The following is a 72,089-nucleotide window of genomic DNA, read 5'->3' as shown; positions in this document are numbered from 1 at the left end:
CCATATCACCACACGAATGAATAGGCCAAAATAGACAACCCATACGAAGAAGAGAAATCATGTGGTATACTCACCATATTATCCTTCTAGGATTCATATGTGTTTCATTAAGCTTCATCTCATTCCTCATAAGCCATAGACCAAAAAATAATATAGGAATGATGGTATGAATGTGGCACTTATGAACGTACTAGCCTGATACATTCATCTTTGAAATCGAGTGGAACTCCTTCATTAGATCTTATCGGTACCAACCTGAAAGACATCACCAAATTGATTTCATACCTGATCAGAGATGGTGTTGCAATGAAGATGTGGGAACTAGTCTCTATCTCTGAAGAATACTGACAACAAGAGACTAAGTGACATCCAATCTTCCTCTAAATGACCACATCAATCGAGATCAAATCATGTTATAATGTCCAAATGAAGAAAGAAAGTGTGGTAGGAATAATGAAACTCCACATTAATAAGAATCTTGAGACTGTAAACTAGAGAGGACTAACTATCAAGCTGATTTGGTAGCAAAACTACCATCCGGTATATCTTTCCAGAAAATCTAATCGGAGAACCTGATTCCAAAGGGGTGTAAACCTAATGTTCTCAACCATGGAGGGTAGAAGAATCTAAAGAAATTGTCCAGTATCCCATCTAGAGCTATCATAGAATTCATGCACCCTCACAAGAGAGTGCTGGCGATGAAGGAATAAGGATGCCAAGGTAGTCTCATCTATCCGGTAGTCATGCCAGCAAAATTGGTTCTTCGATTTTGTTTTCTTCAAATACAATTATAAACGAATTAATGGTTGTTAATTCTTGGAATTGTTTCTTGTAATTATATATGATTAATGACTCAATGTTTTTTAATTCGTGGAATTATTTTTTAATTTTTGTTGTTGTATAATACAAATAATTATTGTTTGAATTGTAGCGCCTGTATATTTTCTTATTCGAGCTTAGCCAAGCCGAACAGATCCCCAGTCTCTACCCTCAATTAAGTAGTTTATTTTCAAAATTGCGTTTATATTTTTGAAAATTAAAGGGATACTTTGAGTGATGAATTTGAGTTCTGTAGTAATTATCAAATAGTCTCTGGACTATAGTTACATAAGTTAGTCGTCTAAAAAGAAAAATGAAAATCCAGATTTAGAGTGAGCACAAGTTTTTTTCTTGCCGAGTTATTGGATTATTTCTAAACGTAAGGCCAAAATTCCATGCTTGACAGGTCTTTCGTGTTATTCTATTCTATTCTCATGTAAGCGGCAAAGTTCTTGACTAGCCTAATTTGTGCACGGGATGCATCTGCTTTCCCTAGTGAAAAATGCCTTATCATGCTTGTAATATAGTTTCTGCTTCTAAATTTGAGATTGACATCTAAGGTTGGACAAAACTCTCGAACTGAATCAAGTGGTTCTTCTTAAAATAAATACCCAAACGAGTATCTGAATTGAGAATTGACGAGTTTGATTCAATTCTCGGATCTAGATCAAGAGTCAAAGAATCGAATCTCTTTAATTTTTTAACTAATTTATTTTAAATAAACCAAAATATTTTTTCTAAATAAATTTGCTAACTAATTAATTTAGCTCAAATAAAAAAATATGATTTTCTCATTTCCAATTTTTAGTTCAAAGCCAACTTAATCAAATTGATTTATGTTTTATCCAAATCTGTTACTCTACGTAGTGTCATTTTTATGTTCTGAAGAAATCGAATTGAAGCTCCACAACGCATCTTTTAATTACATTGAACTCGCTATCTTTCTCTTCCTGTGATTTTAACAATCAAATTTATGAAGAACTCAGCAAAGAAAGACGCAAAAAATATATAAGATTGGATTACATTATTTTTGTAAGAACTAAGATTGAACATATCATTAGTTGAATTAATGTAGCTTGGTAAATATTAGAAAATTTAATTATAATACAGAACCTGAGAATCGAATCAAACCGAACCCGAACGTTTCCATAATTAAATTTAAAACCCCATTGTTCCACTTACTAAATACCTGAAAATTTCGAATCTGGTTATATTCTCTTTAGAGCCGAACCAGACCATGACCAGCATCAAATGGTTTTGGAAATGTAGAAACTGTAGATAAAGATAAACTCTTCTTTTCATTGTGAGTGCATAACAACTGTGTGCGTTTGATAGCATATAAACCTGAAGAATTTGACTCCCCCCCTCCAAAATACAAGGACAATGGTCATATTTTTTCGAGAGAACTCAGCGTTGAAGCTATAGGTGTTAGTTTCTATCAATATTTCAATGTTTTACCAGATTAAAATTCGTTATTGATTATAATAGTAACTTTAAGTTTTTGAAAGTTCTTACTTAGCCTATTAGTTTGACCATTAAGTGCAGAAACATTCTATTAAAAGCAACAAGTTACATTTTAATAGTTTCTAGATGATTAAGCATACAAGTCAATTTTCCCAAGTTTGAATGCCACATTTTGTAATACGAAAGCAGTTAAGAACACAGTAATTGTTGATGGAAAAATCCAACTGGGTAAAAACTCGAGGACCAAACCAGTTATCTTCACTATAGACTATGAACCTTACAGTTAGTTGCTACCTAGCCAACTCCACTAGACTTCTCGATCTACTTCCTGTAATCTCCAAGATCAACTGACTTCACCAGCTTCCCGATATTTTACAACCACCGGCTTCCCGATATTTTACAATTATCTCTTCCAAGTGGATACCCAAGCATCACTAATTCTTGTTCTTCTTCCCACGCTTATAGTTCAAAGTTCCTCAATCTCCTGAAGCTTCAAAATTTGTAATTGAGAAAGTACATTCCTTTTTATGATTGCCCCTCAAAAAAATTATTACATATAGTTCATAAAAAGTTACAAATAAAATAAAGTTTAAATGCAATCAACCGAGCCAATTTAACTGTCCAATTCGCAAATATACTAATCCTTAATTTGTGTATATATATATAGGAATAACTCATCTTATATTAAGCATTGATGACATGTCATATTAATTCATTGGTGGAAAGTAAATTTAATTCAAATGTTGAGATCTATCAAATCTTTATTCACCAAATAATTAATATGACATGTCATGGTGCTTAGCATAAGATGAGCACCTCATTGGATCATTCTTATATATAAAGCGATGCAATTTATTTAGGATAATTTGAAATGTTTGACACTTACGCCACTTCGACAAACACGCTAGGCAAGTCAAGTTGAAAGTTTGAAGTAATAAAATTTCAAGCACTACAAATAAAAGTCGATTTAGAACACTTGGTATGTGATGACCTTAAGGCACTTAGAGATATTTAAGTTTATCTTTCGACATCATAAATTTTAAGTTCTTGTTTGACATGGTTATTGGTACAATATATATTAATTATCAATAGAGTAAGTAATATGTTATAACATAAGGACATGTCGATTGATGTTATTATTAATCACTTGAAATCGCTTCTTTTAATTTTTTATTTTTATTTTACGGCTATAGAAATTACTATTAAAATGGAAGTTGAACATACATTTCATGAAAGAAGTATTATTTCGAGAAAAAAACGCTTTGATCAAAATTTTGATGTGAGATAATACATTCAATTGAAAAATATTTGGGCGTTGATTATTTCTTATATATGTTGATTAGACCATTATTCACTTATGTTAATGTTTGAACAATTTAAGAAAATATAATTTTTTTGGATTTCTCTTTGATTATAAAAATAAAAAATAAAAAATTGAAGAGTGCAAATAGTAATTCTTTGAAGTGTTGTTGTGATAAGATTGAAATTTTTTGAAGCACGGCAAAAAAATTTTATTATGGGCAAGAGTTATTTTTTTAGCTACAAATTTGAGAAATGGTTTGTCAAAAGATTGAAAAAAGATGGTTGAAATGCTAGACTATATTAAAATGGACTATTATTTTTCAAATGTGTGAATTGTATTTGCCAAGAATAGCTTCCCAAAGTGAAGTTGATAAAATCCTAATTTGGTTAACAATGTTATATAAAAGGTGAAATAAATTGGTCACACTGTCTATAGAAAACGAAGTTCTAAAATAGATTGAATGTAGCACAGATCCACCCTAATCCACTCAAATTTGTCACTAACTTTAGAGGTCTTATGCCAACTTCAAAATTTTGGAAAGAGGCAACTTGAACGATTACTATGACTTGTCGAGTGTTGGCTCGCCTGTCTTAAATCTGGTATGGAAAGAGAAGACTTTGGATGGTCAAATTTCATAGTGTTTCAAGTTATTAACATAAATTTGATATATATATAATTTTATTTTTTCAGTCTCTTTGTCAGTTTAAAAAATGCTAATGGAAACTTTGACTCGACAGATACAAATGCTGGCATGAACTCAAAACAATTAATATATTATCTAAAGAATAAAACTTCCTGTTGGGTATAGGGTTGAAGACAGGGGCGCCACAAACTGGGACAGGAAGCTATAGAAAAAGCATGTGAAAATTTGCTTAAATTCAGTGACAAAGTGGATAAATATTTTTAAAATAAAGAATAAAAAATAATAAATATTGTCCTCTCTAATCTAGTAATTCCTATCGAGCCAGCCACCCTTTGTACTGCCAGTCAAATTCGTAGTCTTTCTATACAAGCCTATTTTTAAGAAAGTTATATTTGAATCCCTCTAATTTTGATAAATGTATTATAAAATTGTAGATTGATTGAGAATGTGTGGTTAAAAAAGAAGGAACGTTTTTTATTTATGTGTAATGTTATTTGAATAAAGAATGTGTGGTAGAAAATGAGTACTGTAAAAAAAATAATTTGGTAAAATGTAAAATAATGTATGACAAACAAGGGCTTACATTTTATGAAAGTTAGTTTTATTTTCTCCCTGTCGTCCCTGAAATTTAGCCCCCGTTTGGTCCCCATTAAATTATATTTCATTATATTCTATTTTTCTCTCTCTTATTTTCAACCATACAATCTTTCATAAAATAATATTACAAGTAAATCAAATTTTTTTTTTCAAACTCTTATTTTTCAAAAAAAAAAAAACATTATTCCTCCAATTTTCATTACCGAAAAATGGGGACCAAACAGGGACTAAGCTGGATTTCTCTTGAATCACTGAATTATATTTTAAGAAAAACGATTTTATATAATTCACAATTTGTTTAGTTTACATTTAAAATAGTCAGCTAACGTTTCTTTAAGTTTAATTAGATTTTTACGCCTCCCTCATCATGTGCATTTGAAAATCAAGCAAATTGATGTAAAAAGCATGAAAGGAAGAAGCAAAGGAAAGAAGCTAAGCAATGAAACTGACAAAATGACAGCTTCGCCTTATATAAAAATTTTCATTTTTGGATAATATTTTTATCATAACAGATAGAATATCAATATGAATCTACAATAACAATAAACCTAAAAAGAACATTTTTTCAGATTCGGGACCAACCGTCAATATCACCGTTTGCATGGGATTTTTTATTTTTCTTTTTTCAGAAGACATTTTTCAATGGGCAAACATCCTTGAATCTTGCTACATGCATATGATACTTTATATAATGGGTTACATAATGTTATATGTTACTCTATCATTTGTTAATTTAAACCACAGTCAATTTTTCATCTAATCTTTTCCTATTAGATTTTGTGCTCCAAATTAGGGTGAATTTTTTGGAAAATATTGTTTCCTTATTTTCACGCGATTTTATTAAAAAAATATTATTTTCTTTATTCTACATTATTTTTTATATTATTTCCATCTTTAAGATCTTTTTAGGGTTTGGTATATCCCCATAAATATGTGACTCTTCATTCAGTTTAGGCGAAGTTTCATTGTTGAATTCTTGTATTCTTTCCACATATTGTCTTTAATAAAACATCGATTTCTCTGCCATTCTCTCTTCAATTTCTTCACTTTAATCTTTTTTTCACATTGTGATCATACATAATTCATATTGTTAATTAATCTCAATTCTTGCATCGCATCCTGGTCCAACAAGTGGTATCAGAGTTAGGTTGCAGGTTCTTCGTGATTCGATTTAGTTTTTTTAGAGATGACTGCATTGAAATGTGATATTTCGTTGTTGGATTGCAATACGAGGTTTCATTGTGGCAAGTAAAGATGAGGGCTATGTTGGGACAGATGGATTTAGATGATACTTTGTTGTGTTTTGATAAGATGCCAGGAAATTGGACAACGGAGGAGAAACAACAGAAAGACTGGAAGACCCTATTGCAGATTCATCTTCACCTTTCCAATAACATTTTGCAGGACGTATTGAAGGAGAAAACAATGGTTGCTTTGTTGTTAAAACTGGAGCAGATGTGTATGACTAAAAGTCTTATGAGCAAACTGCATCTAAATCAAATATTGTATTCCCATCGCATGGCGGAAGAAAGATCGCTGGAAGACCACCTTGCTGTGTTCAAGAAAATCGTTGCGAATTTGGAAACATTGGAGATCAAGTATGATGAGGAGGATCTGGTCTTGATCATGTTATGTTGGCTGCCTGCTTCTTACTCGTCATTTCGGGACACGATTTTGTACAGTCGTGATACACTTACTATTGAAGACATTTATGATGCTTTATTCTCAAAGGAGAAGAAGAAGCATCTGATTGGAGCTACATCTAAGGATGAGAATGATCAGTTATCTCATGGTGATCAACGATTGGGTAGATTGATGACGAACTTTAGCAATTTGTATTGCTTCCACTGTAGGAGGAAAGGACACGTCAAGAAAGATTGCAATAAGTTATAGGTTAAAGGTAATTTAGATGCAAATCATGGGAGGCAATCATGTAATTCGGATGCGACCAATATTGTCATGGACTTTTCGAATGTTAGAGATGTGGTGTTGATCGTATCTGACATGGAGTCTAAGCATGAGGAGAAGTAGATTTTGGACTTAGCATGCATGTTCCATATGTGTCCCAATTAGGACTTGTTTGAGGCATATGGGGCAGTTAGGCAATATGAAGTTGTCATGGGAAACAATCAATCTTATCGGGTTGCTGGAATCGGTCGAGTCAGATTGAGGTTGCAGGATGAGACAGTCGAAATACTTGGTCAAGTTCGACATGTTCCAAATTTGAAAAAGAATCTCAGCTTGCTGAGTACTTTAGATTCAAATGGGTATAATTCTCTGGTGGAGGTAGAGTCTTGAAGGACCGAATGGGTGTCCAGGTTATACTAGAGGGACGGAAGAAGTCTCAATTGTACATCTTACAGTGGCACACAGAAGTAGTTAGAAGACATGTGGACAAGTTTGGTATGGTGGTGGAAATTCAATTTAGTACATTACCTCTTGTGATGGGCTTTGAGCCGGTTTAGAACACTGCTAGGAAAGACGTTGGTGATTCTGCTATGCCACCAATTTCAGTGGATGCACTGTGTTCAAATGCTACGGTTAGATCCATTGAGCGTAGGCACGATGTTGGAAATGTTTGTAATGCTTTTTGGATCTTGGAGGGTGACAGTTCTAACAAGGGGCCTTTTGATCAGACATTTTGTGTGAATTTTGCTACAGGGTGTGCTTCGACCGTGTTTGGTCGATATTAATTCCTTATTAGAATTTTAGGAACCTAGGATTAGGGTTTGGGTGTCACTTGTGGATGTTGGGCAAATTATAATTTTTTGTGATGTGGAGAGTTTTGGTTAGCGTTTGAGAAGTTTGGTTATTTCGATGCAGTCGGACATGTTTTTCGAAGTGGAGAAATTTTGAAGCTTTGTTCGTTGCACTAAGATTTGGGTCAAGGTGGAAATTGTTAGATATTGTATCCCAAATTGGGGTTATTTTTTGGAAAATATTGTTTACTTATTTTCAAGTGATTTTATTAGAAAAATATTATTTTCTTTATTCCACATTATTTTTTATATTATTTTTATATTTACGATATTTTTAGGGTTTGGTATGTCCCTATAAATATGTGGCTCTTCATATTGGTGAATTCTTGTATTTTCTCCACATATTATATTTAATAAAACATCGATTTCTCTGCTAGTCTCTCTTCAATTTTTTTACTTTAATCTTATTTTCTTCGTTCTGATCATACATATTTTATTTTGTTCATTACTCTCAATTATTGCATCGCCTCCGTGTCCAACATTTCCCTCCACACCATTTTATATAATGCCTTATATACCATTTTATGTACAAGTAGCCTAATCCAACAACCTTTTATCATTAGCCAAGAAAATTAAAATTCAAGAAATATGGTGATATTTCTTGCCTTTCTTGAACATAAAATTCTGTTAATTTTTTTCTCTCTCTCTCCATCTTGCATTTAAACTTGTATTCACAGGAATTGGGTCAGATTTTCTTTTCTTTTCTTTTCTTTTCAAATTTTAAGTTTAAGATTTAAAATTCATTATACCATGATCAGAGCATGGACGTTCAGCTATTGGATATGGACTAGCAGTGGAAATTGGACCTTTCCATGTCCTGAAAGATGGGAAGACACTTTATTTGAACCCTTACTCTTGGAATAAAGGTATTAGCTATCTGCTACGTGCAATCAAATGATTGATTTGCATTTAACTTATTAATTCCAATTTTATTGAGATTTTATTTGTCAGTTTTTAAATTCAAATTTGCCAAGGGAGTTGCCTAATTATTTTCCATTTTTGCAGTTGCAAATATATTGTTTGTTGACACTCCAGTCGGAGTTGGTTTTTCTTATTCTATCACTACCAATGATCTACTGAACAATGGTGATAAAAGCATTGGTATTAGTTTCTTTCTTGAGGCCCTTCTTGATTTTTTTCCTTTTTAATGTTATTTTGGTAATGTATAGAAGCTTGATTTCAATCTCATTCAATGCAGCTGCCGACAACCTAGAATTTTTCATGCAGTGGTTTAAGCGTTTTCCAAATTATAAAGGGAGGGACTTAAATATCACAAGAGTAAGTTACGCAGGTGGGTTATTGTGAATTTTCCATAAACTTTGAATAGTTATGGAATGACTACCTTTATAGTAACAACTCAAGCCTCATCCCCAAGCCGTTAACTGACATACGTACTTTCAGTTCTGAAAGAGTCTGAGTCCATCTTATCCTTCGCGGATTTCTATCACATCCTCAAAATTCGAGTCTTGGGCCTTTCACTTAAGGATGATTTAAGTTGAATCTTGGCACCAGTATTCAACTTAAGTTTCTCTTAAAAGGAGCTCATATGTTCGAATTCTAGGGACGCAATAGAAATTCTTAAGGGGTAAGATGGCCCAGACTCTCTCATAGCGGACAATACGTAAGTTAATAGTTTGGGCACAAAGGCTTGATCGTTACATTTATGTAGTTTTCATCCGTTTGGTTTACTTGTTGAAACTAGTTTCGGGAAAGGATTTAAGTAACGTAAAGAGGATCGACGCTATTAGACATCGTATAAGCCAACACTAATTCCTAGCTCAATGGCTCATAGCATCCTTTTTGCTATTATGAAATAAATTGTGGTGCACTTAATGTACAGGACACTATATATCACAACTAAGCCAAGCAATTTTAAGGCACAACCTTGGAAAGGAGGAGGAGGAAGACGAAGTTATCAATTTGAAGGGTTTCATGGAATTGGGTTTCTCCCCTTGATATTTGAGACAAGAAGATCACATTGCTTATTTGACAAAATTAAACAGGTAACATACCCTTTTAATGCAGGTTGGAAATGCTCTAGCCGATGATCTTTACGACCAATTAGGGCGCTTCCAGTATTTGTGGTCAGTCGGTATGATATCTAATCAAACCTCAAGCAGTTGAACATTATATGCGACCCTGGATCGTTTTTACACGCATCAGAGCAGTGTGATGAAGTTCTCGATATATTTCTTGAAGAAATTGAAGACATTGATATTTATAGTATCTTCACTCTTCCATGCACAGCCAAATTTAATAGATTTAATCAGCTATTGAAAAGAAATAAAGTAAGTATTTAAATCTTTAATAATCTCTATTTTAATGTCTTTGAGATTTTGTCTGTTGATTGAATTTAAATTCGCGAAATATTTTTTATAGGATATGAAATAATGTTCCTTATATATTGTCTATGGATGACTAATGGAATCAAATTTCCCATGATAGAAGGTTGATCTTATCAATAGATCATACGATCCTTACACTTTGCAGCAATCAGTTATTTATTTCAATCTTCCTGAGGTTCAAAATGCTCTCCATGTTCATAGCAAAAAACCCTCATCCAAATGTGATACATGCAGGTAAATTCTATTTTTGGATGGGAGGGAAAAGGATTCTTGGAGTCTTATTCTCATTTCCTCGCATTTCTTCGTAATTTTTGAAATGATAATTTAATCTATATTCCCTTTCTTTCTGAGTGATGACAATTTATCAATTATAGTTGTTTTTTTGCCTCATTTGCTTGTACAATTGCATATTCTAATGAGAACTTAAATCTCAACCTGATTAAAGTTATTAACTATAACGTTTCTGTGCTACAAAAATAAAATATAGTGCAGGAAAGTAGGCGCTATAATGTGTATTGGCTGACCTAGAAATCAGTGTTCTAAAAATCACAAAGCAAGCGTGGAGACCAAGATTTGGCTTAGGCATAAAAAAATCATTTTTTTTATTTTAATATTTTTTAAAATTTTAAATGAAGGGGAAAAAAAAGCACGCCTAGGCAACAAAAATATTTAAAAAAAAATAAAAAGTGCAAAAAAGCACAAGGCGAGGCATTTTACGCCAGTGCCTAGACGGTGTTTAACTGCTCTTTTTAGAACACTACTAGAAATATAATTAAAAAAAATTGTTTCATCCTTTTAATTTTCCTTTTCTTCTTGACGTTTTACGTTGTTTAGATTACTTTTCAACTGCATAACAAAATTTTGAAGTACCTCGAGTGTGAAATTTAGGCTCCATTTATACAGAAACAGTTGTTTTATCTTTGGACCTCTGAACAAATAAGGAAGCACAAAAACTTCTAAAAATCCACAGAAACAAACTAGGTGTCTTTAACAACCCTCCTGTACATTTTAGGGATGGAATAACCTTGAACTTAATGGGATATAGTATGGTGATTCAGTTGGAGTAAGGTCTCGAGAGATTCAAGATTCTTTTATCATCCCAAGTCAATAATATTCTCTAACTATAGCAGTTCATTATATTTCGCTTTTAGCTATTTCCAAGGTAATCGATATTTACAACTTGACGTTAATGCATTTTCTTGATTGATAAATGATTCACATAATCACTTCTTTGCAGTGAAATGGTGAATGAAAATTGGAAGGATTCTGCTACTTCGGTTTTGAACATCTACGGCGAGCTTATACCTTTGGGACTTCGTATTTGGATCTTCAGTTTTCTACCTGTTCCCATTTTTATGGTTTTCTTTTGAATACTTGTTAACAAAATTTTCTAACTTAGATATACATTATGGAAGGGGGACATTCATCTTAATCTCTCTTAGCATAAAAAGAACCTAAACTCTACAATGCTATTTAAGGTTGAATTTAAATAATTAATTGTATCCCCCTTCCAAATAGCTAAAGCTTTTAGATGAGATGGATTAACATGGTAACATAGCCAAGAAAAGCGATGGTTTAGGTCACATTGTCACCCATTTGCGACATCATGCAAAAAGGCAATCCTGCACATGAGGAGGCTCGCTCAAGATTCAATTTATATAAATAAATGTGGTCTCTGAAACAATTTAAGTTTTTAGATGAAGCATTTCATACGGATCAGTAGAATTGTCTAGAGGTTGTTACTCATTTCATTCGTTTATTGTCCTACATTGTACTAATATTTTGTGATTTATATTTGTATTTAAATAAATCAACAGATCATATTCGTTCTGTTCTAAGTAATGTAGATAAAAGCATCATATTACAATCTTTGTAATTGTTTTCTTACGGTGGGGATGCTCATGTTGTAATTCCAGTTACATCTACACGTCACAGTATAGGTGCTCTAGAACTTCCAAGAATTAATCATTGGCGTGCTTGGTACGACGATGGCTAGATTTTTCTGCTTTCTTTCATCTATCGAATTTTGCACACTCATCAGTTTTTTAAGAAAAAATATGAATCGAACTTGTTTGCTTTATCGACTAAGGAGCATGTGTTCATTATACGATGCAAACTAGAAAATCATTGGCAAACAAACTATTGAATTTGTCTCATTGTAATGGTATGAAACAGGCAGGAGGATGGACACAAGATTACCAAGGATTGAGTTTTGTTGTAGTGAGAGGGGCAGGCCATGAAGTTCCCCTGCATAAACCTAAGCAAGCCTTAACACTTATCAAGTCTTTGTTATTAGGAAATTCAATGCCAAAACTGGAAAAAGTTAGTGATTCATAATCCTCTTCCCTCTCTCCCCTATTTAGCTGATAATTATAGGGATTAAATGGTGTAATTAACGCTAAGACTTGTCGATTTCGATTTTGGAGGCTGTTTAATAGCAGTTGAGATAGTAATAAGAAGTTCCATTCCACTTTATCTTGTGTATTTTATGTTAGAATTTGAGTGTGACCCAAATTCCTTATTAAAATAATTGAAGAGTTCTAATTGAAATTTACATTAGGAGGAATTTTAATTGAAATGCTATTGAGAAATCCTATTGAAGTTTAATTGTCAAATTCTAGTTAAATTTCTATCTGGAAGCTCTATTGAGAGTTGAAATTTGTGATGAACTTGAAGAGTTCAAAATAAGAAAACTTTTAACATTTTATTTCATATACAACTCTATTCTAGGGGGTTGGATTGTACCCTATAATTACTCTTTTTCTATGGACTCTTCTTCATCGGGAATAAGTTTGACTGGCCTGAAGTTGACTTTTGGTCATATTGCTTGGACAAACGTTTATGTATAGAGATGTACAAATTGTAATGGGTAATTAGGGATGACAAAAGGGTGAGGTAGGTGTAGCTTTCTTCGTCACTTGGCCTGTCGGCAATTTTGAGGAAGCTGGTCTCAATTTCTCATCTTGTTTCATCATTTACTTATTTTTTAAAAGCAATTTAAATTTAAATTTAAATTTAAATTTAAAAATTTAAAAGTAAAGTGAAGGGAAAAAAAAAAAAGATAAAATAAAATTCTGTGGTTCCTCCTTGATTCTCCGACTAACTGGCACGTGCATTTTGCCATCCGGTAACATGGGGTTTTGTTCCACTTGCAGCACAAGTGTTTAGTTCGGCCCACCTCTTTTGATTGATATTTTATGGGAAAATTATATAATACCATGTGTTCAAAGACAGGGACCCAGTTGTTTTGGGTTGTAGGTTCAAAAATTAGAGTTGTGCTACAGTATTCACATGAAATATCGTGGGGTTGACACAACACATACATATGAGGTCGGAATTATTTTATTCATGGGGACCCCACTGGGCATGTGAGGGTGCGGTCACTTGCGAGTTCATCCTCTCGAGTTGTGCTTAGCTCCAAAAATTAATGTGTAATTTTTTAAAACAATATAATATTTATAAAAATAAGTTAATACGTATTTTGACATCTTGAAAGGGTTATAATTCTATCATTACCAATATTGTTAAATGAATTTTGCTACATGTATAGTTTTATTTACTATGTTATTTGTGGATATCGAGCTAATGACGAGTAAACCAAATTGGATGTAGGAAGTAAATGAAATTTAAGTTTAACGAAAAAATAATTTGAAAGTAATTCAAATTACATTTAATCCGTAACAGTTTTAGAATTTTTGACATCATTTTTAATGTAAAATTTCCTAATAAAATGATGTAAATTATATTGGAAAATTTATCGTGAAAAAGTAATAAACGTTAATGAAATAATTGATTTTTTTTTTAAAAAAAGACGAGTTAAACGCCTCTTTTAATACGTACGTTTGACGCATATTTAACTATTTTCGTTATTTGTTTTGACCATTCGATATAACTACGATATAGTTTTCATAATGAACTTTTAGATGATGCAAGCGATTTGTAGATTTGGATAGTGTATGAGTATTGACAAATTTTAAAATTTAGCATATTATCAAAATTTTTGAAATATTAATTTGAAATGACCTACTTTAATACATCGTATCTTTTGCTATGGTCGATCATTTCGCACACCATTAAGAAGCGAAAAATTAGGCCATGAACACTTAGAAATGATATTAAGAATGCAATATTTCGATTTCATTTGGTATGTATTAAAGTGGGTCGAAAACGGGTTAAAACAATCATTTTCTGAAAAAAAAAAAAAAAAAAAACAAAAATTTNTCCCCCCCCCCCCTCTCACTCTCTCTCTCTCTCTCTCTACCCTCTTTTTCCTCTCTTTATATTGTTTCCCTTCTCTCTATCACAACACACCATCGGAGATTCCATCACACATGAACTTCTATTGCCTGTCTCAGAGCACCATCGACAAAGACACTCTCAGGCGCGGGCTCTCCATAGATCGACAGTGGTGGCTGTTCATCGTCGTTGCAGCAGCTGTAATGGTGGGCTCGGTTATGATGGGTTCAATGATGGTGGGTTTGTACTCCATCGCCACCAGCTGTAATGAAGAGGAGATTGGAGCATTCGGTTTGTGGTGCAGTGATTTGAATTTTTTGTCAGTTCGGTGGTTTGTACCACGGTTTAGTGCTGGTCAGATCTACTTGCGGAGGATTTTATGTCATTGTCGTAGTGGTGATGAGGTGTTATGGTGGTGAGATGCTGGTGATGGTGTGCATCTGCTTGGGGTGTGGTGGTGGTGTTGATGCTGCTTGTGGTGGTGGTAGTGGTGGTTTTTTTGTTCTTGGGGGTTTTAGGTGGCTTTTGTTGGTTGTGCAGGTAGAAGTACTGGTAGCTATGGTAGATCTGGCGATGGTTTTTGTGTGGTGGTGCAAGTGAAGGTGTTGATGGTGGTGGTGTTGACGATGCTGATGGTTATGGTGGTGGTGTGGTGGTAGTAGTGTTGTGGCCTTGGCAATGGTTGTAGGGTAAGGGTGGTCACAGGTGATGGTGGCGGTAGTGTTGGTGGTGGTAGTATGTGACCCATTATTTAGTGTATGTGACTAATTATTTGGTTAGTTGTTACCAAATATTAAATCATGACCTTAAAATTTGATAACTTGTGATTGAAAAACAATTTATAACCAACAAATTTAAAAATCTGTGATCGAAAGATAAACAGTAAGTTGTAATATTTTTTATTTGTGACCAATAAAATCAATCGTGACCTATAAATTTTTTGATTTGTGACCTACAAAATTTTTGATTTGTGACTTCAAAATAATCTGTGACCAATTAATTTGATGTTACGTGACCCGTAAATAAGCTGTGATCAATAGTTATGTATATGTGACCATTAATTATATAATGGGTAATTAGCGCAAAAAGTCCATACGTTTCAATGTTATTGTACAAAATGTCATTGCCTTTCATTTTTTGGCATTTTCATCCCCACCTTTCACCTTTCATTATGCAAAAGGTTCTTTTAATCTATTTGTCAATAAAATGACGATTTTACCATTTTATTCAAATAAAACAAAAAGAAAAGAAAAATTAATTGCAATCATAATCCTAATTTTTCAAAACATTACAAATAAGTCATAAATTCTCCACTAACACCACTTTCACAACCTCACCAGGTCGCAACCTATAGATCCATATAGCACCACCTTCTGGCTGCAACACCCATCCAACTCCACCACCACTAGCCTCGCTTCATTCTCCCCAACATCTTCCTCCACAGTATTGGTCATCAATCTATCTAAAACAACTACATTTACAACCCAAAATACCAAACTACCGTATACAATCTTTCATAGCAATTCCACTTTCAGCGCCACCTATGGTCGAGCACCACCATCGACGGTTACCCCTTGTCTCGACGAACCTATACATGGTCTCACTTCAAATCATTTTGTTGTAATTCTAGAACATTTGGTAATGGCGACGTCCATTTTACCAAACTCTTCTCTTTTAATTCATGTATCCCACAATACTAAATCTCCAAATTGGCATTAATCGAACCATCAACAAACCCAAACGACAATGGGTATGAATCTAATTGAACAAATTATCTCCTCAACCGTTTCAATTTCTAGTCCAATTTGACAAAAATTGGTGGTTCCTAAGTGTTCCAATCTTTCAAATTCGTGTATGGGAGGACGGTGGGAGAGTGAGGCGAGGTTGGTGGTAGTGGAGTCTGGTGGGCATGGTGGCCAAAAGGTGGTGCTATGTGGATCTATAGGTGATAGTTTGGAAGGTTGTGAAAGTGGTGGTAGTGGAAATTTTATGATTTCTTTGTGATTTTTTAAAAATTTAAGGACTATGGTTGCAGTTGGTAATTCATCTTTTCTTTTTGTTTTATTTGAATATGAGGGTAAAATCGTCATTTTATTGAAAAAATGGATGAAAATGACTTTTTGCACAATAAAAAATGAAAGGTAGGTGTGAAAATGCCAAAAAATAAAATGTAGAGACATTTTACACAATAACATTGAAAGGTATGGGCCTTTTGTGCTAATTACCCTTATATAATTGTGACCTTATTATATTTAATTAATAAATATATTTAATTAATTAACTAATACCTGAGTTTTGCATTTTGAAACTTACACCTGAAAATTGAGTTGTGTCAAAGTTATTACCTAACTTTTGAATTTTCCCCATATTTTATTGTTCTTGCACTCAGTTGGGTTTGTTCCTTCTTCCTTATTTGGGTTGAAAGAGTAGGAAACTGGCCCACTATCTCCCTTGGGCTTACTGGTCTCTTTTAGCTATATATTGGCTGTAATTGGACTACCAGATGTGAAATGGAGGAAATTTATCGGGAGTTCTTAAATTTCCCAGTTGTTATTTAAAAACACGTTTTCATTAAGGAAATTACATTTGGCTTCTCAAACTTTATTTAATGCCAAAAATTATTTATTCTGATATTTAAGGTTTTGATCTTTGAGTTTTATAGCATTCTATGATGGTTTAGAACCACCAAAAAGTCACATAGAGTGTATGAGAATACTGTTTAAACTTTAAAAGTAAAATAGGTAAACACGAACATAGAAAGAGAATGAAAAAATGTAAAACGCATAACAATATCGTTTTCCATTCTCCCACCCGGCTCTTGCTAGTTCTCCTTTTTTTCCTTATTCGGTACACAATTTTGGGACAAGGTGGAGATGGGGCATTCACGAGAATGCGAAAATTGGTTCTTATTTTTTATTTTCCTCTTTATTTATTCTTTTATTTTAACTAAAAATAAAAGTATAGTTGTCGTTTTAGTTTTTAACCATAATAGTCTTATTTATCATTATAATTATTTGTCATACTTCTTCATTATCAAGAATTCAAGACTAATACTTGTCTCAACACGTCTTTGTCATATGCTAACCAATTTTTTTCTTTCTTTCTTTTTTCTTTTTTTTTTTTAGTTGAAGATACAAAATTTTATAACTAATGAAGACAAAACTAAAATTTATGATTTCTATCTGCTTAGACTCTATAGTCACGTTGAACTACTTCCTTTAACAACATAAATTGAGAATGAATAATTTATTTATCATTTTTAATTTTGTAAATGACATTGTTTACCATCCTTTTTGTTTTTGGTTTATTAAAACAATTTCAAAGTCATACTTGCCATGTATAACAATGTATTTGACTTATGTCCAGCACAAGTCACATAATGTGTAAGTCGATTGGGACATGAACCAGTCAGAATTTATCGGTACAGAACTATCCATTAAACACAATAAATCATGCAAATTCATTAAAAGTCCATAATTTTTTTCTTGCTGTTTTAACGGGGTTGGAAACCCCATCCATCATTTCATTTTACATCGTGCATTGCCTCGCATTATTATTATTATTATTATTATTATTTGTTGGATATTAGATAAATGCCTCTGTTTATTAGAGTTGCCTTTGTGTAAGACTTTTAATTAACTTTTCTACTTTATAATTGTTTCTCTATCTGTAATGAAAAAGACAGACATATAAATTTCTAAGTTTCAATTTTTGTGCCTAACTGAAAAATAGTTTTCATATGGAAAGTTCAATATTCGTGTTATTTTGCTTTGTTTGACTAACTTGCCACCATATATAGACAAAATGAAAATGCTACTTGTCGTCAAATGTGTACTTGTTATATTATATTCATTGTCGGTATAAAAATATTGTATTCTCAATTTTGAAATTCATATTGAATTCAAATATTACTAGTCTTTGCATGTGTATATATATTAAATCAATCGCCATCGAATAAATATTAAGGTCATATCTAATAGGCGAAAAAGGTTTGTGTATAGAAAAATGTTATTCATTTTTGCTGAAAAACTCATATTATTGTATTTATTGTCATTTTAATGATACTGAACTCACAATTTTGAAATCGTATTGAATTTATCGATCACTAGTCTTTGCATGTTACTTATTTTCAAGCCAATACTTATAATATTCTATTCATTCAGTGTGAAATATTGAATTCTCACTTTTGAAATTCATATATCTCTAGTTTTTGCATGTATATATATATTATATTAATAGTCAGTGAATAAATATTAAGGTCATTTGTCAGGCAGAAAATGTTACTTATTTTCTGAGAAAATTCATAATATTGTACTCATTGTCAGTGTAAAGATATTGAATTGACAATTTTGAAATCGTATTGAATTCATACATCACTAGTCTCTGGATGTATACTTATTATAATAATCGATGGTTAATAAATATTAATGCAATTTGTGATAGCGGGAAAGGTTCGTGCATAGAAAAATGTTATTCATTTTCGGAGATAAACTCAATATTTATTTTCTTATCGGTGAATAAATATTGAATTCACGATTTTAAATAAGTAATGAATTTATGTATCGCCAGTCTATATGCATATTGCATTTACTGTTAATAGATAATATTAAGATCATTTGTAAGTGACAAGAAGGGTTTATAGAAATATTACTTCATTTTCAAACGTACATTAATTCATTGTCTGTATAAACATATTGAAACCAAAATTTTGAAATACAAATATAATTCCGAGGCTTAGATGTGAGGAACGTTTTCCTTATCAAAGAAATATCTCAATTTGAATGCTTATATTTGAAATTCATTGACACCGTTGAGTACCTATATTGGAGTAGTTTTAACACCAAATCACCATTTCTATCATTATTTAAACAAATTTATATTCCTAGCCTTCTATGATAGCCACACAATGGAAGTATGTGACAAATCTTAAAGGATCTAGTTAAAAATGTGAATCTGATTTTTTTTATTGTTGAACAAGTGGAAGTGGAGTCTGTCAAGACATTACACCGTATTCAATCAAGAAAAAAGTGACGTTTTTATGTGGAAGACTATTTTTAGTAACAATAAAGTCAAAATTTTATAAATTCTTAATTAATCACATGTTTCATCTTGGCCCTTTTAAAAAATATTTTACGTACGTGTGTGTGTGTGTGTAATATTTATTTTAACAGTGAATATGGTATTAAATATGCAAGTTTGCACTTGTGCTTTGGCTTTTTAACTTTGTACTAGAGAAAGTAAACCACTAAGAATTTCAGACCGACTTCTTCTAATTGAAGTGTTATAAATTCCCACTATCTAGTACCAACCAAATATATGATCTGCATATAATTAATTACTGCTTTCTTCTTGCATTATAAATAAAGAATTTTTTTTCTACATTTTACTTATTTATGTGAAACAAATCCATCCAACACTCACATTGGAGATTCGCCGCTGCGCGTCTGTGTGTATAAAACCAGGTAGAATTCCACATTAATTGTTTAATAGTAATTGGATCAAATGCCATGGTTGATGTTCATAAATTATGTCTATAAGTAAAATATATTTTATATTTTTAATTATTATTTATATATTGGCTTGCTTAAATTAGAATGATTTTTAAATATCAAAACACGTGCCAAAATGTGTTCAACTAATGCAGTCCAAACAAGATAAGCCAGTTAGTCAAGACTAACTGGGTGCTACAAGTTGACAGATTCTTGATTGCGATTTTTTAGCTTTTTCAAGCCCTAAACAAGGTGTAATATTTACCTAAATTATAGCAGCATATGCAAGAACATATACTTACCATCTTAAATATGTTTGATTGGTCAAATAACAAAAGAATGACAGATTGTTTTAGCAAATCAAAACTTTCCTTAATTTAATTATTGACCATATCAAATATATTTTATACATATTCATAAATATATATTTACTTTATTGGATTGGCTTGATTGGTCAAATAATTAAAAGATGGAAAGATAGTTTCAACAAATTAAAACTTTCTTTAATTTAATTATTGACCATATCAAGCATATTTTATATTATTCTTACCATGAAAGTTTTTCATATTTTAGGTAAGATACATTCGTGCATTAGAGGGGTCTTTACATAAGTAAAGAAAATTATTAAGGGACGGATAGGGGCTTTGAGAAAAATCGGTCTATGTCTGGCGAACCTAGAACAAGAAGTTCTGAAAATCGCCTGACCTTCTCCATAGAGTTCTAACCGGCTAATGTTCCAGTGGAGTATGTCAGAGCAAAAATTGTGTTCTTCAATTACAATTGAAAAGAACACACTTGTGCGTGAATGATATAATCCTACTAAAAGATCAGGCTACTTAGCATGAGTTAAGATTAGTGAATCTTAATCCAAGGAGTAGTTACAGTCGAGTACAATAGTGAAGTGGCGATAAGTCAAGACTAGAGAATTTGATTCCACTTCTCCAACAAGTCAAAAGGAATAATAAAATGCTTGAGTTGTTCTCCATGTGCTTTTGATTTGTTTAGTTAATTTTGGGAAATTACTAAACCCAAACTATTGTATTTTTTATTCTTTGATAGTCGATTATTTTACCCTTGGCTTGAGCCCCGTGGATATTTTCCTTAGGAATTTATCACGTTATATCCAGTGCTCATCTTTATTTAATTCCACAATAGATTATATCTTGCAGAACACAAATGTGTTAAGCTGTCTTAATCAGACTTGTGAGTAAACCTGCCTGTCGGGACTGAAACAAATAATTGAGACAAATATATTAATTAACTAGGTTTTATTACTAACAATGTCAATTCATTTTTATTTAGTTAATTCGTGAGAATTATAAATAATGCTCATTTCTCTATCATTTATTTAGATCTAATTAAAATTTAAGTCGATTATAAAAAACTTTCAAACATGCTTAATTCATCAACTTGCATGTTGTTACAGTTCTACAAAACTATGTCTTGTGCATTGAGATTAAGCCTTAATCTATATCCTGAGAGCACTATTGAAAAAACTGAGAAATAGAAACATGCATGCAATCCGAAAATTAGCAACTTAGTTTAAATATGAAAACTGTTTTAACTTGCTATTATTAACAAAAATAAAAAAAAAGTAAAAAAAAATAAAAAAGTGATTGCAATGTTGAAATTTTATAAAACTTTAAAACTAGAAACTTGAGAACTTTAAAACCTTTATTCCTTTATTACTAAGATCTTCCACGTCAAATCACTCAGAAAATTAATTAATGCAGAGTATACCTTAATTATTTGGAAAGGATTCTTTATTACTGGATCTTAATTTCGGATCTTAAATCTTGAAGGATGAACTTTTACCTTCTTTGACTCTTTAATTCTTGTTCTTGATCCATAATTTTGATTCTTGAATTCCTACTTCTTTGTTCTTCTTCATCTTCAATATCTTTTTTCTTGTATTCTTGTTGATAAGATGACATAAAGAATGGAAACTGCATATGAATTGAGCACCATAACCCTGTATATAGTTTTTATATGTATTCGTCTATTATAAAATACAATTATAAAGGAATTTGGTCTCTACAGATATAATTCGACCTACACTTTATTTAGAAGTCCTAGGCCCAATTATTTAATTCTTTATTAGATTACTTTAATTTTAAAATAGTCTTTATACACAGATAATTACATATGTCGGCCCACAAGTCAAATTAATTAATTTCCCCACATGCAATGTCTCCTCACACCAATAGAGAGTAGTTTACGTCGTACTGTTTATTTTAAAGAGTTCATCCATTTTTTAAGATTCAGACAAACTCTTTATATATGAAATTTAAAGTAAAAAGTTGATTTGATTCTCCAACTGTAGAGAGCTAAATAACTTCTATATAAAACTTTCTTAATTTCTTTTTTTATTTACATTTTCCAATGCATCTATTTCAAATAGAGAAATAAAAAAGAATCTTTGTAAGAGGATGAGGGAAAATCCTAATGAAAAAAGAAGAATAAAAATAGATATATAATATAAAGACTGTTGTTGGACTTTTTACCCTGTACGTTTAAATATTCTTCAAGATGCTCTTTATTATTTTAGAAACGGTGCTCTTAAAAAAAAAAAAAAAAAGATTCTTATTTTTATTTACTATAGCAAATAAATAAAATGAGTGCTTCAGAAAAACTAAGCCAAGAAATAAATTAAACTTGAAGACATTACATAATAGCACTTGTTCGAAATTTTTTTTTTTCCCTTTTATGTGTTAATATGCATTTAACGGTTTTAAGTGAGATTTATTTTTAGTTTTTGAAGAGGTATGAGATCCCATTTGCAATTTTCCCTTATATTTGTTGTTTTACTGCTTTCTTTTATTTTTGATTATTTAAAGAGAATGACAAATCCGTCATTTACTAACCAAAATGAAGGAAAAGACGAGTCTTGCTCCATAATAAAAGGTGGGGGTGGATTAGGCTTAAAACAAGTTGAGGATAAATTTTGTTCATATTTAATAAAAACAATTACAAAGTCATACTTCACGTGTATCGCCAAAGTGTTTTAACTTTCATCCAGCACAAGCCCCATAATGGGTAAGTCAATTGGGTCACGAACAAGTCAAAAAGGATTGGCACAGATAATCCACAAACACAATACATCACATAAATGGATAAAATCATTTGTACACCATACAATGCCCTCACATGTTAAGGGAGCTCACATGAATAAAAAATGCATGTGGGCCCCCTCACTGTAACAGGGTACAGCATTAAATACTAAAATTCCTTCTTCCTTTTTCTTTTTTTTTTTTTTCCAAAAATACTTTCCCATTTGCTTCATGTTTTATATGGGTTGCGAGCCCCATCCGTCATTACATACAGCATGCATTGTCTCGCAATAACCTTTTATTTGTTGTTGAATGTTTTAAAAACTTCTTTGTTAACATATATTATTAGAGCTGTCTTTGTAAAGACTCTTAATAATTATTTTTATGTATGGGTGCTAAAAATAAAAAGAAGAAAAAAAGGCAAAAAAAAAAAAAGAAAGAAAAGAAAGAAAGAAAAAGAAAAAGAAGAAAGATAAATTTCTAAACTCCTATTTTTGTGCCTAGTTGAAAAGTAGTTTTTCATATGGAAGTTCAATATTCATGTGATTTTGCTTTGTTCGACCAACTTGCCACCATATATAGAAAAAAAAAAATGTTACATATTTTCAAATAAATACTTATAATATTATATTCGTCATCAGTATAAAAATATTGAATTCTTAATTTTGAAATTCATATTGAATTCAAATATTACTAGTCTTTGCATGTTTGTATATTATATTAATTGCCGGTGATTAAATAATAAGGTAAATTGTGATAGGCGGGAGATATTTGTGCATAGGAAATGTTAATCATTTTAAGAGATAAACTCATAATATTGTATTCATTGTCAGTGTAAAGATATTGAATTCACAATTTTGAAATCGTCAATGAAAAATATTAAGGTCATTTGTGATAGGCAGAAATGATTATGCATAGAAAACGTTAGTCATATTCTAAGATAAACTCATAATATTTATTCATTAGCGGTGTAAGGATATTGAATTCACAATTTTGACATTTTGTTCAACATGATGTATCACCAGTTTTTGTATATATAAATTTATATTAATCGTCCGTTAATAAATGTAGGTTATTTGTGATGGTAGAAAAGTTTGTGGCTTCATGCACAGAAAATGTTATTGCTTTTCAGAGATAAAGCCAATATTAATTTTTTATTAGTGTAATAATATTGAATTCATAATTTTAAATACATGATGAGTTTTTGTATTGCCAGACTTTGAAAGTATATGTGCATATTATATTTACCGTTCATGGATAATATTAAGAACATTTGTAAGTGGGAAGAAGGATTTATAGGAAATATTAATTTGTTTTCAAATATAATATTTTATTCATTGCCCATATTAACTTATATTGAGATCACAATTGAATATATACATATATATCATAAATCTTTGAATGTAAGCAAGTAATATTGACCAAGAACAAGTGTATGTTGAAAAATTCATTTGTCGCCACTTGAAGGTCTTGTGCATAAAAAAATGTTTCTAGTTTTCATATGTATACTCATAATATAGAACAATGTTATGTACAGGAAAGTTTTACAGGGAATTATATAGAATTCCATTTGACATATTTTCATTGGGTATTTGGAAAGAAAAAAAGAAAGAAAGAAAACTGCACATGTGCTACCATCTTAGCACATATAAAATTGTATTGACAGTTGATTTATACAAGCAACTTAACTACACAATATTTCTTTTATACATTGTAGATATATAAGTATTGGATTCAAAATTTTGAAATAAATATCGAGGACATTTGTCAATGGCAAAAAATACTCGTAAATTAGAAATATTACTCGTTTTTAGACAAATACTCATAATATTTTATTCATTATTGGTGTAAAATTTTCAAGTTACAATTTTGAAATACATATTGAATCTATATATTATCAGTCTCTACATATATGCATATTATACTAATCATTGGAAAAAAAATAGTAAGGTCATTTGTGATAGGTGAGAAAGGCACATGCACAAGATTGGAAAAATGCTAGTCGATTAATTAAGATTAGTGGATAATAACTTGATTGTAAATCAAAAGATTTATGATGGTTCCTTTTTATGTATAGAGTTATCTTTGTGAATCTTAAAAGAAAATATTTGACTCTATTGTCTAACATAGAAAAATGTTTGAAATTTATAAGCATTTGATTTCTTTACTAGGACGAAACAGCAAGTAGTATGTTTTTAGACTTGGCTCCATTATTTCATACATATAGTTTGATTCTTTATAAATAAAAAAGAAGTGAATATGTTTTTAACTTTTTTAAGTCATTGACACATAATCATATTTTAATCAACGATTACTTTTAGATTGTGGAATTTAATTATCATTAGTGGCAGCATACACCTCCCACTATTCGAGTTTTCCTTTGATAAACTATGTATTATGGCTAGTCTTACTTTTCTTGTGGATTTCTTTTAATAAAATGATGATCATGAAGAATTTATCTTTCACTATTTATTTTAGTTAGTCATTTGTTGGACCTTTTGCACCGTTAGTTAAAATAGTACGGGGTAAGAGCATAGGAAATGTTGCTCCTCTTCAAACATATAATGTTTCTTGTGGATATTAAATTCATAATATAGAGATTCATGTTGATTTTATGTATCATTGGTCTTTGTAATTATGCATTTTTTATTATCATCAACAAATAAGTGTCAAGGTCATTTGTGACGGACAAATATGCATATGCATATTATATTGGACCGTGCTATACGTCCAGGACCACATGGGCCCTAGACGGACAGTGGCACCCGCCCTATTCCGGGCCCCCACCTATAGTTGGTGCTAATCTAAGGCCCATGTGGTCCTGAACAAGTATCTTTATCCTATTATATTTCCATCAATATTAAGTGTCAAGACTAGTTGTGATGAGCAAATTTGACTTGTGAAAATATTACTTGTTTTCAAATATATATTATTATCGTCATTGTCGGTGTAAAACTGAATTCATAATTTTGAAATACATATTGAGTTTATGTATCATGATCTTTGCGTAAGCACATATTTTTTAACCTTTGGCGAATAAATATTAAGATCATTTGTGACCTATGCTGAGGATTTGTGCGTAAGAAATGTTATTTATTTCAAACATTCTTGTAATATTGAAAGGACTCGTACATAGAAATAATTGAAGTGTAATAATTTGACTGGGAAACTAGAGACTTAAGGACCTGTGGTTACCACATTTTAACTTTTAAGCGACTTATAATCTTATACATAAATTCAATTATTACGTTATAAGGTTTTGAATTTAATTATACTTAGGCAATAAATTTCTTACAAATCAAATTAACATAGTGCAGCATGCACCGTCCGTTATCCCTTTTTCTTTGGCATATTTTTGAATAAATAATTTTTTAATATAGGTTTAAGTTTAGACTTTCACTTTCATTTGCTTTTCAGTATGATTTCATGAAAGGGAATGATGATTTCAGAAATATTTATGATATTTATTAATATTTATTGGCCAATCTGCACAGTCAGTTATAATAGTACCGACCCACCTTGATCCTTTCCGCCAATTCATTAGTCAATTTTAGACTGTCAAATTTTAGATTCGATGTATTGACAAAATAAAACATTTGGAAAGGTAAACATTTTATAATATTGTACAAAATTAGTTTTTAATTCTATATAGTACTGTATTTCAAAATACTTTAGTAATTATTATTAAGAGTAATTAAGATCATTTCAACCAATTCATTAGTCATTTTTAATGTTTTGACTATCGAATGTTAAATTCGATGTATCGACAAAATATAATTTACAATGTTGGGGCACATTTGGAAAGGTAAACTTTTTAAATTATTGTACAAAAAATTACATTTTAATTCTATCTGGTACTGTTTATGAAAATACTTTAGTAATTATTATAAAGAGTAATTAAGTATATGTTTTATAGAAAAAAAAATAAGAAACACAAAAGAAAAAAAAAAAAAAAATCATTCGAAAGTTTAATTATTTATAACCCGAAATGCCTTTCTACAAAGACTTTCGTCGTTCATCAAAGAAGTTAAGCTTGTTCTTTTTACATTTTTTTTTTCATTTGAATTCTCAGAAGATGTGATAGATTTATGTCTTCTATAGTTTCTCTTTCTCATTTTCTCATTCTAAATTTTATTTATTTTTGGGAGATGTATTATGGATCTCTGTCTTTTAAAGCTTCCCATATTTTTTCCCCCATTTGTAATGTCATTTAACACCAGTAGTAATCAATCATCTGCCTAGTTTACATTACAAGATAAATCAAATTAAATGAGTCTCATACTCTTCCATTTAATTAACTTCAATTCGTCATTCGTCAATTAAATTTGTATTGTAGCACCATTTATGCTATATAAAGTTGTTCTTTCTTCTTATATGTGTCTCGTCTCCTTAAGTGTTGGAAAGTTTTCCATAAAAACATCTGTGGTTTATGCTTAGATAACACGGTCAAGAATTTTAGACTGACTTTTTCTAGTTGAATAAATTCCACCAACAACTGCCAACCAAATATATGATCTGCATATAATTAATTACTGGTCTCTTTTAAAGTTACCTACTTCTTACTTATTTATGTAAAGAAAATCCATCTAACACGCACAGTGGAGATTCGCCACGGTTAAGTTAAGAGCAGGGTCCATGTCAAGAGGTCAAATTCCACTGCGCATGATAAATATATATTTCTCAAGCATATAGAATTCCACATTAATTGTTTAATAGTAATGGGATCAAAGAACTTATAACAAACAAGTGACATGTCTTAATCCCTATCTTGAGAACATTCAGGAACAGAACAAGAAATAGGAACACACCTACAAGCAAAGAGATTTATATCCTGCTTTCAATATGAAAAGCTATTTTCACTTGCTGGAGAAAATTTATTACAAGGTCTCGTCACACAATTACGTATTATCTCGCACGTGGGATAAAAGGGTTCCCCTTAAATTCTTCTATATAACACAGCAAACATATTGTATAACCCAACGATTAAAGGAAATAACATAAAGTACAAATGGAAAAGTCTAAATACTACTATTACGAGAGTATAGATATCATCACTAGCTGCAAAAATAATTTCATATGGTAATTGAATAATGCTATATGAATATCAATGGTATATAGTGTCATCAACTGTACAGTACAACAAATAACATTTAAACTTCCCTTTCTTCCCTAATCTTTTCCATATTGGCATGAAAACCATCCATTAACACATTTGAGGGTTTTGTGGCTGCTGAATTCAGCGGGGCTCAAGTTTAGTGCCAACTTTTTATTTACTAATAAAAGGAAAACACTATGAGTGCTTGTTTAGCTTAAAAAGTTACTTAAAAACTGAGGTCAAAGTTAGCAATTAATAATTACACATTTTATGGGATTCACAACTTTTCAACCACACATTTCATCAATTCTTATCAAAATATACTAAAATTTTTGTCGAACACAAGTATAAATAAGAGCAACATCAACATGCACAATGCACAACTTGAGCTCGACATCTCTACTAGAAGTTTTCCATATATTATCCTATTGTCAAATATTAAGCATGCTTATAATCTAAGTTATCTTAAACTTAACAACTCATCGTCCACTAATTATTTACACTAATCCCTCAAGGAACCACTAAACACATAGTTAGGCGTAATGATATGGAAATCGATACACCCTATTTTGGTTAAAAATCAGATTTTTAGTATATTTTGATAAAAATTAATGAAACGTGTAGTCGAAAAATTGATAAAATTTGTGAATCTTATAAAATTAGTAGTCGAAAAGGAATTTGAAAAAAAAAAAAAAAAGGAGCTTTAAAAATGGGTAGTGCTATATGTACATAACGACTTACGTAATGGTTTACCAACAGATGATGTGTCGAAATTTAATTGGATCAAAATCTCATCAATGAAATAACTTCTCTACTTATATTTTGGCACCTCGTTATTATGTAAAATATTATGCAAATAGTTATGTACATTTTCTTTTAAAAATCTGGGAACTAATTAACAAAGCTTACACGGCGGGAAACAGTTCACACGTGTTCAATGCTCATAGTCAGAGATAGGCTTCATATAAATTTAGGCAGAAAGGGTTCCCATTTCTTGCATTAGCTTCTCACTGTTGGACATCCCTAGTGACACAGACACCCTAATTACATAGTGCACATCATTTATCCTGAACCCTCTTATATATACTTTTATTAGTCTCTCTCGGAATTCTTCCTTCTCTTTATACAATATATTTATCGTACAAGTATAATGGGGTATCTAAACTTTTTCACGTTCGATTTACTTTTCATGATCACAGTATTTTACGTGGTACGTGCAGAAAATGGGACATATGTTTTGAACGATCGAGCTTCCCTTGTATCGTTCATGTCTCAAATCACTAGTGACCCCAAAAATGCTTTAGAGAATTGGAATTCTTCTGATGTATGCAACTGGTCAGGTGTAAAATGTGACAATGGGAATAGAGTTGTAAACCTTACTTTAAGTGAAAAATCGCTACACGGAACCATTGCGCCATCTCTTTCCAAGCTTTCTTACTTGTCGATTCTTGATCTGTCCGGAAATTTCTTTGAAGGTCACATCCCTGCTGAACTTGGTTCTCTTTCTCGACTCCAAGCGATCAGCTTATCATCCAATCGTCTTGAAGGATACATCCCAAATGAGTTGAGATTTCTTCATCAGTTATTGTATCTTAATTTGGGAAGTAACAAGCTAACGGGTGACATACCACTGTCAATTTTTTGTAATGGCACTTCTTATGTTGAGTATTTAGACCTTTCCGACAATTCATTTACTGGTAAAATCCATTTGAACAATCAATGTGAGCTTAAAGAGCTGAAATCTCTACTCCTTTGGTCAAACCATCTTGTCGGCGAAGTTCCACAAGCCCTTTCAAACTTTTCAAAACTAGAATTGCTTGACTTGGGGTCGAACTTACTAACAGGCGAGTTACCCTCTAAGATTGTGGGTAAAATGGTACACTTGCAAATTCTACAGTTGTCGGAAAACCGGTTCTCTAGTCATAATGGTAACACTGACCTCAAGCCATTTTTTGCTTCTTTGGCTAATTGCTCTAACTTGACAGAACTCAATTTGGCAGGAAATCATCTTGGGGGAGAGTTGCCTTCTATTATTGGTACTCTCTCTACTAAACTTGCAAAGATAAATCTTGATGATAATCATATTCATGGTCCAATTCCTCCAGAGATTTCAAATCTTTTCAATATCACTCTATTGAACTTGTCTAATAATATTCTCCTCAATGGTTCGATCCCTCCTGAACTTTTTCAACTGGGGTCGCTGGAGAGATTGTATCTATCGAATAATTCACTCTCTGGACATATTCCCTCGGCTTTTGGCAATGTTCCTCATTTAGGCCTCCTTGATGTGTCAAAAAACAAACTCCGCGGTACAATCCCTGAAAGCTTTGCTAACCTTTCTCAGCTAAGAAGACTATTTCGTATCATGGGATTCACAATTTTTCAATCACGCATTTCATCAACTTTTACAAAATATGTGAAAACTTTTAACAAAGATTTTATCAAAGAACCCTTGAATATGCACAAGTATAAATAAGAGTGACATCAACATGCACAATGCACAACGCGAGCTCGACATCCCTACCAGAATTAAAAGTTTCCCATTTACATATATTATCCTATCGTCAAATCTTAACGTGCTTATAACTTAAATTATCTTAAATTTTACAACGCATCATCCACTAATCCCTCAAGGAACCACATAACACATAGTTAGGCCTAATTACATGTAAACCACCAAATGTACGCCACCGTTGGAAGAAAATGAATTTGAGAAAAAAATAAAATTTAATAAATTAGGACCAAACAAGGGCGTACACTTACATGGCAACAAGTGTTCATGCTCATTGTCAACGATCGGCTTCATATAAATTTAGGCAGAAAGGGTTCCAATTTCTTGCATTAACTTCTTACTGTTGGACATCACTAGTGACACCCTTGTAACAAGTGCACATCATTTTCCCTCAACCCTCTTTTATATACACTAGTCTCTCTCGAAGTTCTTCCTTCTTTCTAAAGAATCGATTTGATCGTATATATACAGTAATGGGGTATCGAAAATTTTCCGCGATCAATTTGCTTCTCTTGACCATAGTTTTTTACGTGGTACGCGCAGAAAATGGGGTACAAGTTTTGGACGATCGAGCTTCCCTTGTATCGTTCATGTCTCAAATCACTAGTGACCCCAAAAATGCTTTAGAGAATTGGAATTCTTCTGATGTATGCAACTGGTCAGGTGTAAAATGTGACAATGGGAGTAGAGTTGTAAAGCTTACTTTAAGTGAAAAATCGCTACACGGAACCATTGCGCCATCTCTTTCCAAGCTTTCTTACTTGTCGATTCTTGATCTGTCCGGAAATTTCTTTGAAGGTCACGTCCCTGCTGAACTTGGTTCTCTTTCCCAACTCCAAGCGATCAGCTTATTATCCAATCGTCTTGAAGGACACATCCCAAATGAGTTGGGATTTCTTCATCAATTAGAGTATCTTAATTTGGGAAGTAACAAGCTGACAGGTGACATACCCATTTCAATTTTTTGTAATGGCACTTCTCTGAAGTATTTAGACCTTTCCAACAATTCACTTACTGGTGAAATCCACTGGAAGAATCAATGTGAGCTTAAAGAGCTGAAATATCTCCTTCTTTGGTCGAACCATCTTGAGGGAGAAGTTCCTCAAGCCCTTTCAAACTCTTCAAAGCTAGAATGGCTCGACTTGGGGTCGAACTCACTAACTGGAGAGTTACCATCTAAGGTTGTGGGTAAAATGGTTCACTTGCAAAGTCTGCAGTTGTCCTACAACCGGTTCTCAAGTCATTTTGGTAACACTGACCTTAAACCATTTTTTGCTTCTTTGGCTAATTGCTCTAACTTGACAGAACTCAATTTGGCAGGAAATCATCTTGGGGGAGAGTTGCCTTCTATTATTGGTACTCTCTCTACTAAACTTGCAAAGATAAATCTTGATGATAATCATATTCATGGTCCAATTCCTCCAGAGATTTCAAATCTTTTCAATATCACTCTATTGAACTTGTCTAATAATATTCTCCTCAATGGTTCGATCCCTCCTGAACTTTTTCAACTGGGGTCGCTGGAGAGATTGTATCTATCGAATAATTCACTCTCTGGACATATTCCCTCGGCTTTTGGCAATGTTCCTCATTTAGGCCTCCTTGATGTGCAATCGTCTGAAGCAATATCTTTCTAGTCCTTCGAACCTGCTCATTGAATAAGCATCAAGAAACTAAAATAAAATTTTTGTATCTATAAAGGCAACAAAAACATTCTAATCAAACAACCTCTCGAGCACGATCCCCTCCCAACTTGGAAGCTGTATTGCTCTAGAGAACCTCAACCTTTCAAGAAATATTTTGAAGGGCCACTGCCAGCGTCTATAGGAAACTTGCGGTATCTCAAAGAACTTGATGTGTCCTTCAATCAATTAACAGGAAAGATACCAGATTCTCTGCAGGCTTCGTCTACTTTGAAGCAACTGAATTTTTCTTACAATTGCTTCTCTGGAGACATAACGAACAATGATGCATTTTCTTCACTAACCATCAAATCTTTCCTCGGGAATAACAGGCTCTGTGGTTCCATAGAAGGGATGCGAAAATGTCACAGAAAACTAACTCACAATTTATTAGTGGCAATTCTCCTTTCATTACTCATCATTCCTATTTTCTGCGTAGCTGGATATCCTTTACTACTCAGATCAAAATTCAGAAGGAAATCAACGGTTTTTAATATGAAGGGCATTGAAAATGAAAAAGAAGCAATGAGAAAAGAGATAAAATACCCAAGAATTACTCATCGACAACACCTTGAAGCCACAGGAGGATTTAGTCCCTCAACCCTTATCGGATCAGGTAGATTTGGTCATGTTTATAAAGGAGTTCTTCAAGATAACACGAGGATAGCTGTGAAAGTTCTGCACTTTAAAGCAGACGGAGAAGTTTCCGGGAGCTTTAAAAGGGAATGCCAAATTCTGAAAAGAACCAGGCACAGAAATTTGATCAGGATCATAACAATATGCAGCACGCCAGATTTTAAGGCCATTGTCCTTCCCCTGATGCCAAATGGAAGCCTCGAAGATCACCTGTATCCGAGCCATGGACCACAGTGCGGATTGGATTTGGTTCAGCTTGTGAGCATTTGCAGTGATGTGGCTGAAGGGATGGCCTATCTGCATCACTATTCACCCATAAAAGTTGTGCATTGTGATCTTAAGCCAAGCAATATTCTCCTCGATGACGATATGACAGCTTTGGTCACTGATTTTGGCATCTCAAGATTGGTAAAAGTTGCTGATGAGAATTTTTCAGTCAATGATTCGGCAGCTTATTCCTTCGGCTCTACAGATGGTTTGGTTTGTGGTTCAGTTGGTTATATTGCTCCTGGTGAGTGATCTTCATAATATTCTATTCATAAAATATCTGAAATTCGAAAAAGTATGCTAATTATTTGACATCGGAACACAAAATTCTGCTCAGTACTACATAGCACATGTCCCGTTTTAACGTCTAAATCAATTTTTATTTGCATAATTATGTTGATCATAATAGCCCCTACTGACAAATCTCAATTTGTCTTTCCAATTGCAGAATATGGAATGGGAAAGCAGGCATCACCTCAAGGAGATGTTTATAGCCTTGGGGTACTTCTGTTAGAGATAGCGGCAGGGAGACGTCCAACTGATATCCTTTTTAAAGAAGGTCCGACTCTTCACGAATGGGTTAAAAGGCACTACCCAAACAGACTCGAGCCAATTGTTGAAGGAGCAATAGAAAGGTGTGCACCATGCGCCACCGTTCAACTTGACAGCACAAAGATATGGCGTGACGTGATCTTGGAATTGATCGAACTCGGGCTAATCTGCACACAGTACAATCCGTTAACTAGACCAACCATGCTGGACGTAGCTTATGAAATCAATCGTCTGAAGCAATATCTTTCTAGTCCTTCGAACCTGCTCATTGAATAAGCATCAAGAAACTAAAATAAAATTTTTGTATCTATAAAGGCAACAAAAACATTCTACAGATAATTGAAGGGTACTAGTTTTTCTGTTATATAGCAAGGATTAAACTATTTCAGGTAGATTCAAATTTTCATTGCCATGTAGTTCTATAAATTTTTATCTTTAAACTTGACAAGCAGTCACTTCCAGTTTTTTGCATAAGATTTTTTCTTGGTAAATTAGAAGAGCAAAGAATATTAATGTTTCATGTAATATTGCTAATTGCGCTAAATTGTTGGCCCTATGGTTACTTTTACACAGAGTTGTCAACCTATGCCCCGCTGCCATGTTCCAGGGTGGCTCAGCACATCAATTGTCTAGCACAGTTGGTGTCAAGAATGGGTACGTAGACCAGCGTGTGCTATAATAAGAAAAGCAAAAACAGTTTTAAAAAGATGCGAGCCCGGTGACTTGCCCAGGTTTTTGTGCTAGACTTTCTGCAAGACTGACCTGGCCTGGTAGTGTTTCGTGCGGGTTAGTCGCTAACAATTAAAAAGGGATCAGAAGATTGTGTAAGGGACAAACCTCTTGAGACAAAATCCCAAAAAGGGGCGTTTTTATTGGCGATGACTTTACAATTGGAAAATAAAAAAGAAAGCCTCCAAGAGGAGCAAGCACACGAGTTACTGTAAAAGAAGTGTTTAAATCTAAACTAAGAAATTGAATGTTATATATTCTCTGTTTGAGAGTGTTTGATTCGGGGTCCTCTGCTCTATGTCTTTTCTTCCTTTTATATTCCCTGGATGATCTCTTCATGATCAACCGCTTAAAAACTGCTTGATCGCTCTATAACTGTCCACTTTCCTTGTAGTGGCCAACTTGTCATGAAACTGCCTTCTCTAACTGCTGCCATTACTTTTGTCCTTCAACCGTCTTCAATTGAATTCCTTGAATCGTGGGACGTTGTAGGACTACTCAATAACTGCACTTTTGGGTAACCATAACATCTCATATTTGCTAAGATGCTAGGCGACTCGAGTGTTTGGACGAGAGCAGGGTCACAGCTCTGGGCGACTGCATGGCAATTCATTCGCTCAAATCTTGGGCGACTTGCAACCTTGGGCGATGGTATTACCGCTTTCAGATTGTGGGTAAAATGGTACACTTGCAAATTCTACAGTTGTCGGAAAACCGGTTCTCTAGTCATAATGGTAACACTGACCTCAAGCCATTTTTTGCTTCTTTGGCTAATTGCTCTAACTTGACAGAACTCAATTTGGCAGGAAATCATCTTGGGGGAGAGTTGCCTTCTATTATTGGTACTCTCTCTACTAAACTTGCAAAGATAAATCTTGATGATAATCATATTCATGGTCCAATTCCTCCAGAAATTTCAAATCTTTTCAATATCACTCTATTGAACTTGTCTAATAATATTCTCCTCAATGGTTCAATCCCTCCTGAACTTTTTCAACTGGGGTCGCTGGAGAGATTGTATCTATCGAATAATTCACTCTCTGGACATATTCCCTCGGCTTTTGGCAATGTTCCTCATTTAGGCCTCCTTGATGTGTCGAAAAACAAACTCTGCGGTACAATCCCTGAAAGCTTTGCTAACCTTTCTCAGCTAAGAAGACTATTTCTTTATGACAATCAGCTCTCAGGTCCAATCCCACCAAGCCTAGGAAAATGCATTAACTTGGAAATTCTTGACCTTTCTTACAACAGGATTTCAGGGACAATTCCAATTGAAGTTGCTAGTTTGAGTAGTTTGAAACTATACTTAAACTTATCCAGCAATCACCTGCAAGGGCATATTCCACTGGAGCTGACAAAAATGAACATGGTTCTAGCCATTGACCTATCATCAAACAACCTCTCGAGCACGATCCCCTCCCAACTTGGAAGCTGTATTGCTCTAGAGAACCTCAACCTTTCAAGAAATATTTTGAAGGGCCACTGCCAGCGTCTATAGGAAACTTGCGGTATCTCAAAGAACTTGATGTGTCCTTCAATCAATTAACAGGAGAGATACCAGATTCTCTGCAGGCTTCGTCTACTTTGAAGCAACTGAATTTTTCTTACAATTGCTTCTCTGGAGACATAACGAACAATGATGCATTTTCTTCACTAACCATCAAATCTTTCCTCGGGAATAACAGGCTCTGTGGTTCCATAGAAGGGATGCGAAAATGTCACAGAAAACTAACTCACAATTTATTAGTGGCAATTCTCCTTTCATTACTCATCATTCCTATTTTCTGCGTAGCTGGATATCCTTTACTACTCAGATCAAAATTCAGAAGGAAATCAACGGTTTTTAATATGAAGGGCATTGAAAATGAAAAAGAAGCAATGAGAAAAGAGATAAAATACCCAAGAATTACTCATCGACAACACCTTGAAGCCACAGGAGGATTTAGTCCCTCAACCCTAATCGGATCAGGTAGATTTGGTCATGTTTATAAAGGAGTTCTTCAAGATAACACGAGGATAGCTGTGAAAGTTCTGCACTTTAAAGCAGACGGAGAAGTTTCCGGGAGCTTTAAAAGGGAATGCCAAATTCTGAAAAGAACCAGGCACAGAAATTTGATCAGGATCATAACAATATGCAGCACGCCAGATTTTAAGGCCATTGTCCTTCCCCTGATGCCAAATGGAAGCCTCGAAGATCACCTGTATCCGAGCCATGGACCACAGTGCGGATTGGATTTGGTTCAGCTTGTGAGCATTTGGATCGCTCTATAACTGTCCACTTTCCTTGTAGTGGCCAACTTGTCATGAAACTGCCTTCTCTAACTGCTGCCATTACTTTTGTCCTTCAACCGTCTTCAATTGAATTCCTTGAATCGTGGGACGTTGTAGGACTACTCAATAACTGCACTTTTGGGTAACCATAACATCTCATATTTGCTAAGATGCTAGGCGACTCGAGTGTTTGGACGAGAGCAGGGTCACAGCTCTGGGCGACTGCATGGCAATTCATTCGCTCAAATCTTGGGCGACTTGCAACCTTGGGCGATGGTATTACCGCTTTCATGGGCTTCCCTATTTGGACCTTTATCCTGCATTTCTTGATTGACTCGTTCTTTGGGCTATTTGATTTTTTTTTGGGACCTTCCAGTTGGGCTTCATTCTTTGGGCTATTCAACTTGAGCTGAACTTTTTGTGTGTCAACAATTACCCCCCAATATGGCAGAACTAATACCAATTATTAATTTTTGCCATATTCACTTTGTGTTTCCCAGCAACATTCAAAATTTCGAAAAATTTCAATCATTGTTTTCTTCCATAGCCTGAAAAGGTGCGACGTTTGCAAACCCTTATAACCCCCAAATATGCTATTTCATTGCTCCACTAAATCACGCCTCATTTTTTCGCGCATCTCTCGCAACATTACTGTTCATCTCCTTACTTCTCTGCTCCGTAACTCTGCAAAATTCTATTTCGTCCCTAATGGCTGCTTCACAATCTCAGTCTGGTGACTCCTTCAGTTTCGAAGACTTTCAGAAACTTCTTACTCGGCCATATGTAACTCTGAACTTCCTTACACCGGCCAATGTCGAACTCAATGAGTTCTATCTACGTCATTTATTCAACAATGCCGAGGCCATCGAACAAGCGACGGTCGATCAACTGTTCCCTTGTACTCAGGGCCCTCCGTTTCTAAATTCTTTGCAGCTGTGGCCACTTCGCGAAAGAGGTATTCGCACTTGGTCTAAATCTGATGTCGTTTTTCATAGATGGCATGCTCGCCTTGTGGACCATGGTCCTACTAAGGCAATTTTTGATAATGTTAGGATTTCTGATTTGTTAGAAATCTCTCTTCAACCCCCGATTTTTGACCCAGTACTTTTTCCAATCGCTTTAAGTTTTTGGTCTTCTGAGTATAATACTTTTGTTTTTCCTCTTGGTCACATGTCCATTACCTTAAGGGATGTTGGGGCCCTAGTAAATCTGCCACCTTTGGGCGATACCATTTTTCCTGGTATTTTGATTTCTGGTGTTGCCCCAAAATTTGGTAAAGGCCTCACCGAGTCTTATTCAAGCCTGCAAACCTTTCATAACCACTCGAGCACTGAGCCTTCCCATACTGAGCGAGTGGCCTTTCTTTTAATTTGGCTTTGTAAATACATTTTGTGTGTGCCAAGCATAAAGCCCTTCCTGAGCTATTTACCCATAGCGCACGAATTGGCGTGTGGTAGGCCTCTGAATTTATGTTCTTTCTTTTTAGCTACCCTCTATAGAGGCATGGCTTCTCTTCAATCCCAATTGAAAAATGGTGCATCTCCCGCTGGCAGTGGGCCTCTTTGGTTCGCTAAAATGTAGTTGAGAGTTTATTTTCCATCGCTTGGTGTTCCATCTTTTTCCAGTCCTTCTGCAAGCTGCTATGGGCTAGCCATTGAGCCCCTGGCTCCTGTAAATATGTCCAAAAGGGACATTTTTTTCATTCTTTTATACTTTGGATTCAATCCCTTCTTTCTTTCCTTTTCCTCCCTTTTTGACTCCAGATTATGTGCAACCTCCATCCACTCTGGATAGTGCGAACACTTCCTTGTTGGTTTGGATTCAGTTTTTGACCGGGAGGGAGTTGTTTCATGATATTTTGACTGGGACCAATGCCAAGGCTGGGGTGGAAATATATGCTCCCCAATTTTTTGCTCGTCAACTTGGTTTTGGCCAAACTTGGCCCATTCCCCCTTGCTATTCAAAGAATTTGATAGACCGCTTTCACACCATTAATAAGGTGGAGGCAGAGGCTATAAATACTCGCAATCTTCTTTTGACGAGCAACTTTTCATTAGCCCCCTTCAATCCTAGCCGTGCCATCCATCTCCCTTTTGAACGACTCTGGCCGTCAGTGAAGCGCAGATTGTTTGTGACTGATGTCAATCATGCTTTCCATTCACTAGACCAGCCAAACGTTTCTTCTACCTCTCCTGTTTTGGTCACTCCTGTGTCCATTAGGAGTCCCTCTTTCTCTGCTCGTGCTAAAAAATCTGCCCGTCCATCGACTTCTCTTCCTGCCAAGCCCACTGCGGCTAAAAGTGCCCCAAGCAGCAAACGGCCAGCCTCAGCGTCTCCCATTTTGGAGGATGATGCTGTTGATGATGATGATACCCCTCTCATCGTCAGGATGAAGGTAATTAAATTGGTTTACTCATAAGCATACCTTTCCATACTTGAGATTTTTCCTTGTGCTGATAGTTTATTTGGACTTCTCAGAAAAGTTCAACCTCTCCCTTGAAGGCTTTGGTGTTGGCAGCTTCTGCTCCATCATCCTCTGTTGGGGCTGCTTCGTCCACACCAGCTGATGAAGGGACTACGTTTAAAGAGAAATCTTCAGTCCCAGAATCTTCATCACAACCAATGGACATGCCACCTTCTTCCCAGGGCGTTGACCCCCCAAACGTTGAAGCAGAAGATAATTCGTTTTTTGTTGCTTTACCTTTGCTTGTGCTGTTGGTGTTGATTTTGTTGCCTTTTGAGTTCTGCAGATGTTCCCATGAGTCTGCCCGTTGCGGCAAGGTCTTCTCGTTTAGACAAGGAGAAGTCCTTACGAATGGTGGAGCCACAGGTGGCAGATTTGGTTGGGGATATGCCATCTTCCAAGATTGCTGATGAGGTAATCTTTGCTTCACCTTTACTTCTACTTTGTTTAGTGTAGTGGAAACCTTCAATATTGGCGATTTTCTTTGTAGGATGCTGATAAAATTGTGCGTTCCATTCAAGACTTGTTTGCTTTCTGGGGGCAAGTCAAAACATCTCGTCCTGCTTCAGCCAGTTGTCCTTCTACTTCTTCAGAGGACGATATGAAGTTCCTCAAGCAGTCGATATTTGAGTATGTGTCGTTCATGGCTATGAACATCGATAAGGCTAGTACTGCCAGGCATAAGGATAAGCTTGAGCATTTGAATGCGAAATAGGAGCAAGCACTGACACTTCCATCGCTCAATCTTTCTACTGATTTTAAAGCGACGTTGAAAGTTATCCATTCCGAGGTCCTTTCCTTGCTGGCCAAGAATGTTGAACTGAAGGCTAAAAGTACTCAGTATCTTCGCATCGTATCTGAAAAAGAGTCTTTGCTTCTGGAGATCAACAAAGTTGAGGACGAGTTGAAAGAAATCTCTTCCGAAGTCATGATTGAAGACTCTTTGATGACTAGTTTGGCTGCTCAGATGAAGGAGCTTAAGCCAAGATGGACGACTGCAAGGCGAGAATGGCTGCTAAAAAACGTAATGCCTCCCAAGGAATTGAGCGAACTAAGTCTTTGGTCGAGCAGTACAAGAAGTTGGAAGTTCATGATGATGTTGTGGCCGAATTAAACATCACTTCTTCTCGGCAGAACGAGGACCGGGGGAAACTTATGGAAAGATTTCGTTTGGTATGGGGCGAATTGTAATTAAAACGTATAATGCTTTAACTTTTCTTTTTGTAATTTCACATTTGACTTTCCCTTTGTAACCTTTACTGATATAACAGCAGCCATCATTGTCAATGAGTAACTATTTTAGCTTTTTGTGCATTTATTGACGTTCGTCTTTTAATTGTCAATCGCTCAGGCATTTAACTGCTTTATGCTAAAATTTTTGTACATTTTCTTTTGATATTTCTGCCCGATTTTGGGCCATTTAATCCCATTTACTAGGCACGAATATGGCTGCTCATATTCTATCTTTTCACCTTCACCCCACAATAAATGTACATTATATTCTGTCTTTTCACCTTCACCCCACTATAAATGCACGTATACTTCATACTTTCCATCTTCATTTCCATTTTCTTCTTCAAAAAATCAATTTGCTGCCATTGCTTAGTATTTTTGACAATCAATCAAAAGCTTTCGTTTTCCATGGAAATGGGTCATCTGATCCACCCACTTTGCCATCTTTCTTGATGTCACCTTTGGTATGGGAGATATAGAAAATATTCTTTGGCCAGCAGCAAAGTTCTTCCCATCGTCTCCTCTCCTACAAGGAGTTCAATGATGGAAGGCAATTTTTAGGGTGCTTGCAGGCCACCTTGCTTGCTGAGAGTGCTTCTCAGCCTCCTTGCCTGTCGTTGCAGCGATGCATTTAGGAAGGCGATGTGAGGGCGCTTCATCTTCCTTTCTGCTTGCTGAGAGTGCTTCTCGGCCTCTCTACTTGCCTCTGCTGTAGTGCGATCAGGACAGCGATCAAGGCCAGTACACCCTCTTACTCGACAATCGACTGGGAGATTAGTTTGCTCTTAATCGTAGTTTATAGAGCATTTAGCATCTTGTATTTCGCAGTTTTTGTAATGAACATTTGATAATAAAGGAATTTATTTGAACGTATTTCGCTCTAGCCCTTTTTACTCTACGATCGTTCAATGCAATTTGGTTATGCTTTTATTTGTTCACTTTCCCATAAGGAAAGAACATACGTTTTCAAATATTTGCCATTAATGAACCTCATGTGTTTGGTGCCGTCTAAATCTTCCAAATGATAGGCTCCATTAGGCAATACGTTATTCATTTTATATGGTCCTTCCCAGTTGGGAGATCATTTGCCATACTTTGGATCTTTTCTATCCAAAGGGAGAACTGTTTTTCAAACCAGTTCGCCCAAGCTGAACGACTTGGCTATAACTTTCTTATTATAAAATTTAGTCATTCTTCGTTTTTGAACTTGTAATCTATCTAGGACGTCTAACTTTATTTCGTCCAACTCTAATAAGTTTTGAACTAGTGATTCGGTATACTCATCATCACTTAACTTATGTTGCAAACACACTCTGATCGATTGCACCTTGATTTCCATAGGCAAATCGGCCTCCTGTCCATAAGTAAGTTGGAAAGGAGTAATTTTCGTACTTGACCGAGGCGACGTCCTGTAAGCCCATAAGGCTTTGTTCAGACATTCGTGCCAATTTCTGGCATTTTCATCTATCATTTTCCTTATGATATTTTTTAGAATCTTATTAGAAGATTCTGCTTCCCCGTTGGATTGAGCGTAATATGGTGTGGAGTTTACTAATTTAACTCCAAACTCGCTCAAGAATTTATTCACTTGATCCCCATTTAAAGATGTCCCGTGATCTACCATCAAAGTTTGTGAAATTTCAAATCTATAAATGATGTGATCACGGATAAATTCTATGACATTCTTATGGGTGATCTCCTTTAAAGGTACCGCCTCTACCTACTTAGTGAAATAATCAGTTGTAACTATAATAAAAGTATGTTGCTTGGACGACGGGGGATAAATCTTCCCTATCAGGTCTATCGCCCAACCCTTGAACAGCCAAGGTTTAATAATGGATGCCATCTTTCGTGCTGGCGCCCTTTGTATTGGACCATGCTTTTGGCATGCTAAACAACTCTTTGCATACTGAACGCATAATTCTTCCATCTTTGGCCAAAAATATCCACTCCTAATAATCAACCATCTCATCCTTTGGCTAGCTTGATGAGCTCCACATATCCCTTCGTGCACTTCAGCCATGATCGTGCTGACTTCTTGCAAACTTACACATTTTAGCAGTATACCATCAGAGCGTTTCTTAAACAACTCTTCATCCATCAGTGCATAGTTTAGCAAACACAACTTCATTTTTCTACTATCTCTTTTATTAGGTTCTTTAAGGAGCTCCTTAATTTCTGCCCTCTAATCTATTGCATCTCCATCTTGTATGCAATGAAGTTCAATCCTTCTTGCCCTTCTTTGGATCACGGGCAATATTGTTCCATATTCACAAGTAGACTTCCAATTTAAAGCCTTTGAGTACCTTGAGGCCATCTGGGCCAACTCATTTGCCACGTCATTGTATATCCTATTAACGCATTGAAGTTCTACTTGGTCGAATTCTTCTAATAACTCTTGGGCAATTTCATATTGACTCATTATGGAATCACTTTGGCATTTAAAATCACCAATCAATTGGTGAATTACCGATTGAGAATCGCCTCTAATGTTTACATTTTTTACCCTCATATCTATCATTAGTTCCAAACCCACGATTAAGGCTTCATATTCGGCCTGATTGTTGGTGCACATCCTATCCAAAGTGAATGCAAACTTGTAGCAAATCCCTAAAGGATTTATCAATGCTACTCCTACTCTTGCACCTTTAGAGGTTTTTAACCCATCGAAATACAACACCCAAGGTTTTAGCTCGAATGAATTGATTTCTAATTTAATTTCTTCAGGCATGTCAAGGCATGGATGATCGGCTAGAAAGTTAGCAAAAGCCTGATTTTTGACTGCCTTTTGGGGTATGTATTGTATTTTGAATTCTGATAAAGCTAATGTCCAAAGGCCTGTCCTTTGGTGTAAAATAGAGCGAGAGAACATACACTTAATTAAATTTACTCTAGAAATCAAATAAACGGTTACCGGCCGTAAATAACCCCTTAATTTTGTACATGTGAAATACAATGCAAGACATAATTTTTCGATAGCAGAGTAATTACATTCACATTTTGTTAACCATCTACTTAAGTAGTAAATCGCCCTCTCTTCACCAAATTGGTCTTCTTGCGTGATCATTCCAGCTATTGATTCTTTTTTAGTTGATACATACACTTTCATTGGCCGTCCTTGGATTGGTGACACCAACACTGGTAGACTTGATAAATATGTCTTCAGACTTTCAAAAGCCTTTTGATGTTCTTATTTCCAGACGAATTCGTCCTGATTTTTCAGTTTTAAAAGTGGTGAACAGATTTTAGTTCGCCCTGCACAGTTAGAAATAAAGCGTCTTAAAAAGTTTACTTGGCCTAGAAATCTTTGCAATTTTTTTTTGTTGCTAGGTGGTTTGGCCTCTAGAATGGCCTTCGCTTTATTTTTACCAAGTTCAATCCCTCTTTTGTGTACCAAGAAACCAAGAAAATTTCCTGCATTAATACCAAATGCACATTTCAAGGGATTCAACTTTAACTTATATTGCTTCATTCGCTCAAATGAACTTCTTAACTGTTCGAAATGATCCTCTTCTTTAGTGGATTTGACCACTATATCGTCTACATACACTTCAACAAACTTGCCTATCATATCATGAAAAATTAAATTCATTGCCCTCTGATAAGTTGCTCCTGCATTTTTCAGGCCGAAAGGCTTGACTACCTATTCGAAACATCCTAGAGACCCAGGGCATCTAAAGGCAGTTTTGTATATGTCTTCCTCAGCTATTTACAAAATACTGTCTCAATTCATCCTATTTCATCATATCCGGGGTGTGATAGGGTTTTTCCTGACTTTGTCCGTGTCAACAAACAATTCGAAATACCTCGATATAAATTTGATTGTATCCTGAATACCCATCCATGAAAGAATACATGACGTGTCCGGCAGTTGAGTCTACTAAAGAATCTACCGTGAGCATTGGATACGCATCTTTGGGCGTGGTTATGTTTAAATTCCTAAAGTCTATGCACATCCTTAGTTTACCATTCTTTTTTAGTACTCGCACGATATTGGACAACCATTCGACATACCTGGCTGTTCTAATAAATTCTGCTTTTAATAATCGCTCTATCTCTTTCTTAATCTCAGGGAGTACATTAGGAGCAAAACGTCTAAGAGGTTGCCTATGAGATTTAAAATTAGGCTTAGTTGGTAATCTATGTTCCAACAAGTCTCTATCTAAACCAGGCATTTGTTCATATTCCCAAGCAAAATAATCTTTATACTCCTTTAACAAAGCGACTAATTTATCACTAACCTCTTGATCGAGCATCTGGCTGATGAATGTTGGACGATCTTCTCCTTCATTGCCAATATTTACTTTAATCAGAGGGTCTTGTGCTTGAGCTTATCTAGGCTTGATGATCCGCATTACTTCATCGTCCAGCTCCCTTGTAAGCACTTCTTCTTCTAAACAATCCACCTTGTTGACTTCTCGGCCAATACTTTGTTCCAATTCGAATACTGCTAATTTGTCTTTCAACGCTTTCAGGGCTGCCTCTTCTTTTGCCTTGTCCTTGCATTCTTTTTTGAAAGCCATTAATTTGGCTTTGAAGGCCTGAATATCGGTCATTTGCTCTTGTTGCTTAGAACTCATTCAAGACTCCTTAATTATTCTTTTGTCAATTACTGGCTCTTCTAGGGCTACTATATTTGGCCTCATCTGTCTGAACATTTCAGTGAGTGCGTCCACTGAAAATGGCTTTTCGCTTTGCGCGACAATTTGAGTTTCTTCCCCATCTTGTACTATCTTGACAGATCCATAGTTTCTTTCGTACATGAACTTTTCCACTGAGTTTGCTTCTGCGACAAAAGGCCTATGATTGGCCTGTACCACCTCTGCTTTACCCTTGTTATTCCAAAAAATCAGGCATTGATGGAGCGATGAGGGGTATACGGCGACTTCCGTGTATTCAATCTCTTCCTAGTAACACATTGTAACTAGTAGGACCATCTATTACAAAGAAGACTGTGGTCCTAGTAGTTGTACCTATAGTTATGTCCAATGGCATAACTTCCTTAACTGCAGTTGCTCCTCCATTGAAACTTTTAAGGATGACTTCTGTTGGAATCATATCCCCTTCTGTCTTTGCAAATTTCTCCATCATCCTAAATGGAATGATGTTTATAGCTGCTCCATTATCGACAAGCACTTTTGCCACAGGTATGCCGTTAACTAGAGCTTTAACGTACAACGGCCTCAAGTGTTTAGTCAATTTCATGGCTGGCTGTTTAAAAATAACCTTTTCGACAACCTCTATTTCTACTTCTTGCTTGTCCTCTGTTGAGTTATCCTTTTGTGATAAGTTAACATGCAACATATCGCACTGAGCCCCTGTCTCCTGAATTCCCCTTTTACTATTTTCTGGTGCTTCCTCTTGAGTTACCCAACTTGTGGGAGGAGGCATTATTCTTAGAGGCGATCCATACTTTTCAGAATGAGGCACTCTCTTCTTCCTTTTTGGGCGTCCCGTACAGCACGTAAAAATCGAAAGAACGCCCAGATGGTTCTCCCAATAAGTCTACTTCACGAACTCCCTCTCGATGTAGTTGCTTCAATAGAATATTGTGCGACACTCTTCTTCTTCTCCTTTCTGCTTCCAGGTCGATTTCCTCTTCAATGTCTGTTATTCCATCATCTTCCTTACCATTGTAGGCCTCTCTAGAAGTCTGGCCTTCTTCATATTCCAGCACGCATGCTTCTCCTTCGTTATCCTTTCTTTCTTCTTCTTCTTCTTTCTCTTTATTCTTGAACTCATTGGCTAATAAATAGTTATTAGCCACAACAGGAGGTAACGTACCGAACTGAATAGTAAGGGGCTGATCTGGATCTTCTCCATCCTTTCTGTCTCGTTCAAATTTTGATCTCCCAGAAGAAGTTTCTGGCAACTCTTTCATTGATTCATCTGTACCGGTCTCTTCACTATCTTTGAGAATATTTTGATTAGCTACTTTGAGTAGTTTAGGCGCTTTAGGATGTGGTACTCCCTATTGTTGCCTCATCATTCGTCCATAATTTCGTTGGAAATGCCTTTGTTGGGTTATAGTCATCTCGTCGAAGGGTATTGGCTTTCCTGCATTATACTGGAACGAATGCCATACATTTGGTCAGCGAGGTTGCAGCCTGAATGTTCTCCCATTATCTACTGGCCTAAACTGCCTCTCAAAAGGCGGTCCCTTGTAGAACGATGTACCTCGCCTTCTACCAGGTTGAGCGTTTGGGAGGAGAGTAGGGTGATGGGGATGCTGCCATATCCCTGGTGGTTTCTCCGTATTCCCACTCACTTCTCTTTTACATCTTGCACACAAGACGTCTTCATTCTTCTTTGGCTCTTTCCCTTTAATACGTTCAAAGACACTGGGATGTGATCCAGGGTCTTCTTCTCCATCATCTATAACCAATTTTAATTTTGGCAACTTGTTTTTGAAACCAGACATCACCATATTCACTCCAAGTGGCTGTGGAAAAGGATTTTCATCCACTGTCATCTTCTTCTTATCATCGAACGTAATTCGTCCTGATTCAATGGCATCTTGTAACACATGGCGAAAAACTAAGTAATTGTTAGTCAAATGTGATCATGCATTATGCCACTTACAATATTTTTTACCCTTAATCTGTTCAGGGTTTGGCAATTTATGCTTATCACTTAGCTTTATCTGCTTATCCTTATATAATTTATCAAATATAAGGTCAGCTTTGGTTACATCAAACGAGAACGTTCTAGCTTTTATGTTTTCATCTTTCATAGGCTCATCTTTGCCCGATGGTCTAGGCTTAGTCATTATGGGACAAGTATACGTGTCTCCTATGACTAATTCGGCCAAACACATTTCAGTCTGATCGTATGACTCGTCATTGATGGTATGAATATCAAAATTTAGGTCTCTATAATAAGTCCCCTTGCTAGAATTTTTTATCTGCTGTTCTTCTCTTATCAATCGTTCATACCTAATCACGTTCGCACTCAATTAGAAAAGGTCAGGAAATTCCTTGTCTTGGAATTTCTTTTTTAAATCAAAGCTCAAATAACCTTGAGCGATTTTGACAAACTCTTTTTTGGGCAGAGATACAAAACATTTACTTCTTACTGTCTTGAACCTTTGGAGGAAACCTTCTGCCCATTCGTTTGGCATTTGACGTAGGCTCGCCAAATCGGCTAAAGTAACTTCAGACTCAGTCCTATAAAACTGAGCGTGGAATAATTATTCCAATTGTTGCCATGTTTGAACAAAATTTGCTGGCAAATTGATGAACCAGGAGAAAGCTACTCCTATTAATGAACTAGGGAAAAGCCTCATTTTATGATAATCAGTTACATCACCACTTTGCAGTGTGAATCGTACTATGTGTTCTAGGGTAGACACTTCCCCTAAACCGGTAAACAGTGAAAATTCTGGCACTTTATACCCTCTAGGCCATGGATATGCTTGGTCAATCCAATCAGGATATGGCTTTGTGTAAGTCGGCCTAATGACAGGACGTACCCCAAAGGCCACTAGTCCTGTACGATTTCCATAATTTGATTCCTCAACATGACGTTGGGGTCATATGGAATCCCTACAGGTTGGTTGACCAGTTGATTTGCTTGAGGCCTGATATTTGGTTCTTGATTAGGAATAAAGTTATCATGATTTGGGCTATTGTTACCATTAGCCTGAACATTTATTCCCTCATTAACATGTGAGGTATTCTGTCCGTTATTTAGGACATTATCTCTTACATTTGGATTACCCCCCAAGTTAGGCGTACCACTACCATTATTCTGATTTGGCATTACACCATCCCCTTGGTTTGAAGTAGAGGGACCGAAATGTGGTTCTATCCCTTGACTTGGATTTAGGACTAAGGGATTATGTCCCACAATTGTCCTAGTTTGAAAATAATTTGCAAGAGGCATAACTGGTTGACAAATTTGGCCTACTAACTTATTTATTATTTCATTCAAAGTATTAAGTTGTTTGGCCATGCTGTCATAATGTGCATTCCCATTCTGGGTAAATCTTTCCATATTATGAATATTTCGAAGGTTTACCTGTTCAACGACATCTTGTGTGAGTTCTCTAAGTAGTTCGTGCATAGTTCGAGGACTCAACTCTGCCATTGATTTGTAACGACTGTTACTGTTCTAATTCTGTTCAATTGTTCGTAGAGAGCTATGTTGTTCCCCATATCGCTCGATCACAGACTGGACTCCTCCCTGACTTGCTGCTTCCTTATCGGATCTCTGAGGCATATTGTTTCACCTTTTGTATCTTCAATACCAAACACCACTGTCCCACTGGGCGTGCCAAATTTTTTCACGCGGGTTAGTCGCTAACAATTAAAAAGGGATCAGACGATTGTGTAAGGGACAAACCTCTTGAGACAAAGTCCTAAAAAGGGGCATTTTTATTGGCAATGACTTTATAATTGGAAAATAAAAACAGAATGCCTCCAAGGGGCGCAAGCACACGAGTTACTATAAAAGAAGTGTTTAAATCTAAACTAAGAAATTGAAAGTTACATATTCTCTGTTTGAGAGTGTTTGATTCGGGATTCTCTGCTCTATGTCTTTTTTTCCTTTTATATCTCCTGGTAGATCTCTTCGTGACCAACCGCTTAAAAATTGCTTGATCGCTCTATAACTGCCCACTTTCCTTGTAGTGGCCAACTTATCATGAAACTGCATTCTCTAACTGCTGCCATTACTTTTGTCATTCAATCGTCTTCAATTGAATTCCTTGAATCATGGGACGTGATAGGACTACTCAATAACTGCTTCAATAACTGCACTTTTGGGTAACCATAACATCTCATGTTTGCTAAGATGCTGGGCGACTCGAATGTTTGGACGAGAGCAGGGTTACAGCTTTGGGCGACTGCATGGCAATTCATTCGCTCAAATCTTGGGCGATTTGCAACCTTGGGTGATGGTATTACCGCGTTCATGGGCTTCCCTATTTGGACCTTTATCCTGCATTGCCTGATTGACTCGTTCTTTGGGCTATTTGATTTTTTTTTTTGGGACCTTCCAGTTGGGCTTCATTCCTTGGGCTATTCGACTTGGGCTGAACTTTTTGTGTGTCAACAGCTAGCAAGAAGGTGTCGGTAGTGCCGTGCCACCCTAAAAACAAGCTGGATCGGGCTATCCAACCAGTTTGCTTTACGCCTCTAACTGGACATGCAACTAACCAAATGAAGCCTTTTGGTTGGTCGAAAAAGATACACACTGTCAATGTCACCTAATCAGTATCATGCACTTAGAAGGACAATAACTGTAATACCTTAATTTAGTTAAAAAAAAAAAAGTATAATATGAGGCGGTGGAATTGAATTGGATACCAATTCCACCAACAATCAATTTAAAACACACACAACACACATAACACACACACAAATGAAACAAGACAGAGAAGAAACGAGAAAGAGAAAAAGAGAGGGAAAAGAAAGGAAAAAAAAGGAGAAGAGGAATAAAAAAATAGGAAAGTTCACCTATACTATTAGAAAATAAGTGGTCTACATTATTAGACTTGAATTCCTCAATTTTGAAAGGTAAATAAAAAGTTACTTATTATTAAGTTATATTTGATTTTATAGTTGTTAGATTATTAAATTAAATTCAATTTTATTGAAGGGATTAAGTATAATAAACTATGAAATTGAGTAAGATGAAAGAAAAACTAGTTTTAGTGATTAAAGAGACTATAGAAATCGCCCAAACGTGAAATAATTAAGTTTGGGTATAACCTATTTAATTATTGAAATTATTTAAATAATTAATTGTTTATTTAAAAATTATATCGTATGTCAGGCTACGATACTGATATCAAAATAGCTTACCAATCATGTTGATTTTGCGAACATTGTACTGTGAGTGACAAAATATAAATATTTGAAAAATATTTTTAAATTAAGTATATTGTCAAAGTATGTGCAATTATACGTTCAAATTATATGGTTATTATGGAAATCTCTTTTATTATGATACATGTGAAATATCAAATATTATTTATAGCATATTTGTGACTTGCTATGTAAGACATGTGATATTGAGATTTGTTTGATATATGAGACATGCAATATTGAGATCGGCCAGAAAAGTACCCATGCTTATATACTTCTTCTAGTTCACAAAGGGGCATTGACCGTGTTCTATCCTACACGGAGGGTCTTGATCTGACATTGGTCTTGATCGTGTACATATAGTTCACAAAAGGGCCTTGACCGTGTTCTAGAATTGATTATGAGAGGTCTTTGAGACCGACTTTCGTTCCCGAAGAGGCCAAAGACCCGTGACGAAAGTTCTTAGTCCGAAGGGCAGATTATATATTTCAGTTAGAGGGTACATTTTTTATGGATTTTTCAGTACATTTGATGTGATGAGATTGTAGCATGGGTATGAGCTGATGTCTATATCATAATTTTAAGATGATATTTTATGACCTTATGTGAATATTTCACTTTTTGGCTATAATTACATGATTGTAGCTTGTGAATTATCAAATGATATGAATTTGATATTCGATAAAAATGTATAAATGAAAAAATATAATTATTTTCGAACTTCTCCACTCACTGAGCTATCAACTCATATATTTTCCCGTGATTTTCCTACAGGTGGAAAATTGATTCTTTTTAGTTAGAAGAGCCTAATGATTTCAAAATGAGAGCCACACGACATATTGAGTGTTATAATTCACATTGATGAAGCACGAAATAAATATTTTGGGCCCATCGCATTATATTTTACATAAGGATTTAATTTTGTTGCATTTTTTGAAATAATCCATAGTCAGTCTCGGTGATAGATTTGACATCTAGTCAGCATTTATCATTGACGCACGTCACGTTTTGAGTCTACTAGCATGATTCGGGACGGGTCCTGTCAATAACTTTTTGTTTTATTTTTAAAAAGCATAATATTAACTTAATGCATCAATGATGGCAGCAAATTAATCATCATGGCGCAGTCCAATAGCTCTTAAAAGCCTACTTTCAGCCGACTATCGTGAATACTAATTAATTATGTCATGAAAAGCCTGTGGAATTACCTAACTCTCTATCTCCTAAAACACGTGATTTAATGCACTTAAAAATTTTCATGATTGAGAAACCCGGACATTGGCTAATATTTTAGATATATAGTTTTTTTTCCCAAATATTAATATCAATAAACTTTAGCCCTTGTTTGATCCCCATTAAATTAAATTACATTACATTACATTCCATTTTTCTCTCTCCTATTTTCAACCACACAATCTTCCATTAAATAATATTACACGTAAATCGAAAATTTTTCCTTCTTTTTCAACCACTCATTTTTCTAAAAAATATTATTCCCCCTATTTTCATTTTCAGGTAATGGGCATCAAACAGGGGCTTAGTGAGTTTTCAGGAGCCAACAAGAAATACTAATGGGATTTTGGATATCCCAACTGTATATATAAAAAAAAAAATACCTCAAGAATACAAGGATGCTGGTGTAAGCGTAAGCCTTACCTTCCAATAGGAAAAAGGTGCTACATATGAAGAGATGGAATAAGATGGGAAGTACTACTTCTATTACAACGCAAGCAAATGAAAATCAAACTAACGTTTTCAAATGTTTGGAATCTATATCTATCTATCGGTACAAGAGCTCAGAGTCATCATGGAAGGTCAAGGGGACTATACTCTTGATAATGGTGTTGATCCCATTCTTCATATGTAAGAGAGTCGGCAATTGGCTCCCTTCACGAAAGTGTAGGAAACCATATCACGAATAATATAGATTGTGTCTGATCAGTCTAAGAATGATCTGAATCATTCAAGGTTGTGATGCAGTGGATGGTCACGGATGAATCAGCATCTACCTAAATGTCAAAAAGACTTAGATGGTGAGCAAGTAAGATATCCAAGATAGTTGTTGTAAGATGACGATAAAGCTATAAAATAATGTCCAGCATGGTCCCAAATAATATCCCCACCACTAGAAAACTCATCATTAATGTATATGTCAGTGTTTATCCTGTAAAGTACCGGCAATAGGGTATATCAAAAACCTAAATTAGGGAAGCAAGAGGAGGAAGAGTCAGAGAAAAGCCAAAAAGAGTAGTTATATCCATGTCACCACATGAATGAATAGGCCAAAACAGGCTACCCATACGAAGAAGAGAAATCATGTGGTATACTCACCATATTATCCTTCTAGGATTCATACGTGTTTCATTAAGCTTCATCTCATTCCTCATAAGCCATAGACCAAAAAATAATATAGGAATGATGGTATGAATGTGGCACTTATGAACATACTAGCCTGATACATTCATCTTTGAAATCGAGTGGAACTCCTTCATTAGATCTTATCGATACCAACCTGAATGACATCACCAAATTGATTTCATACCTGATCAGAGATGGTGTTGCAATGAAGATGTGGGAACTAGCCTCGATCTCTAAAGAATACTGACAACAAGAGACCAAGTGACATCCAATCTTCCTCTAAATGACCACATCAATCGAGATCAAATCATGTTATAATGTCCAAATGAAGAAAGAAAGTGTGGCAGGAATAATGAAACTCCACATTAATAAGAATCTTGAGACTGCAGACTAGAGTGGACTAACTATCAAGCTGATTTGGTAGCAAAACTACTATCCGGTATATCTCTCCAGAAAATCTAATCGGAGAACCTGATTCCAAAGGGGTGTAAACCTAATGTTCTCAACCATGGGGGGTAGAAGAATCTAAAGAAATTGTCCAGTATCCCATCTATAGCTATCATAGAATTCATGCACCCTAACAAGAGAGTGCTGGCGATGAAAGAATAAGGATGCCAAGGTAGTCTCATCTATCCGGTAGTCATGCCAGCAAAATTAGTTCTTCGATTTTGTTTTCTTCAAATAAAATTATAAACGAATTAATGGTTGTTAATTCTTGGAATTGTTTCCTATAATTATCACTACTAAAAAACTGCTTTTCACCTACGAAAAATTACCAACGGATTGCATCCGTTGGTGATTAGAAATGGATTATCCGTTGGTAAAAGTAATTCACTTTTAGCTACGATAATTAGCAACGGATTTTCCATTGATAAAGATGATATCTCTTTACCAACCGATATTCCGTGCCTAATGTAATCGTTTAACATTTGGATCTTTCTCCAACGGATATTCCGTAGGTGATGTACCGAATATTACCAACGGATTGCATCCGTTGGTAATTAGAAACAGATTATCCGTTAGTAAAAGTAATTCACTTTTAGCTACAATAATCAGCAACGAATTTTTTGTTGGTAAAGATGATATCTCTTTACCAACGGATATTTCGTGCCTAATATAATTGTTTAACATTTTGATCTTTTACCCATGGATATTTCATTGGTAATTAAAAACGAATTATCCGTTAGTAAAAATGATATCTCTTTACCAACGGATATTCCGTGCCTAATATAACCGTTTAACATTCTAATATTTCAGCAACAGATATTCCGTTGGTAATGAGAAATGAATTATCCGTTGGTAAAAATAATTCACTTATCCCATATCGAAAGTTTACAACAATATCATTGTAGTTGCCCTCTATAAATTTGTGGTCCAATAAGAAGTTAAACAATATTTTGACCTTTCAATTCAGTTGGCTAAAAATAAAAAAATATTATAATTATTAAATAATAATAATAATAAATAAATAAATAACTTTTTTACCATACGGTGATTTACAATATTGATTTTTACAAATTGTAATAGTAGACATTTACCAACGGAAAGTCGGTTGGTATTGGTTAAAACTTTTACCAACGGAAATTCCGTTAGTAAAAGATTCACACTTTACCAACGGAAAATCCGTTGATAAAATGTTTATTCTTTACCTACGGCATAATCCATTGGTAACTATCAGCGACCCTAAAATTACCAACGGATTTGTGGTTGCAAATATTCCGTTGGTGAAAATTATTAGCAACAGATATTGAGGCTTTAGGAACGGAAAATCCATGCCTGAAACTCTGTTTTTTAGTAGTGTATGATTAATGACTCAATGCTTTTTAATTCGTGGAATTATTTTTTAATTTTTGTTGTTGTATAGTACAAATAATTATTGTTTGAATTGTAGCGCCTGTATATTTTCTTATTCGAGCTTAGCCAAGCCGAACAGATCCCCAGTCTCTACCCTCAATTAAGTAGTTTATTTTCAAAATTGCGTTTATATTTTTGAAAATTAAAGGGATACTTTGAGTGATGAATTTGAATTCTGTAGCAATTATCAAATAGTCTCTGGACTATAGTTACATAAGTTAGTAGTCTAAAAAGAAAAATGAAAATCCAGATTTAGAGTGAGCACAAGTTTTTTTCTTGCCGAGTTATTGGATTATTTCTAAACGTAAGGCCAAAATTCCATGCTTGACAGGTCTTCCGTGTTATTCTATTCTATTCTCATGTAAGCGGCAAAGTTCTTGACTAGCCTAATTTGTGCACAGGATGCATCTGCTTTCCCTAGTGAAAAATGCCTTATCATGCTTGTAATAGAGTTTCTGCTTCTAAATTTGAGATTGACATCTAAGGTTGGACAAAACTCTCGAACTGAATCAAGCGGTTCTTCTTAAAATAAATACCCAAACGAGTATCTGAATTGAGAATTGACGAGTTTGATTCAATTCTTGGTTCTAGATCAAGAGCCAAAGAATCGAATCTCTTTAATTTTTTAACTAATTTATTTTAAATAAACCAAAATATTTTTTCTAAATAAATTTGCTAACTAATTAATTTAGCTCAAACCAAAAAATATGATTTTCTCATTTCTAATTTTCAGTTCAAGGCCAACTTAATCAAATTGATTTATGTTTTATCCAAATATGTTACTCTACGTAGTGTCATTTTTATGTTCTAAAGAAATCGAATTGAAGCTCCACAACGCATCTTTTAATTACATTGAACTCGCTATCTTTCTCTTCCTGTGATTTTAACAATCAAATCTATGAAGAACTCAGCAAAGAGAGACGCAAAAAATATATAAGATTGGATTACATTATTTTTGTAAGAACTAAGATTGAACATATCATTAGTTGAATTAATGTAGCTTGGTAAATATTAGAAAATTTAATTATAATACAGAACCTGAGAATCGAATCAAACCGAACCCGAACGTTTCCATAATTAAATTTAAAACCCCATTGTTCCACTTACTAAATGCCTGAAAATTTCGGATCCGGTTTGATTCTCTTTAGAACCGAACCAGACCATGTCCAGCATCAAATGGTTTTGGAAACGTAGAAACTGTAGATAAAGATAAACTCTTCTTTTCATTGTGAGAGCATGACAATTGTGTACGTTTGATAGCATATAAACCTGAAGAATTTGACTCTCCCCCCTCCAAAATACAAGGACAATAGTCATATTTTTTCGAGAAAACTCAGCGTTGAAGCTATAGGTGTTAGTTTCTATCAATATTTCAATGTTTTACCAGATTAAAATTTGTTATTGATTATAATAGTAACTTTTAAGTTTTTGAAAGTTCTTACTTAGCCTATTAGTTTGACAATTATGTGCAGAAACATTCTATTAAAAGCAACAAATTACATTTTAATAGTTTCTAGATGATTAAGCATACAAGTCGATTTTCCTAAGTCTGAATACCACATTTTGTAATACGAAAGCAGTTAAGAACACAGTAATTGTTGATGGAAAAACCCAACTGGGTAAAAACTCTAGGACCAAACCAGTTATCTTCACTATAGACTATGAACCTTACAGTTAGTTGCTACCTAGCCAACTCCACTAGACTTCTCGATCTACTTCCTGTAATCTCCAAGATCAACTGACTTCACCAGCTTCCCGATATTTTACAATTATCTCTTCCAAGTGTATACCCAAGCATCACTAATTCTTGTTCTTCTTCCCATGCTTATAGTTCAAAGTTCCTCAATCTTCTGCAACTTCAAAAGTTGTAATTGAGAAAGTACATTCCTTTTTATGATTGCCCCTCAAAAAAATTATTACATATAGTTCATAAAAAGTTACAAATAAAATAAAGTTTAAATGCAATCAACCGAGCCAATTTAACTGTCCAATTCGCAAATATACTAATCCTTAATTTGTGTGTCTATATATAGGAATAACTCATCTTATATTAAACATTGATGACATGTCATATTAATTCATTGGTGGAAAGTAAATTTAATTCAAATGTTGAGATCTATCAAATCTTTATTCACCAAATAATTAATATGACATGTCATGGTGCTTAGCATAAGATGAGCACCTCATTGGATCATTCCTATAAATAAAGCAATGCAATTTATTTAGGATAATTTGAAATGTTTGACACTTACGCCACTTCAACAAACACGCTAGGCAAGTCAAGTTGAAAGTTTGAAATAATAAAATTTCAAGCACTACAAATAAAAGTCGATTTAGAACACTTGGTATGTGATGACCTTAAGGCACTTAGAGATATTTAAGTTTATCTTTCGACATCATAAATTTTAAGTTCTTGTTTGACATGGTTATTGGTACAATATATATTAATTATCAATAGAGTAAGTAATATGTTATAACATAAGGACATGTCAATTGATGTTATTATTAATCACTTGAAATCACTTCTTTTAATTTTTTATTTTTATTGTAGGGCTATAGAAATTACTATTAAAATGGAAGTTGAACATACATTTCATGAAAGAAGTATTATTTCTAGAAAAAAGCACTTTGATCAAAATTTTGATGTGAGATAATACATTCAATTGAAAAACATTTGGGCGTTGATTATTTCTTATATATGTTGATTAGACCATTATTCACTTATGTGAATGTTTGAACAATTTAAGAAAATATATTTTTTTGGATTTTTCTTTGATTATAAAAATAAAAAATAAAAAATTGAAGAGTGCAAATAGTAATTCTTTGAAGTGTTGTTGTGATAAGCTTGAAATTTTTTGAAGCACGGCAAAAAATTTTATTATGGGCAAGAGTTATTTTTTTAGCTACAAATTTGAGAAATGGTTTGTCAAAAGATTGAAAAAAGACAGTTGAAATGCTAGACTATATTAAAATGGACTATTATTTTTCAAATGTGTGAATTGTATTTGCCAAGAATAGCTTCCCAAAGTGAAGTTGATAAAATCCTAATTTGGTTAACAATGTTATATAAAAGGTGAAATAAATTGGTCACACTGTCTATAGAAAACGAAGTTCTAAAATAGATTGAATGTAGCAAGCTCACCTATATCCACCCTTAAATTTGTCACTAACTTTAGAGGTCTTATGCCAACTTCAAATATATATATATATATATATAATTTTATTTTTTCAATCTCTTTGTCAGTTTAAAAAATGCTAATGGAAAACTTTGACTCGACAGATACAAATGCTGGCATGAACTCAAAACAATTAATATATTATCTAAAGAATAAAACTTCCTATCTCGATTTGGGTATAGGGTTGAAGACAGGGGCACCACAAGCTGGGACAGGAAGCTTTAGAAAAAGCATGTGAAAATTTGCTTAAATTCAGTGTGAAAGTGGATAAATATTTTTAAAATAAAGAATAAAAAACAATAAATATTGTCCTCTCTAATCTAGTAATTCCTATCGAGCCAGCCACCCTTTGTACTGCCAGTCAAATTCGTAGTCTTTCTATACAAGCCTATTTTTAAGAAAGTTATATTTGAATCACTCTAATTTTGATAAATGTATTATAAAATTGTAGATTGATTGAGAATGTGTGGTTAAAAAAGAAAGAACGTTTTTTATTTATGTGTAATATTATTTTAATAAAGAATATGTGGTAGAAAATGAGTACTGTAAAAAAAATAATTTGGTAAAATGTAAAATAATGTATGACAAACAAGGGCTTACATTTTATGAAAGTTAGTTTTATTTTCTCCCTGTCGTCCCTGAAATTTAGCCCCCGTTTGGTCCCCATTAAATTACATTCCATTATATTCTATTTTTCTCTCTCTTATTTTCAATCATACAATCTTTCATAAAATAATATTACACGTAAATCAAAAAAAAAATTTCAACCTCTTATTTAAAAAAAAAAACATTATTCCTCCCATTTTCATTACCGAAAAATGGGGACCAAACAGGGGCTAAGCTGGATTTCTCTTGAATCACTGAATTATATTTTAAGAAAAACGATTTTATATAATTCACAATTTTTTTAGTTTATATTTAAAATAGTCAGCTAACGTTTCTTTAAGTTTAATTAGATTTTTACGCCTCCCTCATCATGTGCATTTGAAAATCAAGCAAATTGATGTAAAAAGTATGAAAGGAAGAAGCAAAGGAAAGAAGCTAAGCAATGAAACTGACAAATTGACCGCTTCGCCTTATATAAAAATTTTCATTTTTGGATAATATTTTTATCATAACAGATAGAATATCAATATGAATCTACAATAACAATAAACATAAAAAGAACATTTTTTCAGATTCGGGACCAACCGTCAATATCACCATTTGCATGGGATTTTTTCTTTTTCTTTTTTCAGAAGACATTTTTCAAAGGGCAAACATCCTTGAATCTTGCTACATGCATATGATACTTTATATAATGGGTTACATAATGTTATATATTACTCTATCATTTGTTAATTTAAACCACAGTCAATTTTTCATCTAATCTTTTTCTATTAGATTTTGTGCTCCAAATTAGGGTGAATTTTTTGGAAAATATTGTTTCCTTATTTTCACGCGATTTTATTAAAAAAAATATTATTTCCTTTCTTCTACATTATTTTTATATTATTTCCATCTTTAAGATCTTTTTAGGGTTTGGTATATCCCCATAAATATGTGACTCTTCATTCAGTTTAGACGAAGTTTTATTGTTCAATTATTGTATTCTTTCCACATATTGTGTTTAATAAAACATCGTTTTCTCTACTATTCTCTCTTCAATTTCTTCACTTTAATCATTTTTTTCACATTGTGATCATACATAATTCATATTGTTAATTAATCTCAATTCTTGCATCGCATCCAGGTCCAACAAGTGGTATCAGAGTTAGGTTGCAGGTTCTTCATGATTCGATTTAGTTTTTTCAGAGATGACTGCATTGAAATGTGATATTTCATTGTTGGATTGCAATACGAGGTTTCATTGTGGCAAGTAAAGATGAGGGCTATGTTGGGACAGATGGATTTAGATGAGACTTTGTTGTGTTTTGATAAGATGCCAGGAAATTGGACAATGGAGGAGAAACAACAGAAAGACAGGAAGACCCTATTGCAGATTCATCTTCACCTTTCCAATAACATTCTGCAGGACGTATTGAAGGAGAAAACAATAGTTGCTTTGTTGTTAAAATTGGAGCAGATGTGTATGACTAAAAGTCTTATGAGCAAACTGCATCTAAAGCAAATATTGTATTCCCATCACATGGCGGAAGAAGGATCTTTGGAAGACCACCTGTCGTGTTCAAGAAAATCGTTGCGAATTTGGAAACATTGGAGATCAAGTATGATGACGAGGATCTGGTCTTGATCATGTTGTGTTGGCTGCCTGCTTCTTACTCGTCATTTCGGGACACGATTTTGTACAGTCGTGATACACTTACTATTGAAGACGTTTACGATGCTTTATTCTCAAAGGAGAATAAGAAGCATCTGATTGGAGCTACATCTAAGGATGAGAATGATCTGTTATCTCATGGTGATCAACGAATGGGTAGATTGAGGACAAACTTTAACAATTTGTATTGCTTCCACTATAGGAGGAAAGGACACGTCAAGAAAGATTGCGATAAGTTATAGGTTAAAAGTAATTTAGATGCAAATCATGGGAGGCAATCATGTAATTCGGATGCGACCAATATTGTCATGGACTTTTCGAATGTTAGAGATGTGGTGTTGATCGTATTTGACATGGAGTCTAAGCATGAGGAGAAGTAGATTTTGGACTTAGCGTGCATGTTCCATATGTGTCCCAATTAGGACTTGTTTGAGGCATATGGGGCGGTTAGGCAATATGGAGTTGTCATGGGAAACAATCAATCTTATCGAGTTGCTGGAATCGGTCGAGTCAGATTGAGGTTGTAGGATGAGATAGTCGAAATACTTGGTCAAGTTCGACATGTTCCAAATTTGAAAAAGAATCTCACTTGCTGAGTACTTTAGATTCAAATGTGTATAATTTTCTGGTGGAGGTAGAGTCTTGAAGGACTGAATGGGTGTCCAGGTTATACTAGAGAGACGGAAGAAGTCTCAATTGTAAATCTTACAGTGGCACACAGAAGTAGTTAGAAGACATGTGGACAAGTTTGATATCGTGGTGGAAATTCAATTTAGTACATTACCTCTTGTGATGGGCTTTGAGCCGGTTTAGAACACTGCTAGGAAAGACGTTGGTGATTCTGCTATGCCACCAATTTTAGTGGATGCACTGTGTTCAAATGCTACGGTTAGATCCATTGAGCGTAGGCACGATGTTGGAAATGTTTGTAATGCTTTTTGGATCTTTGAGGGTGACAGTTCTAACAAGGGGCCTTTTGATTAGACATTTTGTGTGGATTTTACTACAGAGTGTGCTTCGACCGTGTTTGGTCGATATTAATTCCTTATTAGAATTTTAGGAACCTAGGATTAGGGTTTGGGTGTCACTTGTGGATGTTGGGCAGATTATAATTTTTTGTGATGTGGAGAGTTTTGGTTAGTGTTTGAGAAGTTTGGTTATTTCGATGCAGTCGGACATGTTTTTCGAGGTGGAGAAATTTTGAAACTTTGTTCGTTGCACTAAGATTTGGGTCAAGGTGGAAATTGTTAGATTTTGTATCCCAAATTGGGGTTATTTTTTGGAAAATATTGTTTTCTTATTTTCATGTGATTTTATTGGAAAATATTATTTTCTTTATTCCACATTATTTTTTATATTATTTTTATATTTACGATATTTTTAGGGTTTGGTATGTCCCTATAAATATGTGGCTCTTCATATTGGTGAATTCTTGTATTCTCTCCACATATTATATTTAATAAAACATCGATTTCTCTGCTAGTCTCTCTTCAATTTTTTTACTTTAATCTTATTTTCTTCGTTGTGATCATACATATTTTATTTTGTTCATTACTCTCAATTATTGCATCGCCTCCGTGTCCAACATTTCCCTCCACACCATTTTATATAATGCCTTATATACCATTTTATGTACAAGTAGCATAATCCAACAACCTTTTATCATTAGCCAAGAAAATTAAAATTCAAGAAATATGGTGATATTTCTTGCCTTTCTTGAACATAAAATTCTGTTAATTTTTTTCTATCTCTCTCCATCTTGCATCATGTTAAATTTGTATTCACATGAATTGGGTCAGATTTTCTTTTCTTTTCTTTTCTTTTCAAATTTTAAGTTTAAGATTTAGGATTCATTATACCATGATCAGAGCATGGATGTTCAGCTATTGGATATGGACTAGCAGTGGAAATTGGACCTTTCCATGTCCTGAAAGATGGGAAGACACTTTATTTGAACCCTTACTCTTGGAATAAAGGTATTAGCTATCTGCTATGTGCAATCAAATGATTGATTTGCATTTAACTTATTAATTCCAATTTTATTGAGATTTTATTTGTCAGTTTTTAAATTCAAATTTGCCAAGGGAGTTGCCTAATTATTTTCCCTTTTTGCAGTTGCAAATATATTGTTTGTTGACACTCCAGTCGGAGTTGGTTTTTCTTATTCTATCACTACCAATGATCTACTGAACAATGGTGATAAAAGCATTGGTATTAGTTTCTTTCTTGAGGCCCTTCTTGATTTTTTTCCTTTTTAATGTTATTTTGGTAATGTATAGAAGCTTGATTTCAATCTCATTCAATGCAGCTGCCGACAACCTAGAATTTTTCATGCAGTGGTTTAAGCGTTTTCCAAATTATTAAGGGAGGGACTTAAATATCACAAGAGAGAGTTACGCAGGTGGGTTATTGTGAATTTTCTATAAACTTTGAATAGTTATGGAATGACTACCTTTATTGTAACAACTCAGGCCTCATCCCCAAGCCATTAACTGACATGCGTACTTTCAGTTCTGAAAGAGTCTGAGTCCATCTTATCCTTCATGGATTTCTATCACATCCTCAAAATTCGAGTCTTGGGCCTTTCACTTAAGGATGATTTAAGTTGAATCTTGACACCAGTATTCAACTTAAGTTTCTCTTAAAAGGAGCTCATATATTCGAATTCTAGGGACGCGATAGAAATTCTTAAGGGGTAAGGTGGACCAGGCTCTCTCAGAGCGGACAATACGTAAGTTAATAGTTTGGGCACAAAGGCTTGATCGTTACATTTATGTAGTTTTCATCCGCTTAGTTTACTTATTGACACTAGTTTCGGGAAAGGATTTAAGTAACGTAAAGAGGATCGACGCTATTAGACATCGTATAAGCCAACACTAATTCCTAGCTCAATGGCTCATAGCATCCTTTTTGCTATTATGAAATAAATTGTGGTGCACTTAATGTACAGGACACTATATATCACAACTAAGCCAAGCAATTTTAAGGCACAACCTTGGAAAGGAGGAGGAGGAAGACGAAGTTATCAATTTGAAGGGTTTCATGGAATTGGGTTTCTCCCCTTGATATTTGAGACAAGAAGATCACATTGCTTATTTGACAAAATTAAACAGGTAACATACCCTTTTAGTGCAGGTTGGAAATGCTCTAGCCGATGATCTTTACGACCAATTAGGGCGCTTCCAGTATTTGTGGTCAGTCGGTATGATATCTAATCAAACCTCAAGCAGTTGAACATTATATGAGACCCTGGATCGTTTTTACACGCATCAGAGCAGTGTGATGAAGTTCTCGATATATCTCTTGAAGAAATTGAAGACATTGATATTTATAGTATCTTCACTCTTCCATGCACAGCAAAATTTAATAGATTTAATCAGCTATTGAAAAGAAATAAAGTAAGTATTTAAATCTTTAATAATCTCTATTTTAATGTCTTTGAGATTTTGTCTGTTGATTGAATTTAAATTCGCGAAATATTTTTTATAGAATATGAAATAATGTTCCTTATATATTATCTATGGATGACTAATGGAATCAAATTTCCCATGATAGAAGGTTGATCTTATCAATAGATCATACGATCCTTGCATTTTGCAGCACTAAGTTATTTATTTCAATCTTCCTGAGGTTCAAAATGCTCTCCATGTTCATAGCAAAAAACCCTCATCCAAATGGGATACATGCAGGTGAATTCTATTTTTGGATGGGAGGGAAAAGGATTCTTGGAGTCTTATTCTCACTTCCTCGCATTTCTTCGTAATTTTTGAAATGATAATTTAATCTATATTCCCTTTCTTTCTGAATGATGACAATTTATCAATTATAGTTGTTTTTTGGCCTCATTTGCTTGTACAATTGCATATTCTAATGAGAACTTAAATCAACCTGATTAAAGTTATTAACTATAACATTTCTGTGCTACAAAAATAAAATATAGTGCAGGAAAGTAGGCGCTATAATGTGTATTGGCTGACCTAGAAATCAGTGTTTTAAAAAGCACAAAGCAAGCGTGGAGACCAAAATTTGGCTTAGGCATAAAAAAAGCATTTTTTTATTTTAATATTTTATAAAATTTTAAAATCAATCTAAAAATAATTAATAAATGAAGGGAAAAAAAAAAGCACGCCTAGGCAACAAAAATATTAAAAAAAATAAAAAGTGCAAAAAAGCACAAAGCGAGGCATTTTATGCCAGTGCCTAGACGGTGTTTAGTTGCTCTTTTTAGAACACTACTAGAAATATAATTAAAAAAAATTGTTTCATCCTTTTAATTTTCCTTTTCTTCTTGACGTTTTACATTGTTTAGATTACTTTTCAACTGCATAACAAAATTTTGAAGTACCTCGAGTGTGAAATTTAGGCTCCATTTATACAGAAACAGTTGTTTTATCTTTGGACCTCTGAACAAATAAGGAAGCACAAAAACTTCTAAAAATCCACAGAAACAAACTAGGTGTCTTTAACAACCCTCCTGTACATTTTAGGGATGGAATAACCTTGAACTTAATGGGATATAGTATGGTGATTCAGTTGGAGTAAGGTCTCGAGAGATTCAAGATTCTTTTATCATCCCAAGTCAATAATATTCTCTAACTATAGCAGTTCATTATATTTCGCTTTTAGCTATTTCCAAGGTAATCGATATTTACAACTTGACGTTAATGCATTTTCTTGATTGATAAATGATTCACATAATCATTTCTTTGCATTGAAATGGTGAATAAAAATTGGAAGGATTTTGCTACTTTGGTTTTGAACATCTACAGCGAGCTTATACCTTTGGGACTTCGTATTTGGATCTTCAGTTTTCTACCTGTTCCCATTTTTATGGTTTTCTTTTGAATACTTGTTAACAAATTTTTCTAACTTAGATATACATTATGGAAGGGGGACATTCATCTTAATCTCTCTTAGCATAAAAAGTACCTAAACTCTACAATGCTATTTAAGGTTAAATTTAAATAATTAATTGTATCCGTCTTCCAAATAGCTAAAGCTTTTAGATGAGATGGATTAACATGGTAACATAGCCAAGAAAAGCGATGGTTTAGGTCACATTGTCACCCATTTGCGACATCATGCAAAAAGGCAATCCTGCACATGAGGAGGCTCGCTCAAGATTCAATTTATATAAATAAATGTAGCCTCTGAAACAATTTAAGTTTTTAGATGAAGCATTTCATACGGAGCAATAGAATTGTCTAGAGGTTGTTACTCATTTCATTCGTTTATTGTCCTACATTGTACTAATATTTTGTGATTTATATTTGTATTTAAATAAATCAACAGATCATTTTCGTTCTGTTCTAAGTAATGTAGATAAAAGCATCATATTACAATCTCTGTAATTGTTTTCTTACGGTGGGGGTGCTGATGTTATAATTCCAGTTACATCTACACGTCACAGTATAGATGCTCTAGAACTTCCAAGAATTAATCATTGGCGGCTTGGTACGACGATGGCTAGGTTTTTCTGCTTTCTTTCATCTATCGAATTTTGCACACTCATCTGTTTTTTAAGAAAAAATATGAATCGAACTTGTTTGCTTTATCGACTAAGGAGCATGTGTTCATTATACGATGCAAACTAGAAAATCATTGGCAAACAAACTATTGAATTTGTCTCATTGTAATGGTATGAAACAGGCAGGAGGATGGACACAAGATTACCAAGGGTTGAGTTTTGTTGTAGTGAGAGGGGCAGGCCATGAAGTTCCCCTGCATAAACCTAAGAAAGCCTTAACACTTATCAAGTCTTTGTTATTAGGAAATTCAATGCCAAAACTGGAAAAAGTTAGTGATTCATAATCCTCTTCCCTCTCTCCCCTATTTAGCTGATAATTATAGGGATTAAATGGTGTAATTAACGCTAAGACTTGTCGATTTCGATTTTGGGGGCTGTTTAATATCAGTTGAGATAGTAATAAGAAGTTCCATTCCACTTTATCTTGTGTATTTTATGTTAGAATTTGAGTGTGACCCAAATTCCTTATTAAAATAATTGAAGAGTTCTAATTGAAATGTACATTAAGAGGAATTCTAATTGGAATGCTATTGAGAAATCCTATTGAAGTTTAATTGTCAAATTCTAGTTAAATTTCTATTTGGAAGCTCTATTGAGAGTTGAAATTTGTGTTGAACTTGAAGAGTTCAAAATAAGAAAACTTTTAACATTTTATTTCATATAAACTCTATTATAGGGGGTTGGATTGTTCCCTATAAATACTACTATTTTTCTATGGACTCTTCTTCATCGGGAATAAGTTTGACTGGTCTGAAGTTGACTTTTGGTCATATTGCTTGGACAAACGTTTATGTATAGAGATGTACAAATTGTAATGGGTAATTAGGGATGACAAAAGGGTGAGGTAGGTGTAGCTTTCTTCGTCACTTGGCCTGTCGGGAATTTTGAGGAAGCTGGTCTCAATTTCTCATCTTGTTTCATCATTTACTTATTTTTTAAAAGCAATTTAAATTTAAATTTAAAAATTTAAAAGTAAAGTGAAGGGAAAAAAAAAAGATAAAATAAAATTCAGTGGTTCCTCCTTGATTCTCCGACTAACTGGCACGTGCATTTTGCCATCTGGTAACATGGGGTTTTGTTCCACTTGCAGCACAAGTGTTTAGTTCGGCCCACCTCTTTTGACTGATATTTTATGGGAAAATTATATAATACCATGTGTTTAAAGACAGGGGCGGACCTAGTTGTTTTGGGTTGTGGAGTCAAAAATTAGAGTTGTGCTACAATATTCACATGAATAATCGTGGGGTTGACACAACACATACACATGAGGTCGAAATTATTTTATTCATGGGGACTCCACTGGGCATGTGAGTGTGCGGTCACTTGCGAGTTCATCCTCGCGAGTTGTGCTTAGCTCCAAAAATTAATGTGTAATTTTTTAAAACAATATAATATTTATAAAAATAAGTTAATACATATTTTGACACCTTGAAAGTGTTATAATTCTATCATTACCAATATTGTTAAATGAATTTTTTTACATGTATAGTTTTTTTTTTATCATGTCATTTATGGATGTTGAGCTAACGACGAGTAAATGAAATTGGATGTAAGAAGTAAATGAAATTTAAGTTTAATAAAAAAATAATTTGAATGTAATTCAAATTACATTTAATTCGTAATGATTTTAGAATTTTTGATATCATATTTAATGTAAAATTTCCTAATAAAATGATGCAAATTATATTGGAAAATTTATCGTGAAAAAGTAATAAACGTTAATGAAATAATTGATTTTTTTTTAAAAAAAACGAGTTAAATGCCTCTTTTAATACGTACGTTTGACACATATTTAACTATTTTCGTCATTTGTTTGGACCGTTCGATATAACTACGATATAGTTTTCATAACGAACTTCTAGACGATGCAAGCGATTTGTAGATTTGGATAGTATATGAGTATTGACAAATTTTAAAAGTTAGCATATTATCAAAATTTTCGAAATGTTAATTAGAATGACCTACTTTAATACATCGTATCTTTTGCTATGGTCGATCATTTCGCACACCATTAAGAAGCGAAAAACTAGGCCATGAACGTTTAGAAATGATATTAAGAATGCAATATTTCGATTTCATTTGGTATGTATTAAAGTGGGTCGAAAACGGGTTAAAACAACCATTTTCTGGAAAAAAAAAAAAAAAAAAAAAGAAGACCAAAATTTTGTGGGGTCAGTGACCCCACATGACCCATGTGGGTCCGCCCCTGTTTAAAGATTACAATTCAAAAATCATGGTTAAAGTTTAATTGTTCAAAAATCAAATACCGATATAATAATTAAATATTAAATATCTCCACCTTATTATTACAAATCCTAATGATTCCCCCCCCCCTCTCTTTCTCTCTCTCCACCCTCTTTTTTCCTCTCTTTATATTGTTTCCCTTCTCTCTATCACAACACACCATCGGAGATTCCATCGCACATGAACTTCTGTTGCCTATCTCAGAGCACCATCGACAAAGAAACCCTCAGGCGCGGGCTCTCCATAGATCGACAGTGGTGGTTGTTCATCGTCGCTGCAACAGCTGTAATGGTGGGCTCGGTTATGGTGGGTTTGATGATGGTGGGTTTGTGCTCCATCGCCACTAGCTGTAATGAAGAGGAGATTGGAGCATTCGGTTTGTGGTGCAGTGATTTGAAATTTTTGTCAGTTCGGCGGTTTGTACCACGGTTTGGTCCTGGTCAGATCTGCTTGCGGTGGATTTTATGTCGTTGTCGTAGTGGTGATGAGGTGTTATGGTGGTGAGATGCTGGTGATGGTGTGCATCTGCTTGGGGGTGGTGGTGGTGTTGATGCTGCTTGTGGTGGTGGTACTGGTGGTTTTTTTGTTCTTGGGGGTTTTAGGTGGCTTTTGTTGGTTGTGCAGGTAGAAGTACTGGCAGCTATGGTAGATCTGGCGATGGTTTTTGTGTGTTGGTGCAAGTGAAGGTGTTGATGGTGGTGGTGGCGGTTGACGATGCTGATGGTTATGGTGGTGGTGTGGTGGTAGTAGTGTTGTGGCCCTGGCAATGGCTGTAGGGTAAGGGTGGTCGTAGGTGATGGTGGCGGTAGTGTTGGTGGTGGTAGTATGTGACCCAATATTTAGTGTGTGTGACTAATTATTTGGTTAGTTGGGACCAAATATTAAATCATGACCTTAAAATTTGATAACTTGTGATTGAAAAACAATTTATAACCAACAAATTTAAAAATCTGTGATCGAAAGATAAACAGTAAGTTGTAATATTTTATATTTGTGACCAATAAAATCAATCGTGACCTATAAATTTTTTGATTTGTGACCTACAAAATTTTTGATTTGTGATTTCGAAATAATCTGTGACCAATTAATATGATGTTACGTGACCCGTAAATAAGCTGTGATCAATAGCTATGTATATGTGAACATTAATTATATAAAGGGTAATTAGCACAAAAAGTCCATCCCTTTCAATGTTATTATAAAAAATGTCATTGCCTTTTATTTTTTGGTATTTTCATCCCTACCTTTCACCTTTCATTATGCAAAAGGTTCCTTTAATCTATTTGTCAATAAAATGACGATTTTACCTTCTTATTCAAATAAAACAAAAAGAAAAGAAAAATTAATTGCAATCATAATCCTAATTTTTCAAAACATTACAAATAAGTCATAAATTCTCCACTAACACCATTTTCACAACCTCACCAGGTCGCAACCTATAGATCCACATAGCACCACCTTCTGGTCGCAACACCCGTCGAACTCCACCACCACTAGCCTCGCTTCACTCTCCCCAACATCTTCTTCCACAGTATTGGTCATCAATCTATCTAAAACAACTACATTTACAACCCAAAATACCAAACTACCGTATACAATCTTTCATAGCAATCCCACTTTCAGCGCCACCCATGGTCGAGCACCACCATCAACGGTTACCCCTTGTCTCGACGAACCTATACGTGGTCTCACTTCAAATCATTTTGTTGTAATTCTAGAACATTTGGTAATGGCGACATCCATTTTACCAAACTCTTCTCTTTTAATTCATGTATCCCACAATACTAAATCTCCAAATTGGCATTAATCGAACAATCAACAAACCCAAACGACAATGGGTATGAATCTAATTGAACAAATTATCTCCTCAACCGTTTCAATTTCTTGTCCAATTTGACAAAAATTGGTGGTTCCTAAGTGTTCCAATCTTTCAAATTCGTGTATGGGAGAACGGTGGGGGAGTGAGGCGAGGTTGGTGGTAGTGGAGTCCGGTGGGCATGGTGGCCAAAAGGTGGTGCTATGTGGATCTATAGGTGACAGCTTGGAAGGTTGTGAAAGCGGTGGTAGTGGAAATTTTATGATTTCTGTGATTTTTTAAAAATTTTAGGACTATGGCTGCAGTTGGTAATTCATCTTTTTTTTTTTTGTTTTATTTGAATAGGAGGGTAAAAATCGTCATTTTTTTAAAAAAATGGATGAAAATGACTTTTTGCACAATGAAAGATGAAAGGTAGGTGTGAAAATGCCAAAAAATGAAATGTAGAGACATTTTGCACAATAACGTTGAAAGGTATGGGCCTTTTGTGCTAATTACCCTTATATAATTGTGACCTTATTATATTTAATTAATAAATATATTTAATTAATTAACTAATACCTGAGTTTTGCATTTTGAAACTTACACCTGAAAATTGAATTGTGTCAAAGTTATTACCTAACTTTTGAATTTTTCCCATATTTTATTGTTCTTGCACTTAGTTGGGTTTGTTCCTTCTGCCTTATTTGGGTTGAAAGAGTCGGAAACTGGCCCACTATCTCCCTTGGGCTTACTGGTCTCTTTTAGCTATATATAGGCTGTAATTGGACTACCAGATGTGAAATGGAGGAAATTTATCGGGAGCTCTTAAATTTCCCAGTTGTTATTTAAACACACGTTTTCATTAAGGAAATTACATTTGGGTTCTCAAACTTTATTTAATGCCAAAAATTATTTATTATGATATTTAAGGTTTTGATCTTTGAGTTTTATAGCATTCTATGATGGTTTAGAACCACCAAAAAGTCACATAGAGTGTATGAGAATGCTGTTTAAACTTTAAAAGTAAAATAGGTAAACACGAACATAGAAAGAGAATGAAAAAATGTAAAAAGCATAACAATATCGTTTTCCATTCTCCCACCCGGCTCTTGCTAGTTCTCCTTTTTTTCCTTATTCGGTACACAATTTTGGGACAAGGTGGAGATGGGGCATTCACGAGAATGCGAAAATTGGTTCTTATTTTTCATTTTCCTCTTTATTTATTCTTTTATTTTAACTAAAAATAAAAGTATAGTTGTCGTTTTAGTTTTTAACCATAATAGTCTTATTTATCATTATAATTATTTGTCATACTTCTTCATTATCAAGAATTCAAGACTAATACTTGTCTCAACACGTCTCTGTCATATGCTAACCAATTTTTTTTCTTTCTTTCTTTTTTTTCATTTTTAGTTGAAGATACAAAATTTTATAACTAATGAAGACAAAACTAAAATTTATGGTTTCTATCTGCTTAGACTCTATAGTCACGTTGAACTACTTCCTTTAACAACATAAATCGAGAATGAATAATTTATTTATCATTTTTAATTTTGTAAATGACATTGTTTACCATCCTTTTTGTTTTTGGTTTATTAAAACAATTTCAAAGTCATACTTGCCATGTATAACAATGTATTTGACTTATGTCCAGCACAAGTCACATAATGTGTAAGTCGATTGGGACATGAACCAGTCAGAATTTATCGGTACAGAACTATCCATTAAACACAATAAATCATGCAAATTCATTAAAAGTCCATAATTTTTTTCTTGCTGTTTTATGGGGTTGGAAACCCCATCCATCATTTCATTTTACATCGTGCATTGCCTCGCATTATTATTATTATTATTATTATTATTATTATTATTATTATTATTATTATTATTTGTTGGATATTAGATAAATGCCTCTGTTTATTAGAGTTGCCTTTGTGTAAGACTTTTAATTAACTTTTCTACTTTATAATTGTTTCTCTATCTGTAATGAAAAAGAAAGACATGTAAATTTCTAAGTTTCAATTTTTGTGCCAAACCGAAAAATAGTTTTCATATGGAAAGTTCAATATTCGTGTTATTTTGCTTTGTTTGACTAACCTATATAGAAAAAATGAAAATGCTACTTGTCTTCAAATGTGTACTTGTTATATTATATTCATTGTCGGTATAAAAATATTGTATTCTCAATTTTGAAATTCATATTGAATTCAAATATTACTAGTCTTTGCATGTGTATATATATTAAATCAATCGCCATCGAATTAATATTAAGGTCATATCTGATAGGCGAAAAAGGTTTGTGTATAGAAAAATGTTATTCATTTTTGCTGAAAAACTCATATTATTGTATTTATTGTCATTTTAATGATACTGAACTCACAATTTTGAAATCGTATTGAATTTATCGATCACTAGTCTTTGCATGTTACTTATTTTCAAGCCAATACTTATAATATTCTATTCATTCAGTGTGAAATATTGAATTCTCACTTTTGAAATTCATATATCTCTAGTTTTTGCATGTATATATATATATTATATCAATAGGCAGTGAATAAATATTAAGGTCATTTGTCAGGCAGAAAATGTTACTTATTTTCTGAGAAAATTCATAATATTGTATTCATTGTCAGTGTAAAGATATTGAATTGACAATTTTGAAATCGTATTGAATTCATATATCACTAGTCTTTGGATGTATACTTATTATAATAATCGATGGTTAATAAATATTAATGTAATTTGTGATAGCGGGAAAGGTTCGTGCATAGAAAAATGTTATTCATTTTCGGAGATAAACTCAATATTTATTTTCTTATCGGTGAATAAATATTGAATTCACGATTTTAAATAAGTAATGAATTTATGTATCGCCAGTCTATATGCATATTGCATTTACTGTTAATAGATAATATTA

At 34.1% G+C, this 72,089-nt stretch overlaps 1 protein-coding gene and 3 pseudogenes across 1 annotated transcript; all 4 read left to right on the top strand.

Moving 5' to 3' along the window:
* Positions 1-6,080: 6,080 nt before the first annotated feature.
* Positions 6,081-12,267, top strand: LOC111399939 (annotated as a pseudogene).
* Positions 12,268-28,950: 16,683 nt separating this feature from the next.
* On the top strand, positions 28,951-33,725 carry LOC111399938 (annotated as a pseudogene).
* A 1,132-nt stretch (positions 33,726-34,857) lies between these two features.
* On the top strand, positions 34,858-36,449 carry LOC111399937 (putative leucine-rich repeat receptor-like serine/threonine-protein kinase At2g24130). Its single transcript, XM_023027419.1, has 2 exons — positions 34,858-35,668; positions 35,728-36,449. Exons 1-2 carry the CDS (start codon positions 34,858-34,860, stop codon positions 36,447-36,449), a joined length of 1,533 nt encoding a protein of 510 aa, XP_022883187.1.
* A 23,421-nt stretch (positions 36,450-59,870) lies between these two features.
* LOC111399935 lies at positions 59,871-65,414 on the top strand (annotated as a pseudogene).
* The last annotated feature ends 6,675 nt before the right edge of the window (positions 65,415-72,089 follow it).

The sequence above is a fragment of the Olea europaea genome, chromosome 9 (genome assembly GCF_002742605.1).
Source record: "Olea europaea var. sylvestris chromosome 9, O_europaea_v1, whole genome shotgun sequence".
In the NCBI taxonomy this organism is placed as follows: Eukaryota; Viridiplantae; Streptophyta; class Magnoliopsida; order Lamiales; family Oleaceae; genus Olea; species Olea europaea.
This window is presented reverse-complemented; position numbering and strand designations above follow the sequence as displayed.

Bases quoted from the DNA above. Each gene is read 5' to 3' on its own strand.
- LOC111399937 (XM_023027419.1), top strand. From the start codon at position 34,858: ATGGTACACTTGCAAATTCTACAGTTGTCGGAAAACCGGTTCTCTAGT. The intron at 35,669-35,727 runs GTCTATAGGAAA...ATCAATTAACAG, and splicing joins TTTGAAGGGCCACTGCCAGC to GAGAGATACCAGATTCTCTG.